General features: G+C 33.4%; 4 protein-coding genes across 5 annotated transcripts in view; all 4 read left to right on the plus strand.

Annotated features, from left to right (window-relative positions):
• Positions 1 to 4,194: 4,194 nt before the first annotated feature.
• On the plus strand, positions 4,195 to 16,536 carry LOC147393996 (ubiquitin-conjugating enzyme E2 variant 1D-like). Of its 2 annotated transcripts, XM_086453532.1 has the most exons (6): positions 4,195 to 4,398; positions 12,540 to 12,679; positions 13,588 to 13,656; positions 14,111 to 14,236; positions 14,325 to 14,451; positions 16,326 to 16,536. In XM_086453532.1, exons 1-6 carry the CDS (start codon positions 4,371 to 4,373, stop codon positions 16,382 to 16,384), a joined length of 549 nt encoding a protein of 182 aa, XP_086309658.1. In that variant the 5' UTR covers positions 4,195 to 4,370; the 3' UTR covers positions 16,385 to 16,536. The 2 variants fall into 2 exon arrangements, with proteins under 2 accessions (XP_086309658.1, XP_086309660.1); XM_086453534.1 differs by lacking the exon at positions 13,588 to 13,656 and having other exon boundaries at positions 4,222 to 4,398.
• Positions 16,537 to 19,018: 2,482 nt separating this feature from the next.
• LOC147393997 (plasmodesmata-located protein 7-like) lies at positions 19,019 to 23,444 on the plus strand. Its single transcript, XM_086453531.1, has 3 exons — positions 19,019 to 20,134; positions 23,106 to 23,220; positions 23,331 to 23,444. The coding sequence occupies exons 1-3, from the start codon at positions 19,399 to 19,401 to the stop codon at positions 23,332 to 23,334; spliced, it is 855 nt and encodes a 284-aa protein (XP_086309657.1). The 5' UTR covers positions 19,019 to 19,398; the 3' UTR covers positions 23,335 to 23,444.
• An 18,234-nt stretch (positions 23,445 to 41,678) lies between these two features.
• On the plus strand, positions 41,679 to 42,348 carry LOC147393998 (uncharacterized). Its single transcript, XM_086454513.1, has one exon. It carries the CDS (start codon positions 41,773 to 41,775, stop codon positions 42,163 to 42,165), a length of 393 nt encoding a protein of 130 aa, XP_086310639.1. The 5' UTR covers positions 41,679 to 41,772; the 3' UTR covers positions 42,166 to 42,348.
• A 29,363-nt stretch (positions 42,349 to 71,711) lies between these two features.
• Positions 71,712 to 72,089, plus strand: part of LOC147393999 (putative inactive receptor kinase At1g48480) — a 3,914-nt gene continuing 3,536 nt past the window's right edge. The window contains exon 1 of the mRNA XM_086453525.1: positions 71,712 to 72,089. This exon is cut by the window's right edge and continues 1,205 nt beyond it. Coding sequence (XP_086309651.1) covers positions 71,953 to 72,089 — 137 coding nt within the window. The 5' untranslated portion in view covers positions 71,712 to 71,952.

Below are 72,089 nucleotides of genomic sequence, written 5' to 3' on the forward strand. Positions count from 1 at the left end.
CAATCCTTGAGATTTGGGGTAAGCGACTCGGTTGGAGAAAATGGAAGGTGTTAGACACCCTTTTCTCCCCACCATGTGGTGGTAACCTCAACTCAACTCGATCATTTTAAATTAAAAATGCAAAAATAAAGGTGAAGTGCCACGTGTCGATATCTTGTACCCTTAGTAAGGATTTATTTTCGACTTGATTATAAGATCATCCTATTGAAGGAGATGATCTTTATAGATCCTTAGCCTTGGGAATAACACACTTTTTAAAATGTTGGCGATGACTATGGATCCATTCTCATGAGTTGAAGAAGGAACCTAAAAATCGGTTGCCTCAAAACGATTTGATGGGTTGAATCGGTTTTATTTTTCTTGAAGGTGGTTACAACCTTTATACTTTCGATCAAACCGAAGTTCGATCTACCGGAGATAAGGGAGGGGAAACATTACATCTTAGAGACTATCTAAAATAAAAATTAAAGAGAGGAGGGGATAATAGAAGAGAAATGAGGAGAGGGTAGAGAGAGAGAGGAGGGGTATTTTGTTGCATCCACCTTGAAGTTTCAAGATTTTCTTTTCTTTTCTTTCCTTCATTTTTCTTCTTCTTCTATATCTTCTTGAGTTGAGTCTTTAATGAGTTATGAGAATGTAACTCTTTTGAGATTAGTGTGAGAAAGTAGTGAAGTGATGAGTAGAGAGTAGAGTGATTTTTTATGAGACTTGGTAAGAGGTTTTTGTAGTGAGAGTTGTAAATCATTTTTGGGAAGAGGATGGGGGTTTTTATAGATGTTGGGAGGGTATTTTAGGGATATAATGGGGTGAAGTGTGGGAGAGTAGAGAATGACATATGTTTTAAAGGTGGGGGGGTATGAAATTAGGAGTTGGGAGATGGGTAATTATGTATAGAGGTAAATGAGTTGTGTTTTGATCTAAATGGTTTGGATCTTACCCAAACGATTTGGGTGGAGTGTTTGGTGAGATGAGATGATGGGTGTTTAAGATGGTCGTTAATTGATTGATTGGTGTTTAGATAAGAGAATGAAGGGTGTAAGAGGGTGGTTGGGAGGGTGAGGGAGATGGTGACATGTGGCAAGATGTGTGGAGGTTAAGGGTTTAGATTTAATTGATGGGAGAGAATGAGTATTTGATTTGAGAGGATGAGTGTAGGTTTAAGTTGTAGAGATGGATTTGTAGGAAATGATGATAGTAGATTAGGGAGAGGTATGATGATGATAGGTTAGGGGAGATGTGGGTTGGAGGTATTTGATTTGAGAGAATAAGGGTTAGGGAGTTATGAGGGTAGGTTAGGGAGAAGTATGGGTTGGAGGTGTTTGATTTGAGAGAATGAAGGTTTATAGGAGTAATGAGGGTAGGTTAGGAGAGGGTGTGGGTTAATATGATTTTTTAGAGAAAAGGTGATGTGGGTAGTTAATTTTTTGGAGAAAGGTGATGGGGTGGGTGGTTTGATGAGGGAGGTGAGAGGGGGTGATGACATGTGTCACCTTTTGATGATTAAAGAGTAATTGGTTGATGTGGGTTGTGGTTTATGGGTTAGGATTGTGGGTTAGATATGAATTGGATATGGGTTTGGGTTTGTAGGCTTTAGAGTGTTTTGGGCTTGGGTTATGAAGTGGTTTTGGGTTTTAGGAATTGGTTAGGGGTTATTTTGGAATGGGTTTTAAGGGTATAGGTTGGTTTTAGATTTTAGGTGATGTGGGATCAAGTTTAGGTTAGGGGGAAATGTGAGAGATTGATTTTGGAGGATTGAGAGTTTATAGGCTTTAGGTGGGCTTAGTGGAGAGGTGGAGGGTATAGGAGGTGGTAGGCATCCCAAGTCTCCTTTTTTTTAAATTTTATTTATTTTTTTTAGGTTTTTGAAATCATTGGTTTGATTAAAATGCCATGTGTTGGCAAATCTGGCTTTTTAGGCCCGTCAGAGAATTTCATCGAAAATCAAGTATTTCGGGATATAAGAGCAGAGCGGTGAAGGTTGGGAAGGTGTAGGGTAGGTTAAATCCCTTTCGTGGGTCCTTTAGACCATTGGGAGGTCTTGAGGACCTTGATTTGATTAAAATGTCACTTTTTAGTGATTTGGGCTTTTGAGGCCCGTTGACCCATTTTGTTGAAAAATCTATATTTTGAGTGGAGTGGGGGTAGATGGGAAGTATGCCGAGTCTTTTCATGTGGGCCCATTAAACCCTTAGGAGGTCTTAGGGGCCTCGACTTGATCAAAACGTTATTTTTCATTGATTTGGACCCTTGAAGCTTGTTGGCCAATTTATTTGAAAAATCGGTATTTTTGGGCCCTTTCGAGTAGGGGCCCGTTCAATTTGGGGTGTCTAAAAAAATAATGGCTTAGGTGATGATTCTATCATTAATAAGTATGTTCAAAAAACGGATGTACCATATGTGGGAAAGCTTTCGATTCGATAGAGAAAACAAAACAATGCTATGAAGAGTATGGTCGACAACAAAGTTATGCAATCTGAGTTCGGTTTTCAAACAAACCTGACATAATATAAATGATGTGACAGGAGTTAAATTTGTATACTCACGTAAAGGGCACCATAAGAAAAAGATTGGAAAAGATGTGGTGGGAGAAACAAGAAGTTGTTCAACACACATGTGTGGGTGTATGGCATGTATGAGGATTCTACAGTTTAAAGATACCAATAAGTGGAGAGTAACAATTTTTTCGAATGATCACAATCACAAACTAGTTTCTCCTAATAAGAGGGTGCGCATGAAGTCCAATAGACAAATGTCTAATGTAGCTAAGGATTTAACAGAAACTTTTAATATCATAAATCATCCAAATAAAACTAAAGTTACATTTAAATGTTTGAAACTATGAGTATATCATTCACCATTTGTTATTTATCGTCACAAATCCTTGTAATAGATTGCAATCATCATTGAAAAACTTAAGTCAAATCGATGAAAAAAATGGTATTTTGGGTATTTTCAAAACTTATTAGATAGAAGTCCCTCCTACATAAGGGTGTCAATGGGTCAGTTCTAGTTTAGTTCCTAAGAAATTTAGAATCATAACCACTATATTTATTTTTGTTTCGGTTCTTGTCAGTTCTGGGCCCGATTCCAAAATAAATAGAATCGGATTTGGAACTACTAAAAAACATAGGTACCCATCAATTCCGATTCTCAAGAATCGAATGAGAAAAAAAATTCAAATTATTATAAACTTTTTATTTAAAAAAATTAACATATTAAGTACAAAATTATTAACTTAGTTATAATTTGTTATATAACGATACAAATTGAAGAAATTTACATAACATGCCTTAATTTTAATATAAGAGAATATGATAAATCATCTATAATACAAAAAGAAATAATAAAATAAATTGATTCTGGGTACCCATTGGATAGAACTTAACAATTCTGATTTTTACCAGTTCGGTTCCATTTTAGATCTGGATCTAATTAGTTCCAATAAGAAAAGGGAATCGAGACCTATGGCTTAAAATGGGGTCAGATTTTATACGGAATTTAAGTGATCCGAATCCGATTTTTAACGGATTTGGTTTCTTCAAGCATATCCGAATTAAAATATGGGTCGGATATGGATTGATGTACCTTGACCTGAGTTGGATACAGATTTATCCTTATATTCGAATTCTATTTTATTTTGTATGTTGTATGTTATGTTTGTATATTTTTTAGTATATCATTTATTAACAAATGAATATTAGGTGTAGTGGTTGAAGAATTTTTTCAAAAGCTAAAAGATTTTAAGTTCAAATCACATTTAAGCTACATTTTTTAATAAATTACTTTGTAATGATTTGAAATTATCCGACCTGACTGACTTGAATAAATTAATTTGATCGGATCGGATCTGAATATGGGTTTAATGAAAGGAAAAAAAAAATACTCGACTGACTTGAATCAATTAATTTGGTCAGATCGATTCCGGATATAGATTTAATGAAAGTAAAAAAAAAATTGGATATGGTTTGAACTAATAGGATTCGAGTTGAATCCTGATCTAGATTTGGACCAAAATTAAAAATCCGAATATAGATATAAGTAGATACATATCCGACTTGAACCCGACCCATTTTAAGCCCTATCTAAATCAGGGTTTTCGGTTCAATTCCGATTCCAGAGAAATGGTAAACCATTACTCCTCCATGATGCATTAAGTAATTTCCCCTAATTCAAAACTCTCCCTAGAACTCCGTAGTGAACCGGGTTTACTTTAGGCGAACCGAGAGAACGAGAACCGGAATTCAAACCGAGCAAACCGCCTTACCCTCAAGCTGATTGCTTTACAAGTCTATTTCTCTTCTGTAATTTTTCAGTCTCTCTCTTCTCTTCTGAGATAGAGAAACCCTAGCTCTCTGTTTCTGCACAGTAACATGGGCTCTGAAGGCTCCAGAGTTGTCAGTGAGTTTCATCAAACATCTCACTTATTTCTCCAATTTCTGTTCTCTTTGATATTATCTTTTATACTTTGATTTTTGTTGAAATTTTTTATAATTCTTGCTTGCTAATGTCTTTTTCTGGATTTTTATGCTCTTACATCCTTGTTTCTCTTGCTTATTAGATGGTTTTTAGGGTTTCTAAAATTAGGGTTTATGGTTGAGTTCAATCTGTTTTAGTTTAAAATCTAGGTTAGTTCTATTCAGTTGGTTCATACAACTTAAGATTTTTAGTAACCCTTAGATTTCATTCCAATTCTGATGTAACTATGTGATAGTAATGTGTGCAGGTTGAACTTTGAAACAAATGGGTTGGATATTTATGTAGTTTCTAGAATTTGGAATGCAATCAATGAATGGTGTGTCCTCATGAGTGGTGATCTTTGAGTTTATGAGATGTGCAGTTGAGTGGACCTGAAGTCCATGACCATAAGCGTGAGTCCCTTAGTTTAACTCCGTTAGATTTTGCGTCGTTGTGATACGTGGATATGTGCATGAGGATGGGGGTGGGGATGGGTGTAGGTTAGTTAGAATGCATGGGGAGTATGGTATCATTGCTTGTGATGCATCGGATCATAACTCTGTAACAAGGGTATTAAGTGTAGTTAGTTCCTTATGTGAGTAGGTAAGTGAGAGAGAGTTATTCAACCTGAGAAGGAATTGTTTCCTTTTTCATAGGGAATTAGGGAGTGGTTGTAATCTGTAGTTTTTCAGCTATTTTAGGAGAAGTTAATGGGTAGGTTTGGACTCTATGCATTTTGTTTTCCATCAGACAAGGAATTAATCAGAGAAATAGCATTTGAGTCCTTTATTGGATTTTGAAGATTGACCATCTTGAATTGGTCTAAGAGGTCTGATTTACCTCAAATTCGATCATTCTGTATCTTTTTCATCATTTTTACTATTTTTGGTGATATGATCATCAAGTTATGAATTAGGTATGTGACACGTTGACAACACGATGGATTTGATAAAAATATAAATTTTTAAGATACCACCATGATGAGGTGGCAAAGTCTTTGTGTGGTAATACCACATACCTAGGATGAAAACTCCTCCTTTAAACTTAAACCTATAAAAATATGATAATATTAATGTACATGCATCTCTCATCATCACCATCATAATTAAAATGGACTTCTTCACCCCCACTTCGAGATTCATGGCACCACCAAATCAAATCTGCACGAAGAACCTGTCTAAGCACCGATGTGGTATCTACCAAAGAAACTCCGATGCCCAAGTCAGATTCACTGTAATTATTCAACCAAAATCAATTCCTTCTAAGTAAAATAATTTACCTTATATTTATACTTGTAGGGTTTCCATTTTGCTTTGAATTTCTTTCCAATCTCATAATGATTTTTAATTCAACTTCTTTCTAATTTGATAAGCTCACTCTCAATCCCTGGATCTTCTCCATGATTCTAGGGATCTGAGTTAAATTGGCAAGTTCCCCATGATTCCCAAGTGTGCTTTGTAAGGGAAGTAGCTTTCTCCTGCTTTTGGGTTTAACACTCGGGAGTCACAATGTTGCTCTGGGGTCTACCAACAGGTCTCCTTCCCAGCTTCTCCACAGGCTTCGCTTCCCAGTGCTTTCCCGTGGGTATCCTGAAAATGCTTCTTGAGATTGCTTCGATTCCTTCTTTATTGGGTGACCTGCATATCTCTAGGATAATCTTATACCTTTGCTTTGATATTGAATTATGCCCACGCAATCATCATCATAGAAGTCTTATCCCAATTATTAATTGACGTTCAGTCTATAGTAGTAAAATCCACTGGTTTTGACCTAGTCATAATGTTTGGTCGGTGTCTTAGGAGTTAAGTCTACTCTAATTTTATTTTTTCTTTTCTGGGACATTGCTTATCATGTAAAAGATGCAGGAAGCACAAATTATAAGCTTTATATTTTACGAGCCAAGTGATTAATGTGCTTGTTAAAAAATAAGCTCTCAAGGTCATATTTTTGCTTTTGAATAGGAAAAAAATGCCCCCAACTGTCTCATTTCTCCAATGTGTGGGAGTGTTATTTATTAGTTCAACATTTTCTGCAATATCTAATTGAAAGAATTTTTGTGCAAGGCATAAATTTGGCAAAAGATTAAATCATTACATGATAGAGTGCATAATGATTTTTTTTTTTTATAGATTAAGGGAAAATAATAATGATTTGGTGTATGATATGAAAGAGATTGAACTATGAAATGGGCAATATGTTTTCTTTTGGGATAATTAGGTCCTAATAGTGGAAATCTTCTACCCAGAAAGCCACTTTCATTCTGGAATCCCACTCCTGCTTTTGGTCACAAAGTAGTTCAACCTTGAATTTTTTATGGTGCTGCTACTCCTAACATGGGCCTGCTTCCAGTGCTCCCACTCCTAAACTGGACTATGATGGTTGTGGAACAGATTGGATGTGGCCAAAATTGGACCATCTGAGCAAAATATTTTCCAATTACCCAAATGAATATGCACATTATAGTGTCATAATATTGAATGCAATAGACAGATTTGAGAGAATGGTAAGCAAGTGAATTTCTTATAACTTATTTATAGTGAAACTAAAAGAAAATGTCTAATATTTTCTTTTAATGTTTTTTTATTAAATGCTAAATGCTTTCTGGTAAATTCTTTCAATTTATGAAGGTGCCAACTTTTTTTTTTGATAAGCAGAAATTCATTGATAGGGGCAAGGTCAGACTTGTTGACCGACCAAGTGAAACTAATACAAACCGACTAATCTCTTACAGTGCAACAAACCCCCTCTCAATTTCTCACAAGGTCTTCAAACAAAACCCCACTCTAAGATCTATAAAGTCTCTGGACCAAAGGAAAATTAAATTCAAAACAGAAAAATAATAGAATGATGATTGAGACATTTCCCTTCAAAAATTCTGTTGTTGCGCTTCCAAATGCCCCAACAAATCGCAAAAAGCGTTATGCTCCACAGTATCCCCTTAAACCCGGAGAAAGAGTTCCCAATTATTGCCCAAGATTCGAAAAGAGAGAGTGCACTAAACTTGGCAGGCAAGACGACACCCCAAACAAAGAAAAGAAGTGAGCCCAAACCTAATATGTGACTTTACAATGCAACAAAACGTGGTCAGCTGATTTGTCATCACTATAGCATAAAACACAACAATTCGCCCCATAAAAACCTCAACGTATAAAGAAGTCCATGGTTTGAATCCTACCAAGCACTGCTGTCTAGCTAAAAAATGACACCTTGGACAGCACTTTTGGTCGCCCACACGGCCACCTCCAAGAATGAGGCATGATCCTCAGAGCATAGAGATCGATAGGAGCTAGCCAAAAACAATTCGTCCTTATCACCCTCCAGATCCAAACACCCTCTTTCTTGGAGTTGAGAGCTAAAGAGTTCACAGAGCAAACCAACCTCCCAACCGACTCCATTTCTCAATCGTTGAAACTCCTATGGAAACCAAAGTTCCAAGACCACAAGTCGTCCGAGAAACATCTAAAGCTAGCTATAGGCATCCCCTTTTTAGTTGTGGTCAAATACAAGAGTGGAAACTCCTCCATAAGTAGGGTTTCTCTGCACCAAATGTCCTCCCAAAATCTCACCTTATTGTCGTGGCTCACCTTGAAAGGAGACCTCATCCTAAACACCAGAAGCACTTTCATGATCCCTTTCCATACCACACACTCATAAGCTTTCCCACTCTCCCACCCAAACTCGTTAGTCCCGAATTTGATTGCTATAACTTGACGTCAAAGGTTATCAACCTCAACACCAAATCACCAAATCCATTTACCTAAGAGAGTGACGTTCACCAGCCTAGGCTTTCGTATGCCAAAACCCCCTTTTCTCCTTGCCTTGCACACATTTACAACCCACGAGGTGATGCTTTCGATTGCCTTCCTTATCGTGCCAAAGAAAGTCCTGAATCAACTTGTCCAATTTCAACTCTATCCTTTTTGGTAACAAAATTAGGGAGAGGAAGTAGACGGGTATACTAGATAGAACATCCTTGATCAATGTCAACTTATTCTCTTTTGACAGAAAATTTGCCTACCATGATGCTAGCTTCCTTTGCACCCTTTCCACCACTAGGTCCCAAATAAAAGAATTCTTGTATGGAGGCCCCAAAGGCATCCCCAAGTATGAGGTGGGGAGCTTGTTCACCCGACAAGCAGGCGAGGCTGCTAAGAGGGCTAAATTTGGCACCTTACCCACCAAGAATACCTTACTCTTCCTCAAGTTCACTGGAATGCTTGAGACTGCTTCAAAGCAACAAGTAATACCACCAACTTGGTAAGTTGGTAAAGTCTGTTGGTGCTAATACCACGATCTTGGTATAAAAATTAAAAGTAAAACTCCAATTTGTAGGTAAAATAAATGCCTAAATATTTAAAAGTTCACAATGTGTTGTATCCAATGAAATGAAGGATAAGAAAGAAAACTATTTGGGATAAGACTTTGATCACGATGAAAGAAAGGAAATGATGTATGTGCTGGAACAACAAGATGCACTGAAATTTCGTACGCTGCTGCTATATTATTTGTTCCTCCTTTTTTTAGATAGGTATAAGGTTAGTGGTTAGTAAATGAAGTTGGGTTCAAGGGGGTTTGAACCTAGGACGTGGAAACAACACACCACACATCTTACCACTTAGCTAAGTTGGCACTTCAATATACTATTTGTTCCTCTTCATTAAAAGGAATTAATTGGCCATATGGTGCTACGATTGAAACAATGTTTGGAACTATACTAGCTTTCTATTGTGTTTTAAATAGTTAATTGGATGGATTCATAGTTATTCAGTGTCCCAAAGTTAGTATACTAGCATTCTTTTCTTTCCTCTATCTCTCTCAAGTGTTTTAGCAGGTTAATATTTATTAGTTCTTTAGTTTCCTAATTTCTATTGGACTAATTTAGTTAAGTGTCAATCATTCTTGATTAATAACTGGATGTAGCTTAGAAAGTCCAGAAATATCTTTAAGTTTCACTCTTTAATAGTAATAGGACGCTTTTAAATCTAAGCCATTTTTCAGTTTCTTATGAGTAGAAAAATTGGAGATGACAATATGCGAACTTTTTCATTGTGTTCATGTATTTGAGCGGTGCAGATTAAAACAGAGTTACTTTTATTTTTTAATCAATAGAGCTATACTATTGTTTCTTTTTATACAGTGCATTTGAAGTATTAAATACAAGAAAGAGGTTCTACTGTTTTCACGGACCTGCAAACAATCAAAACCGTTAGTGATCCAGTTCAAATCTACCATTCAATTTGACTTTGATAGAAATTGCCAAATCTACCATTGTTAGCTCAATGATATCATCACAGAATAAGAGGGTGACTTGTCTAACATTTACTACGTACAATGACCAAGGAATGGGAATTGTTGTTCTTACGAGTTATGCCAATGAAAGTTGGGCCAAGTCACGAGTTATACCGAGTGGATCTTAGGATGAAGTGAAAAGAAGGGATTTGGAGAGAGAGAATAACACTTTGAGGTAAATAGAGAGGGGTATCTCATGATGGAAAGTGTGCCCTTATGGAAATATTCTATTATCTCAGGGTATGAAGAGAGGTGCCTCTAGTGTTACACTTCCTTTACACCAAAATGACTTTGCTCCCTTTGTTGAGTTGCTTAATAATAGAGACCTCTTGCAGATGGAGAAGCCTCCTCCATTATCTTCTCAGCCAATGGAAGAAACCAAGGGACAACAACATTTGGGTCTAGAATTCAAGCCCCTTTCAACGACTCTAAAACCAACTCTTTGTTTCTAGTATTCTTCCCAAACACAAAAGGTTTGTGCTCCACAAATACACAGTAACACCTTTTAATGGTCCACCCATGGACGAAGCCTACATTGGAGAAGGGCTTGAAGATGATCAACATGAGCAACATAGAGAGCTCTAGTGTTAGATGGTTATCTCCAAACCAACAAGATCCCCAAACTTTAGTCATCCGAAGAAGCTGAAGGACTTAAGGGATTAACCTTGGAGGGGAGGAATACAACCTTTATTGAGCTTTCTGGCTGTTCATCAACTGCAGTGGGTTGCATTGGAACTAGATCTCTTCTCAATACCACTAATAGCCTTCTTGCTTTAATGATGAGGACATCGAATATCACAGGCCGTTTTTTAGTATATTTTGTAGCCCATTAATGGGTTGGACGGGTTTTAGGAATATAAGAGTATTCTTTTTATTTGTTTTAAGTTATTTTAAGGATTTGATTTGAGTAAGTATTATTCACGTAACTTTTCTTTAGACCTTAGTTTGAGGGGGTTAGAACTTGTCGTCTTGTGTTGATTTTTGGGTCATTTGAAAGGTTATTTTGTTATCTATATCCAACGAGCCCAAGATTTTGTGATTCTGATGTGTTTTAAGAAAGTTATGGTAAAAATATTGATAGGGTATCCAATGTTAAAAGCATCAATGTTATGTCATGTTAGGATTAGGGTTTTGAGTCTAATATGTGAGAGCCTTTATATATGGCTATTATAATTGATTTTTAAAAATTTATTGAATAGATCTCTTCTTAAGACTTCTCCAGTGGTTGGATATGGTGTGAGGCCGTCTTTATGTGATATCAAGAACCCTTGGTGTGATTCCAAGGTAATTCTTCCAGTATTTGTATTATCTTTCTCTTCATCTCATCTATTCTCCCTCGTAGTATCTTTTTCTTTATTCTATATTTTAGATCAATGGCTAACCCCAACCCAAACTAATTAAAGCACCCTAATTGCAAAATTTTGCATTAATTCTTTCGACATATAGCCAATTGGAATTTTTTTTTCTTCTTCATCACCACTTAATTAACCTTTCCCCCACTCTTTCTAAAGTTAAGCAGCCTTAGAATCAATAAAACCTAGGTTGCCCTACATCATTTATCCTAATGTCCTGTATAAAACTTCCAATGTCCGTGATCTTCCCAACACCCTTCACAATTTCAACCTTCTCCATTCCAAACACCTCCACCAAGATGGTTGGTAGCCTGAGAGCTGCTTGACTTCTCTTCCAATTTCCTAACATCTATGTTGTACTATTATAATATATGCCCTTCGGTGTCGGTTCCTCTTCAGAATCTGTAATGTGCTATTCATGCCCGTCAGTCCACCTGTCTTCCTGTCTTCAAGCTAGTGTTTGATACCAAGTAAGAATTTAAAGGGTTACTTATAGAAAAAAAACAGTAAATTAAAGGGCTTACTTTTTCTGGCATCTCAACCATTACACCTTCTACTACTCTCTCTCTCTCTCTCTTGATATATATATTGGTGGCTAGTCATACCACTGGGAACAATAACAAAGCATGCACACTCTTTATAATGGAAATTATGCACAATTTATACATATGTCCCATGTAGACTATCTATATTACTCGTCCAACTTCCTGAACAGTTTTAAGTTGCATAAAATTGTGGTCATGTCACTAGTAGTTAACCTTCTACTCTGCAAATTGATTGTGATTGTGAGTTCGTGAACAGATCACCAAATGTATTGACATCTAACCATGGATTATATAGTTCAATAGGGGTACTTTCTAAAAGGATATTTTACTCTTGAAAGAGGGAATTAGTTTTAAGCTGATCGATTGCAACTATTATCAGATCAACAAAATAATCATATATGGTGGACTAAATCCCATAATGTGTCTTTGTTGAACCGCCAAATAATCTAGGATAATCTTATACCTTTGCTTTGATATTGAATTGTGCCCACGCAATCATCATCATAAAAGTCTTATCCCAATTATGAATTGACGTTCAGTCTATAGTAGTAAAATCCACTGGTTTTGACCTAATCATAATGTTTGGTCGGTGTCTTAGGAGTTAACATGTGAAATACTCAAAAAAAACTCCCAGTTTTTGTGCAAGTTGTAGTGGAAAGTAAGATAATTTTTTTATTGATCTTAAAAGAAAGATAAGCATTTTGTTGCTCTGGTTTCTTTATTAACGGTTGAACAGGAAATACTAAGACTATGGGGAAATACGATTGACAATCTTCACTAGTTTATAACGGATTAAGAGAATAATCAGTATTTAATGTTTATTATGTTGGATGAGCTGAATTGCACAAAGATGCATCTACAAGGATTAATGGTGAATTTTGTATTGGTCATTTTGTAGTTCCTAGAAATTTCAGATTGCTGGAGGAACTCGAGAGAGGGGAGAAGGGAATTGGAGATGGAACTGTCAGCTATGGAATGGATGATGCTGATGATATATTCATGCGGTCGTGGACTGGGACCATCATCGGTCCTCCCAATGTACGGTTTCTTGAACTTCTTCCTATTTGCATGCTCACAAGTCTGGGCATTAGTTCTGCTGGAATTCTAATAATCACAACCACTTCCATGGTCACAAAAACAACGTTTTTTCCCCCAAAAAATACGTTTAAAACACTTTTTGTACCTCTAGCGATTAAAACGATAAAAAATGTGTGTTTTTTTCCTGAAAAGTCGTGTTTTTTAACATTTTAAACAAATTTTTTTCAAATAAATAAATCACCACTTTCCTTGTAGCCTTATTATTTTTTAGAACATGTTATATTGAAAACATAGAATAAATTAAAATAAATGTCTAATGTATCATTGTATATACACTTTTCTTCATAATTTTTTAATATATTATATATTTTCTATGTTTCATCATTTTTTTTTTCCCATTTTCCCATTTTCCCATTTTTTTTTTTTCGTCGTTTTAAACCCATACTCCAAGTTTGTGATTATGACCACTTCACAGTTGTATTTTGCTAATGTGATGGATCCATGCTCTATCATTCTCGATTAAATTGCATTCCCCATTTACAAGTAGTCCGATGATTCATTATTCAGAACCATTCAGTGTGGTTACCCTCGACCTCCCTGCTTTGCTTGTATTTCTTCTTTGTTTCTTATAAAATCTATATTTACAAAATTAAAAGAACCATATGTTTCTTGTAAAAAAAATAAAAAATAAAAAGAACCATCCAGTTGGTGAGGGGCCTTTAGGACCAGTCATAGTTCAACAAGTCGAGTTATGGGGTACTTCCAACTGCTCGATGAGTGAACTTTCATCCCTTCCATGACACACATTTTACGTGTCAAGTCGATTTCTCCAGTGTTCTAGAGGTGCTGGCCCATGAATTGGAACGTCCAGATAGATGTGCTGATTGCCCATAGACTGAACTGTTCAGGTTGATGAGCCTGTGGTCTTGTACAATCTATGGGGTAGCGCTGTTTTGATGATGGACCTCAGGTCTATGGTATGGTGCAACGCCTCATAGCTTTTTATTTTTTTTTACTTTTAAGATCATTTCATTAAATCAGTTGAGATGAAAAGAAACAATACAAACGCAACACTGACACTAAGAAAGTGAAATACAATAAACTTGATCCCACTGAGCTATAAACTCTTTAAAGAAGATCCCCTTGAACTCTAAAAACCTTACATCAAAAAAAAGGAGAAAAGCCCAACACCAACAAGGATACATCCTCAAGAGACCCAAGTGTACCTTCAACAAAACATGACCATTACATTCCTTCTAAATCCCCCAACAAATGGCAAAAGGGGCAATGTCTCCTAGTTGTGAACTAGTAATAGAGAACCTAAAGTTTCAGCTTTTATTAATGAATGAATCTCAAGTTTCCACCTCGCACTTTGCAAAAAGCATAGAAAGAAATCTTGTCTTATGTTTTTTTTTTGGTGTCACTTGTCAGACTGTTCATGAGGGACGCATCTACCAGTTAAAGCTGTTTTGTGACAAAGATTATCCAGATAATCCACCAACCGTAAGGTTCCAATCACGGATAAACATGACATGTGTGAACCAGGAAACTGGAATGGTGGGTACTACCATTGACAAGAGTTTTGTACTTCTATTGATCTTGAACTTTTGTGTGATTAACTTATGCTTATGGATCACCAATGCAGGTTGAGCCAAACCAGTTTCCAATGCTTGTTGATTGGCAGAGAGAGTACACAATGGAGGGCATATTAACCCAATTGAAGAAAGAGATGTTGTCTCATCAGAACCGAAAGCTAGTCCAGCCCCCCGAAGGTGAGCCCACCTCCATTTCTGAATTTTCGGTCACATATATTCCTTTATTATTCCTAGTTTCTATGGTAAACTTCATTGTTGGCCTTGAAGGAACAAGACTTGTCTTTAAAATCATAGCTGCCCGTAATCCTTCGCATTTGCCCATTGATCTGAACGATTAAGTAAATCACTGCACCATTGCTAGGGTGGCTGTTGTGCAATAGCCGAGTTGATTGGTTAATCTTTAACAATCTGATAAATGGGCTATTTGGACAGTCACACAATGAGTCTGACAGGCTTTACTAAGTTGGAAAAGATTCCACCCTTACTAAGGGTAGGGTTTAAAATGGGACGGATTTTATCCAAAATCTGAGTGCACCAAATCCGAATTTAGCAGGTTTGGTCCCATCAAGTATATCCGAATTAAAATATGGTTTGGATATGGGTTGATGTCCCTTAACCCGAGTCGGATACGGATTCATTCCTATTTCCACTAAGATCAAAATGATATATTATTTTGCAAATTGTATTTTTATATTTTTCAAGTTATCTTCCATCAATCAACAATAGTTGGGTGTAATGGTTAAGACTTATCTTTAAAATGAGAGATCTTGAGTTCAAGTCACCATTTGACCACATTTTAGCAATTTTATTTAAAATAACCTTGAATGGTTTGAGATTATTTGACCCGACCGATCCGAATCAATTTATTCGATCGGATCGGATCCAGATATGGATTTGATAAAATTAAAATGGGTCGGATATGGTTTTAACTGTTAGAATTCGAATTGGATCCGGATCCATATACGAATCTTAATAAAAAATTAGGATATGGATATACTCATATTCGGACCGTATTTGACCCGTTTAAGCCCTAACTAAGGGTCCTTGGGCTCACCTTGTGGCATCCAAAAACATGATTTCATGCTTCAGGGTTGTAGAGTAGGGTTGGCAACAGATCGATTCAATACCACTCCAATACCAATCCAAAGTTTTTTAATCATGTCCTCGATCCGATTGATGAATCTTTGAACTGAATCCGATTCGAACTCTTGCCTTTTATTTTTTCCTCCAAATTATAAATGTTCAAAAAATTTTAAAATTATATAATGATATAAAATTTTTAAAAAGAAACCCACTTTTCCAATTACAAATGTAGAGGAAAACCTAAAATACTAAAATGTGTTATCTATATGTATTTATATGAAATTATGAATAATAATAAAAATCTTAAAATATGTTTGGATCGGATTTTTTTCAGAGCGGAGTGGGGTACATCTGTAATCATATCAGATATGAGGTTTCAATCTCAATCCGATGTGAAAAAAATTGATTTTTCATGTTTTTCTAGATCGGATTGGTTTAGACATCGGGTATATTTCGGATCATTGCCAGCTCTATCGTAGAGGACAAAATTCTACGAACTTTCAAAAAACAAAACAAAAAAGAACTTCATCGTTGAATTGTAATTTTAAATTTTGGAGTTCTGTGGAAGTTCCATAGCCATCCATTTTCAAAACCTTGGATCAAGCTCCAAAGAAATTGTTTATTTATTTTTTATCTGAGTTTTTATACATGAAATCTAGAGGGTTGTGGTGTTGGATATGCTAAAATGGTAATCCATTTGAGTTAAACGACGCTTAGTAAGGCTTAAAATCTTACTATATTAGTAAGGAAAGTGTTTTTTCTTACACAATATTACCGACTGTACGATAAGCAAGTACTTGATTACTTCGGCCTTTAGATCTATGGCCCATCTTTTTTTATCATCGGGCAAGTGTGTTGATTATGGGTACTAGTTTACGGGACATCTTGTTTCTACAAATCTTGCTGGAGGTATTCTTTACAATCACTTGTAGTAATATTGAAGCTATTGTGGAGAGATGTCCTTACAGGCAATGAAGAGCAAAGAGTGGATCAAAAGGGGTTAGTGCTGAAGTGCTGTATTCTCTAAATAAGTCACCATGAACAAATATGTTGATCTGTATATATTGTCAATTTAGATTGCCTTTTCATCTTATAACCTTGTCTTTAACAAGGCTATATTAGACCCAAGTTGGTCCTAAATTGTCAAATTTACTCAATATATTCGGTTCTTCATCAAAATGTCTATTGAGTATTTAAGGTAGTTTTTCAAATTTGTTATCGGATAATAAGTTAAGAATTTCAATAATTTACTGTTTATGTTACAATTGTTGGAGGCTATTGTGACATGTCTTCCCACAATGCACTAGTCTGTAATTTGTTGATGTCTAAACCAACTTTGATTCTTACTGTCACATTGACATCCAAAGACATCTAACACTTGAAATGATTGTGTTGTTTGATATGCCTAGATGTGCTGTCGAATTCGTTTTGCCGCAATATTGGTTCGTCTTTGGTTAATTACTTAATTCTTACTAGAAGGTGGAATGTTCAAATGTTTATTAGAAAAATTAGGATTTATGTCTGATTAAATTTTTTATAAATTAGTTTTAAAAATTTTAAGTAGATAATATACTTTGTAAGTCATATTTTATCATTTAATATGTTATAAGGATTTTTTTTTTTTTTTTTGTAATTTAAAATATTGACTAAGGTGATTTTGTAGACCTCATTAAAAGATGATATTTCTTTAATTTGTGAAAGTTCATTAAAACTTTCCTTTGGTGACTCAAGTAGCAGTGTATAATACATATGTTGAAAAAAGACATTTATGTTTTTCTGCACATTCAAGGACACTCGTGCTACTTAATGTGTTATTGCAAGTCACTTTAGCATTTTTTTTTTAATTAAAAACTAAATAATGATTTTAGATACATTTACTTTGGAGGTACCTTTCATGGATGCTTTTGGATGCCACAAGGTGATGATTCGGAAGCTCGCCGTAGTTTGTGTTTGATTACACATGGGAAATATGTCGGAAAGTCATTTTTCATGTGTTTGATTGATTTTTACCAGGAAAAATGATTTTTTTATCCTCTTTCAAAAATCCATGAAAGGTTTGATTTCATTTTTCCACCTATTCTCATGAAAAAAAAAAAATCAATCCCGAAATCTCATACCAAATCAAAATCCTAACAATTTCTTCTTCCTACGCTCTATCACATTACTATCAATCAACCTCGTCGCCTCTAGAGACACACACACTCTCTCTCCTCGTCTTTCTTCATCATTTCTTTTTCTTTTTTCCATATTATTGCCCCAAGATGAATCAAATAATGGAATCAAGTTTTCCATGGTTCCCATTTTCCTCCTGTCACTTTCCGAAGGAATTTAAAATTCATGGATTTTGATTTTTCATACTATCAAACATATCCTTACCAACAATGTAAGGAAAGTGTTTTCTACATTCATCTTGGGGTGAGCATAATCTTAATTTGTTTTGATTTGTTTTGGTGGAGTCCTCTATTTCTCAAGAGCATCCCAAACATTTGCCTCGATATTGACCATGAACGGTTGGATCTTCCATCCAACCAACAAAATATGCATGAAATTAGTTTCTTGAGAAAAAAATAATTCACCCAATATTTGATTCACAATTTAGAAAATTGTCTGAGACATAGAGATGACAAGTGGTATCGTTCATGAATGAGACAAGATGTAGGGGCAGATTTAGAGTGAGGGCTATGGAGGCACTTGCCCCAATAAGAGTTTTCAAATTCTATAGATTAATGTGCTATTGCAACAGGTTTAGTGGCGGATAAAGAAATCTGTCACTATTGCCCTTACAAAAAAAAAAAAAAAAAATTCATTCTTAGTTGCCCCGACAACTATTTTTTTCATTCTTAGTTGTCCCCACATGAGTAAAATCCTGACTTCGCCACTAACAAGATGTATGGTCAAAATTAGGTAGTTCCTTCTTGATTCACAGTTCTACAAAAAGCCTTTGTATTGTCTATGATAAAATTAAAAGATGACTCATCTAAGATAACAAGATGATTTGTTCGTTTCGACTTGGTGTCAGTTGTTAATGAGCGAAATCCAAGATTTTAAACCATGATTCATTGTTGTTTTTGTTGAAAACCTTTATTTATTTTTTTTTCCAGAAAAATCATAATTTTACTATTAATACAAACAAGTATTCACAAACTTAACCTTATAAAAAATAATTTTCTTCTCAAAGTTCAACTTGATTCAGTTTGGGGCAAAATTGAAAACTAACCATCATAGATCGATTCCACTAAATAAGAATCATAATTGAACCAAAATGCTAATAAAATCAAACCAATTCAAATCGAACCAAAGTTAGTTTGCGTCAATTTGATTATATGGGTTGTCAATATTCTATAAATTTTCTTAGAAATAACATATTTTTAATTGAAAAAAAAAAAAAATTAAACATAAAATTTCATTTAATAAATCATTAATTTATCCATAAAATAATAAGTCATTGATATATATCCTACCAACTAAAGTAATTCATAATAAATTATATATATTTATTTATTACAAACGGATTTGGAACTCTATTTGGTTCTTTTATATACAAGTCTTAATTTGAGTATCGAACTAAATTGATCGACTCTCTATTTTCTTAATCCAAAATAGAACATAACTTATTTCAAATCAAATCAAATCAACCCAAAGCTACCATATTGGCTCGATTCTCGATCTCAATGAGATTAAGTTGCAGTCCTAATTATTACCCTAACCAAGAACTCTGAAAATTTGTGATAAACTGAAATTCTGAAAATTTATTTATTTTTAATTCAAGAAAATATTTTTCTTGGAAAGCGTACATTCCCCAAAAATCATAAAAAATAGAAGGGTACTTTCGTCCTTTAAAAAAATCTAGTTTACTAACAACTACTGTACGTAAATTCCCCTCGAAGCAACGATGTCCTGGTCAAAATATTCTGACAAAGAATGTCTTGAAATTACAATATTACCCTCAAAAGTCAGAACATCGACGGTCCAGAATCATCCACAATCTCATATAATCACTCTCTCAATCTCACTCTCTCACAAACTTAAGAGAAACCAAACATGTCTCCACTTCCTTCTCCTTCTCTCCTCTCTCTCCTCCTCTTCATCATCATCTCATCATCTCTTCCAAACCCATCTGAGCCGTCCATTACCATAAACTCCTTCATCTACGGTGGCTGCTCTCAGCTAAAATACGCACCCGGCTCACCTTACGAGTCAAACATCAACTCCCTCCTCACCTCGTTAGTCAACTCTGCCACCTTGACTTCTTACAACAACTTCACCATCTTGGGTACAAGTCCACAAGACGTGGTGTACGGTCTTTACCAATGCAGAGGTGATCTCACCATGCTAGATTGCGCCACGTGCGTAGCTCACTCAGTCAGCCAAGTAAGCACTCTCTGCTTTGACTCCTGTGGTGCCACGTTGCAGTTACAAGGATGCTTCGTGAAGTACGATAACACTACCTTCTTAGGGATGCAAGATAAAACCGTGGTGTCGAAGAAATGTGGACCGTCGATTGGAAATGATGAGAATTTGATGAGTGGTAGAGATGCGGTGTTGGGTGGGTTGGCTAGTGGTGGTGGGCCTTACCGAGTTGGTGGGTCAGGGAATTTACGAGGGATGACTCAGTGTGTTGGGGATTTGAGTTCGAGTGAGTGTCAAGATTGTATCTCGGAGGCCATCCAACGGTTGAAAACTGATTGTGGTACGTCTGAGTCTGGGGATATGTTCTTGGGAAAATGTTACGCGAGGTTTTCGAATGGTGGTAGCGTTGATTCTAAAGCGGTTAGTGGTAAGCGGTTTTACCACCCTAGTTGGTGGTTTCTGGTTTTGTTGTTCTTTTTGAATGAGATTAATTTACTAAACTATCCTTGAACAATTTCCGAATTTACCAGGATATCCCATAGGAAAAGAAGGTGTTTTTCGCTTTTTTTTTTTTAAATTTAAAAAAAAAGATAAAAATTAAAGTCCATGTCCAGTGTAAAGTGGGTTTTCTGTAGGGAATGATTGTTTGGGATGCCTAAATTACAAAAGTACCCTTCTGTTGTCACTAAATTTCTCATGTTTTTATTTACATATTTACGTATTTTATTTGGGTTTGGCTAATTTGTTTCGTTCTGTCGTACCTGGGGAGCCATTTTAAGGTCCACAGTCATCAGATCAAGATTCGTTTGATTGGTATGATAACCATCCCATCAAAATTCAACAATCAGTAAAAAAAAAAAAAAAAAAAAAAAGTTAAGAGAGATTCTATTGTGGCATCAACTTTTGCTAACGCCACCCCAATTCATATGTAAATAACTTTAACACGCATCTTGGTGTGGTGTTAGCAAAAGTTGGTGTGGAAATGGAATCTCTCTAAAGTCAATAGGATGTTTTACATTGTGACTTTGATTTTCTTTTGCTTTTATGTAACTTTGATTTTCAAAAGTTGGTGTTCCACTAATTCACTTTAGTTGTTTTCCAAGTTGGAAACAAGGAAAAAAACCAAATTAAACTTTAGAGGGAAATCATGAGGTCTTAGAGGCATGTTTGACTGATTGGTACCAACAATCTATGACTTTATTTATCAATCACTCTATTAAAAATTGTGATGGAATGATGATCAATAGAAACTTGAAAAATATTTTTCTCTTGATTTACCTCTCATTAGAGTTATAGATAAATTCCCTCAATTTATTTATTATTTTTAATTTGTGGGTATCCCCACACTTCGGGTGGGACTAATCCTACGGTCACATGTACCACCTCGTTGGAAAGTCCTACGTGCAACAGGTTGAATCAATGGTCAACAAGATATTAGAGGATAGCCCCAAGAAATTTATAGTTTCGTGGGGCTTCGAAATCTTGACCTACTTTTTGTCGAGGAGCTTATAAGACTCGGCTTCCCACTAGGCCAATCCCTTGGGGTTTCCAAACCTCTATAATTATCCACACACAAAAAAAAAAAAATCTCTATTACACCAAATGCATGAAATATTGTTTCTTGGAGGCGCAGTGTGATTTATTTTCTCCAATCACGAATCACAAATACTTTGAGATTACCACTAGGTCATGCTCAACTCCAAGTATTAGTCTTTGTCTTGCCAAGAAATCCACTCGACGTTTGATCATTTTCGCTTTTTAGGCATCTCGGGGCAATACACGTATGCTCTATATATATATATTAATAATCATATATTTTTACATATACAACATTGTAACATTTAAATCTATAAAGCATTTCTAATATTATTATTGTCTTATAAAAAGCTTCTTTAGTTTGATCAATAAACATTGTTTAGATAATATTTCAGAAGCTCAAATGTATTTCATCCACCCAAAACTAATTTTATAGATCACATTATCACCAATTTCTCTATCTTTACACATAATTGAATCAAATAAATAAATTATATATGTATAATGTTTTGGTCTAACTTATATTAAAATCCTTAGTTTCTAACGTATTTATCTATGGGGGCGGTTCAAGGGCCACATGTAAAAACATGTGAAAAAAACAATGGTTTTTCAAAATAGGGGTTAGAGGTTTTGGATTGAGCTGATTTTTTACAAGGATGGTCACTATGATAAGAAGATCATCCTCACAAAAAATCAGCTCAATCAGAAACTTTTAAATCCATCAAAAGTGATTTACAAATTATTGACAAAAAATCTACGGTCCACATTCTAAATCACTTTTAATGGGGTTAGAAATTTCAGATTGGACTGATTTTTTTTTTTTTTTGGATGATCTTCCTATCATAGAGATCATACTCACAAAAAATCAGCTTAATCAAAAATTTCTAACCCATATTTTGAAAATTTATTAATGTTACATTGTTTTTACATATGTTTTCTCATATGTCTCTTGAACCTGACCCTTTATCTATAGTTCTAGTTTTGTATTTAATCTTTATTTAGTTTATATAGAAAATGAATCATCCGTAAATAACATACATCAATGAACCACTTTGAGTATTAGTAGCTAAGTCACCGATCTATAACTAGAAGTAAGGCCATTCGCTTTTATAAAGGAAGAGAGGCTCGTAGGTTTATTATTATTAACTAGGGCCTTTCACACTTTAGAGTTTCGAAAGTGAAGTAAGCTTAATGCGCGATAATGACTTTTCAAATGTAGATTAGAGGCTTGGGGGGCAACTGTAGAGATAAAGTCGTTACGAGCACACTTTCTACTACCTATTGTTTGGACCCTAATACCTGCCAATGTAACTCTCTAATGATTCTCTTCACATATTTTTTTAAAGGTGTCTTGTAACATTAAAATTGACATTGATTCTCGCATTGTTGACATGAAGGTGCACACATTGCCATATAGATGCTTTTCACTTGTATCTCGTTGAAAAGCATCTATGGTTCTGTACATACATCCACGTCAACAATGTGAGAATCGATGTCAATTTTAATGTTACTTCTTCATTTTTCTTTTTAAAGTCATTAGAAATCATATTTAAACTTTTTTCCTTTTTCACTTGAAACATATTGCTCTATTATCTAATTCATAATTGATCTTTCTGATGTCGAGCCAAATTAGTTATGTTATATGGTCGTTTCTCATCTTAAAATTTTCTCAATCACTCTCTCCAAGAATTTTTATTATGAAGTGCTTAGTGCTTAATATTTGATAATTTTCTTGTGTATCACGAGGCAAATGATCTATGGTTCTATGATGGGGGGCGTCAGATTATCATGACTCTTTATTTATTAATACTTAGAGAAATATGTATTTTTTTAAATATTTTTTCTTTATTTTTGCACGACAGATTCTTCTAATGATGATGCAGAGAAGGCGCTTGCCATTATCATTGGTTTGATGGCCGGAGTAGCTCTAATCATAGTTTTCCTTTCTTTCTTAAGAAAGGTCTTCCAAGTAAAAAGGTCTTTTTTTTTTCTTTTTAATATATATTTTTTTAATTTGAACTTTATATATAAAATTAAAAATACCTTTCTATATATTAATTGGTAGGTGTTGTATTTTGTGATTGCAGGTAAATAAATTGTAAATTTGTGTAAATTTCCTGAACTTTTCCCTCTACTTCAGACTTATATTCAATAAGTTGCTTTGGATGGGCTCTTTTTATCCACTTTTCTCTATTGGTTCTACTTTTTCTTTTCTCTCTCTATCTTTTTTGGAGTTTCTTTATATTTTATTTGAAGGGAGACTTGAAAAAGATGGTAGAAACATGTGAAGGAAAGTACCTTGAAACAACTAAAGAATATTAGATGGAGAAGCCAAGATTCCACATAATCCACACTCCATACCTTACTAATTATTTAAAAAAAAAATTGAATTTTCTCAAAAATGTCTTCCAAGATTTGATTGCACTTGAAAAATGCATAAAAAAGGAAGAAGAAAGATTTAGTTTAAATTTTGGAGCAACAACAAAATTGTGAGAAGACAACATTAGAATTATTCCTTTCTGATGAGAAAATCATTTTCCCCCAAAGAATGAGTGAGAAAATTGTTTCTTGCAAAAAGGAAAAATAATTTTCATGAAAAAAAATTTCTTTCCTTTTTTTTTTTTTTTAATATATATATATATAACAAAAATGCACAACCATTTTCAAAGCTACCAACCTGATGTTACACTTCTCTTTTGTATTTATTAAAGGGCATCCACCGCTAGTTTGCTCCTTTTATTCTAATAATAATGGATGCATGGGCACACCTTTTTGCATATTTGTGCGGACCCAATTAAATCAAATCAATCCCAAGTTAGGTTTCAATGATTCCCACTGAATATTATTTTTTATATGTCCAACTTGAGTGAATAGGTTCCCAATCACTTATGGTTTCTTGTGTGCTCACATGGCATAAGAAGGGCTAGGATCTTAGATTATTTTAAATCAATAGCCAGTTCCTAGGAATCCCATGGCAAAATTGTGATTAGGGTCACTCTCATACCTAAAAGGGTCATATTGCTCCAGTACAAAAGCCCAAGCCCAAAGTCTAATTGAGACTTAGTCACAAAATGTCAAGAATAATATAAGGCTTTTTATATTAGGTGCGTGTGGACGAAGGGTATTGCATTTGTCCCGGGGATTAGTTGGGTCTTCTAAGAGGTCAAACGCCTCAGTTTCTAAAAAATATATAATAAAAATAAGATTTTTTTAGGAAGGTTGAAGATGATGGTTTTGAAAAAAAAACCCAAAAAATAATTTGTAATTTTGTTATTCCCATTTTTTTCTTCAATTTTTATTATATATACTTTAACGAACTTATCCAAATTAATTGAACTAAACCCTGTTGAATGGTCGTCGAATCTAAACTTGGTTACTATGATTCAGGCTCCCTACCTTTGTGTAAGAGAGTTATTTTACATCTTGTAGTTGTGATGACAAACCCAAAAGGATTCAACTATCTCAACACCTCAACTAGTCTGGTTCGCACTTCATTATATGGGTTATTTTTATTTTTATTTTTATTTTTGTCAGTTGTTTCTAATGTCTCTTTTGTAATTTTCTCGTAAATAAATAGCTTTAAAAAAAATTATGGTAATAAAGTTTGCTATGTGTTCAAGCCATAGTTAATAAGTTGTTTCTCTTTTATTTTTTAGGAAAGAAAAGAATATCTTGAAAATGTAAGAACATAATTCAAACAACCTAAAAATCTTTGTAATTATTTTTATTCACAGGAAATTTGTTAGCAAATTGAATTAATCTATTAATTGGAAATTTTTGTCAAGAATTTGATGAGTGCTCCAAGAGTGTTTCAATTTTAAGTATGGGTAATCACAAATTACAACCCAATTCTAAGGGTGTTTCACATGTTTAAATTTTGAGGGTGGGCAAGCAAAATATATGAACTGTGAGGTGGGAAACAAAGTGGGGGGAGTCATCAATATTAAGTATGGGGAATCACAAATTATAACACAATTTTAAGGGTGTTTCACATGAGGGTGGGCAATGTTAGGAAGGATTGATTGTTTCATTAAAAGTGGAAGAACTCTTGGCTATGTAGAAAAGAATGTATGTTGGTCATTCCATCAACCAACGATAATTCTTGAAGTTGTTGTTTAATATGACCTATGGATATGGTATGTCATTTTTGGGTTATCGGGATTTCATAACAATATCAATGTACTAAAATGATCTTCTTATTTATTGATCTTGTTGAAAAACGTGTTGCTCTAGTCAATTACTCAATCAATGATCATGACTATTCAATGGGATACTATCTTGCCGATATTATATATCCCCAGTGATCAACATTTGTGAAAACAATTTCATCTTCATAAAAAAAAAATTAAAATATTTTATTGGAGCTTAAGAGTCGGTAAAAAAGGGCATTGAACAAGCATTTGGAGTACTCCAAGCACATTTTACAATTGTGTGTGGACTTGCATGTTTTGGAAGCGTGAAATACTTATAAATATCATGAAGGCATGTATTATAATGTACAACAAAACTGATGAAATTATAATGTGCAATTGATGAAATTATTGCGTAGTAGTGTTACATGAGTGTACAACAAAACTTGTGCAATTCATTTTATGTAATTACTACATTCGAGATAGAAAAACCCATTTTGAACTCTAAGTTGACATAGTCGAGTACTTGTGACAATTACAAGGAAGTTGTTTGAACTTGTAATTTGAAATTTGGAGGTGTATGATTATGTTTTTTTGTAAGCACGGTACATTTCAATAATAATAGTCATTCCATCAAATTGGTACAATAAAAATACTATTACTGAAAAATATTAGAAATTACATAATATGAACCATTACATCAAATTAACACGATAAAAACTAATATTACTAGAAATAAAAATTTCTAAAGAATAAAAAATACAATAATTGTAAAAATTATAACATTTTAAGAATGGTTAAATAATTTTGCAAGAATCTTTATTTGACAATGCGATAATATTTTACTTGCATTTAAGGCATTCTATTCGTATCTATAAACATTATTCATTCATCATCTTTCATATGTGATAATCTTCTTTTGATTTTATTTAACTCAAAACTTTTCTTTCTCAAGTGCAAAACTTTATTTTCTCTTGAATATATGCCCTTTCGTTCTTCCATTTATTTAGAGGGTCTTTTTATGCCTTTCTTCCTAATGGTCTTTTTAAGTTCACAAAATTGGCCTGTGGGACATCGTCTTCCCCCCAAGATCCATTGGAGTCCTTGGAGTAGAAGGAGAGGAGGTGATAAGTGAATAAGTTGCACTTTTGTACATTTTTGTTGGATTGTTTTTCTTTTGACAATCTTCCAACCACTTCGATTAATATCTCAATATACTCCAACAATGTTCAAATTGAAATGGTGTTTTACCTTTATATAGCTCTTGGTATAAAACTTTCGAATTAACAACCAAAAAAGTAAAAAAAAATTAAAATAAGTACAATAATGATAATTTAAATATTCTAAATACCTTATCTTTCTCAGTTACGCCACTTTGGTGTCTTGATTTAATCTAGGCATAGCACCTATAAAATTTATTCGTAAGTAGTTGGATATGCGATCAACGGTTCATTAAAGAAACTTAAATCCGATCAGAGTGAATTTTTTTGTATTTGTGGAAGTAATCACACATTGGTGCCTCAATAACTCTTGTATTTTTTATTCATTCCCTTGCATTGCATCAAAAATGACATTTAACTATGCCCACACAATAAGAATGTCCTCTTTAATGATAACATTATCACCTTGAGATTTTTTTTGTTGGGCTCTGGTTGAATGGAGAATTGAAATGATTGAGGAGTAAATTAATTAGAATGAGTGAGACATTGTGTTGGTTGATCGGAAAATTGCGTCAAAAATTAATAATTTTCATTAGATCCATAATACGTATATGCATTTCTTGAACAATAAGTGTGATAATCATCTTCATGAAAATTTATGTTGTTGAAGAAATTTTTTTTAGAAAAGAGTGAAAGAGATTGTGGGAAAAAATAAGATAAATGTTATTGTGTGAAGGTTTTATAGGAAAAAGGGAAATAGAAAATGTTATCCTTTTTTTTTAACGTTAGACCTTGGCATAAATGTTAAAATGTGTTATATTTTTATTAATGTGAAAAAAGTTTTGAAAATTTTAGAAGTTCTAAAGCTTAAAATCTATAATATATATATTTTTATATTAATAATGATCCTTGAACCACCGCTACATCTGACGAGTGGAGTAGCGTTGGCTACTTTAGCATTGTGTAAAAAAAATATGTTGGAGTAATTTTTTTTTCATTTCTCTCTTCAAAATAAATAGTGTACATACTTTAAAGAGTATGTTAGAGATACTCTAACCACCTTATTTAGTTTTTAATTTTCTAAAATTATCGACATAGCATTTTATTATGTTACCTACAAAATCATCTTGGTTAATATTTTAAATTACAAAAAGATTTTTACACTATATTAGATGATAACATATGATACAACTTTGATTATCTATTTAAAATATTTTTTAAAGTTATTGTAAAAAATCTAAATTTGGCAAAAAACTCAATTTTTGTAACACGTGTATTTACATGCAACCTATTGTAAAAGATCCAACCTAAGATCTAGATCCAACTTAGATTCCAACTCAAGATCTAGAATATTCACAAGCAAGATGTGTATGGAAGACTCCTAGATTATGTGGAGACAAAATCTTCTCCTCAATCTCCTCCACTCAATATTTAAATAATTTTCTTTATTATTAATTTGTAAATATTTATTTCTAGTCATAGGAGGTTGCTATAACTAAATAGGAAATTACTCCAACAACTCTTTTATTTGCATTCCAATAGATCTATTGTACTATAATACATGTTTTATTATAAATAAAGCAATTGTCTCTTCTTGCTCTAATCTTGAGAAAGAGAGACCGTTATCCTTCTCATAACTCTCAAAGTCTTTATGGTATCAGAGCCTCTCACAAAAGCCCTTACCAAGGTCAAAACTGTGAGCTAAATCCATTAAAAAAAAAAATTCTGCAACAATGACCATTGAAATCTTTTCAAAGCATCATTATCCATCAACATTGAACGTTGAAAATCTTGTGAAAATCAAATTAACCCACTCAAACTTTCTTTTGTGGAAAACACATATACTAGGACTCATAGAGAGTCAAGATATGATGGGATTTATTGATGGAGAATTTTCCATACCAGATTGTTAGATCACTATCCTAGACACTGAAGTTGTGGATGGGAAACGTATGATTGTTAACCCAGATTATACCACATGGAGAAGGTCAGATCGTCTTCTACGTGGGTGGATCACATGAACATTATCAGAGGAAGTCCTTGGTATGGTCATTGGACTTGAGACTGCTTTTGAGGTATGGAACACACTATTGAATTATTTTGCTCAAGAATCCCAAGAAAGAGAATTTTTCTTGTTGCAACAATTACAAATACACTGAAAGGGTACCTCTACCATTTTCGAATATATTCAGACTTTTAAAAGCATTTGTGATAACCTCGTAGCCATTGGGAAGCATATAAATGATCGTACTAAGGTTTTCTCGCTCCTTAATGGCTTAGGACTAGGTTATGAATCACTTGTAACTACTATGTTAAAACCACCAACTCCATCTTATCGTGAGATTGTCCCTCTCCTTCAGAGCCATGAAATCATGAGGAATTTGCATAACTCTGAAGGATATGGGATAACTAATCACAATGTTACCTTTGTGGGTCAATGATCTATAGGACAACAAGATAATAAATATTTTAATAGACGTGGGAGATCCAATCAAGGGTCATTTACTTCCCAGATTGGACCAATACCGAATCATGGGCAAGAAGAAAGCCTTCAACCTAGAACCATTAATCATATGAATCAATCCAATCAGTCCCAACAACTTGAAAAAGAAAATAGTGGAGTTTGTAAGATTTGTAAGAAGCCCAATCACACAGCATTACGATGTTGGCATTGATACAACCAAACATACCAGCCTGAAGATATTCCTCAAGCTCTGATAATCAAGATAGTGCATGGTTTCCATATACGGGAGCCTCATCTTATATGATTGTAAATGCAGGTAAGCTCGAAACTCGTACTAAATATCAAGGACCAGATAAAATTATGGTTGGTAATGGAGACATATTAGATATTACTCATGTTGGTTCATCACTAATTAAGGTTGAAAATAATCAATTAAAATTGAATGATGTGCTAATTGTTCCAAAAATAAAAAAGAACCTTATTTCTGTAAGTCAACTTACTACTAATTATCCCTATTTGTTTGAGTTCTCATCAACCGGTTTTGTGATGAAGGACAGGAAAATTAAATCAATAATAACATCAGGCCATAAACATGGAGACCTCTATGCCTTGCAACTTGAAGATAACAAGGTTTTCTTTTCAACAAGATTTCAAACAATGAGCAATGATATTTGGCATCAACGACTTAGTCATCCGCACATCCAAGTTGTTAATTTTTTGAAAAATAATAAAATAATCTTTAGTTCTACTACCAATAAAGCTAAGACTATTTGTAGTAGTTGTCAAATGGCTAAATCTCGTCGTCTTCCATTTATTTAAAAAAATGAATTTTGTGATGAACCGCTTGTTAAGATTCATTGTGATTTACGGGGACCAACCCTTGTTTTATCTTTTCAGAGATTTAAATATTATGTGATATTTATTGATGAATGTGTTGAACACAAACACTTTATCTATTTTATTTGCTGCTGGATTTATAGATGATTATAATAACAAAAAACCAAAAATACAAGGCAACACTACTAACAAACTTCCTTGAAACACTGTACTACTCAACAACCTTCCTAGAATATATACATATATATCACCTAACTAAGTTGAGTCAAATAAAGAAGCAACTAATTCCTAAAATTCTGCTACCAAAACAGAAACAGTCATTGAGACTATTTTCTATCACACATTCTCAGTCAAACATAGAGATGGTGATGACTCTCAACACTTCCTCTCAGCACCAACTCTCTGTTTATCACACCGAGTTCTTTCCTGAACTTCACAAACTTCTTGTAACACAATCCTTTGGTGAATATGTCAATAATTTGCTCATCTATGCGGATTGGTATAAGATGAATTTCTCCTCGAAACACTTTCTCCCTGATGAAGTGATGATGGACCTCCACGTGCTTCATTCTAGCATGGAAAATAGGATTTTCTACAAGCTTGATCGCACTCTTATTATCACAATGTAGCCCTACTACATAATTTGTAGATTGATGCAAGTCTTTTATCAATTGCATCAACCATACACTTTCTTGTGATGCCCTCGTTGCTGCACAATATTCTATTTCAATTGTGGACATAAATAGTTGGTTGTCTCTTGTTGCACCATGTAATAACTCCTGAAGCCAAATTGAAAAAATAACTCATGGTTGACTTTCTAGTTGAAAGATCACCCGCGTTTGTTTCCCTTTCCATTCAAAATACCAAAACTCAGTGTGTTTTTTTACATACCTTAATATATGATGAATTGCATCCAAATGTGACTTTCTTGGATTTTGCATGAATCAGCTTACAACACTTACTGCTTGGGTTATGTCAGGCCTAGTTAAGGTTAAATAAATCAAGCTACCAACTAGTTGCCTATACATAGTCTGGTCTTCAAGTTCTTCTCCTTCTACTCGAAGCTCTTCGCATTGACCTCCATTAGAGTTGCAATCGTACTACACCCAATCATCCCAAATGACTTAAGTAAGTCTGTGGCATATTTCTGTTGGCATAGAAAAATCCCTTGTTCAATTTAATTCATCTCAAGACCAAGAAAATGCTTAAGTTCACCCAACTCCTTCATTTGGAATCTTGTACAAAGATTAAGTCAACCATTTTTTATCTTCTCTTAATCATCCCCAGTTATAATTAAGTCATCTACATAAACTAGTATAACTGAAATTTTACTAACCTTGGCCTTTACTAACAAGCTTGAATCTGAAGGTGTTATCGAGTATCCACTAGCTACTAGAAATTATGCAATCTTCCCACTCCAAGCCCTTGGAATTTGTTTTAAGCCATATAAAACCTTTTTCAGCTTCAAACATATTGTGAATTTTTAGAGTTCATGAATCCCTTGGATTGCTCCATGAAAATTTCTCGATCCAACTCACCATACAAGAAATCCATTTGCCATAACTTCCAATCTTTACAAGCAGAAAGAGCGATGAGTACACAAACTATTGTAATTTTGACTACCGAGTTGAATATCTCATCATAGTTATAACCAAATTGTTGAAAAAAACCATGAGCAACAAGTTGAGCTTTGTACCTTTCTATTAATCCATCTAGTTTAGTCTTGATCTTATATACCCATTTGCAAATAATGGGCATTATTCCAATAGGCCTTGGCACTAAATCTCACATCTCATTTTTTTTCAAAGTTGATATCTCCTCTATCATTGCTTCCTTCCATTCAGGATCGCCTTGAGATTCCTCATAAGATGTTGGTTCTATGATACCAACTTCATCATTAACAGTTGTTGCAAATGCTGCATTCACATACTTTGGATTTGGCTTGCGAATCCAAAACGATTTTCTTACCTCCCTCTCAACTTCTTCTACTTCAAGTTCTTCCAATTGAGACTCCTTCATTTTTTCAGTTGTTCGTGTCTGATGAATACCTGATTGTCATGGGTTTCATTGATTTAAAACTTCTAAAATCGTTGGAGCATATTCTTGATTTATTTCATTGGGATTCTCCATTTTAGGATCATCTGAGGTAGGTTCAAATTCAACTGAAACTTTAGAATTTATTTTCTTTTGCAACTCCATCTGAAGTTTATCACTATCTTGGAGAGTGACTTCATCAGATGACCACCATAAAGATGTCTCATTGAACACAACATTTCTTGAATGTATACACAAGCTGTTATGAGATCCACACATTCTAGCATTTCCTCTCCAAGTCATACTCGGTGAATATTCACCAAACTACTTTCTTATCAAATTTGTTGTGCAATTGATTAAGTACAAACACATAACATACTGAACAAAAAATTTGAAGATGACTTACAACTGGTTTGATTCCAAAGAGCTTTTCATATGGTGAGATAAACAAAAGTTTCGATTGAGGAAAACAATTTATGACATAGGTGGTTGTTTTCACACATTCTGCCCAAAAATGAGTTGGTACATTCTTCCTGTGCATCATGATTCGAGACGTTTTTGCTAGATGCCTATTTTTCCTTTTTGCCACCCCATTTTGTTGAGGTGTGTGAAGACAAGTAACTTGTTTGCGTATTCCATGTTTAAGCAAGTACATTTTGAACTTATTCAATGAGTATTCTCCTCCATACATTTGAACTTACAATTAAGATCATTTTCTACTTCTTCGCGAAATAAAATAAACTCTCTAACTACTTCAGATTTTTCTTTCAAAAAAAACACTCAAACATAATAAGAAAAATCATCAATAAACATCAACATGTAACACACGCCTCCAATAGATGGTACTTTGACTTTTCCAAATACGTCTGAGTGTACTAGTTCTAATGGTTTCCTTGCCCAAAAATATGACTTGATGTGAGGAAGCTGATGCGCCTTCCCGTATTAACAACCGAAGCATACTACATCATGATGAACATACAATAGGGGAAGTCCTTTCAATAGTTGTTTGTTCATTATCGCTTTCAGTTTTGTATACTCGACATGTGCAAGTCGAGCATGCCAAAGATCAACAATTTCATTTTTTCGAGTTTTATCTACGTATACATCTTGAGCTGGCATCACATAAATTGATTCTACTCTCCTTCCCTCCAAAAGAGGAGTACTTGAAATCTACAGTTGCTTGTAGATCTTAACATCATCAGGTCCAAAAAGCACAAACTACCTAATTTTGTTAGTTGAGAGACAGACATCAAGTTCTTCATATCTGGAACGTGGCAAACATCCTTGAGTAAAGAACACTCCTTCTTAGATTACATCGTGCAAGTAGCATCGCCTACATGAGTAATAGGCAATTTTGCATTGTTTGCTATCACCACCATCCATCATCCTTTGTACTCAGATTTTGTTACAAACTTTTGCTCAACACCTGCCATGTGGTTGAACATCCTGAATCGACTATCCAATCCTTAGAATAGTCTATTCGATCTGATTTGTTCGCCTCCATGGAGCTAGGAACAACAACTATTTTGTGGTTGTTAATGCTTTTACACGTGAGCCTTGTTGATCTTCAACGATGCACATAAGACACTCCAATTGTCTATATCATCATCTTTGTGTTGATGATCATTTGATGTTGTGGCATTCCCTTCATTTATTTATTTTTCTTTGGAAAGCGACAATCTCGAACAAAATGACAAAATCTTCCACAATTGTTCCAAGATTTCTTTATTGTGGAGTTTTGAGCTCATCACCTGGGCTCGTTAAATTTTGAGATTTCCTCACCTTGAGTACCTTTTTACCTATAGTTTGGCTTAGGCTTAGGCTTACCTTTGAGATGTTTTCTTCCTCGACCAACAAAAAACACCTCCTCATTCTTCTTCAGTGAGACACCAGTCATTTGTTTAGCTAAGTTTTCCTAGTTAGCCAAAAAGCTTTCTAATTCAAGTAGACTTGGTTGAGTTGGCCATCCTTGGATTGCAGTAATGAACCCATTGTACTTAGGTTTCAGTCCACGAATAATTATTCGTCGCATACGTGCATCGGTGGTTTCAGATTCCTTATCAAGCTAAGAAATTTCATGATAAATCCTTTTGACCTTCATGAAGTACTGAGAAATTGTCATGTTCCCTTGAGAGATTGAACTGATTTTATTCTCAAGCATTTATAGTCGAGCGTCATTTGTGTTAGAAAATAAAGTAGCAAATGAATCCCATGCTTCCTTTGGAGTTCTAGTCTCTCAAATATGATCGAGCAGTTCCTTTTGGATGGTTGCTTTCAACATGAACAAAGCCTTACCAACTTTAACCATCCACTTCTTTGAAGCATCTACAGTCTCTATAATACCATAGGGAGGTTTGATATCAGCACCATTTACTACTTCCCATAGATCTTGTCCCTGAAGAAAGGATTCTATGTAAGACTTCCAGTATTGGTAATTTGTGTTGTTCAGCTTCTCAATGATATTTGTTGAATTGACAAGATCCATTTGACTGATCAAGCTAATAAGGTATAAAGTGAGATGTTAGATCTATAATCTTCTTAATCTGGTCCTTGACCGAAGTTGTTTTGGGTCTACTTTTCTCTCTAATTGGGAACTCCAAGCTTTTTTCTTTGATACAAAATTGTTGAATACAAACATTTATTTGTTTTGTTTTTGTTGAATTTATAGATGATATAATAATAGAAAACGAAAAATATAAGGCAACATTACTCACAAACTTCCTACAAATACTGCACTACTCAACAACCTTCCTAGAATATATCACCTAACTAAGTTGAGTCAAAGAAAGAAGCATCTAATTCCTAAAATTCTGCTACCAAAATAAAAACAGTCATTGAGATTATTTTATATCACACATGCTCAGTCAAACACAGAGATAGTGATGACTCTCAATAGAATATACTAGATTCACATGGTATTTCCCTTTAAAACGTAAATTTGACTTCTTGACGTGCTTATTGAATTTCACAAGTACCTTCATACACAATTTGATAAGAAAGTAAAAATCTTTTAATTATATGAGGGAGGGGAATTCAATGATAATGAATTTTTCTTTTATTTGCGAAACAATGGGATCAAACATCAGAAAGTTTGTCCCAAGACATCAGAACAAAATGGCATGGTAGAAAGAAAACATAAAAACATTATGGAGCGTAGGTTAACCATGATGTTTCACAGTAGCATGCCTAAACGATTCTACGTTGAAGCCTTTGGGATAGTAGTTTGCTTAATTAATCGTTTCCCATCTCAAGTTTTAAAAATGAAATCTTCTTTTGAAAATTTATTTAATAAACCACCTAATAACGGGTTATTAAGGGTATTGGGATATAAGACTTCCCATATCTACGTGACTACTCAAAAATAAAGCTTGTTCCTTGTTTACTCCCATGTGTGTTCTTGGGATATGGTGAACAACACAAAGGATATCGTTGTCTTTACCATCCCATAGGACGTGTCTTTGTATCAAGACATGTCGTCTTTGATGAAGTTATTTTTCCTTTTAAGGATCCTAGTGCCTTGTTCACTTCTTCTCATACTAATAAAGAAATTACTATTTTCACTGAGTGGTTTACAGGTATTAATAAATAAGGTTCAACTCAATCACCACCATTTATTGGTCCATCACACTTGGTTGAACCACCACACGTAATCCAGTTTCAATCTGACACTAGTAAATCTCAAGATAATGGTGCATCCAATACTATTGATGAATTAGCTCCCACGACTCAAGGTGATGCAATAATTGGTAGGAATGATGTAATTACTAATACTAATACCTTTTAGAACATGAGGACGAGGTAGACCAATGTTCACTTCACTCAATTGGTCATATCTTAAATGACCCAACTTTAATTCATCACCGTTCAATTGATGAAATGAATCACTCTTCAGCCATCGAACAAATTGAAATTACCGATACTATCATAAATACAGATCATCTAGTGACCCATCATATGACTACTCGATTGAAGAATGGAATCATCAAGCCTAATCCAAAATATTCTCTAGCTGCTATTAAGGTACCATCTAAACTCAAAATATTAAATCTGCCATGAAGCACCTAGGTGAAAGCGCCCTCGATCCGCGGGGTGCGCGGATCTGCTTTTGACCTTTGAGGTTTGGGAGTAGCCACCTAGTTATTACGGTTTAGGAACCGAACATTGACTCTAAAAAACAAAAGAAACTAATCTACAAAAAGTAAGAAAACTAAGTCCGGGGATCACGTTACGGAGTTGGAAGGTGTTAGGCACCAATCCCGCCCGGCAAACGCCGGTCTCTACTAATTTCCAAATAGAACTACATTGCTAAAAAGACCTAATCAATAAAAAAATAAAAATAGTTACCTTTTCCGAACGCAATGGTTTTGTTCCCTCATATATGATAGAACAACTCCTTATACAGTATTCCTCGCTTTGTTTTGTCATCGGATCTGATTTCTGATTTTCAAGTTGAGGTATCTCTTTCTTAGATCTGAATTCTTCGAATTTGTTTATGGGTTTCTAGGTGTTTTTGAAGGGCTTCTAGGTATTTTTTTGAGCTAAAATTGAGGTATGGGTGTTAGGTAGGGAGTTAGGACTTCAAAATTAGGGTTTATGGGAGGCTAGGGAAGCTTTTTGACCTACTTTTCTTAGGATTTATTTTTTTATACGAAAATAGGGTGTGGAGGCTCCTAGTTATAAACTTTTTTAAGTCCCTCATGAGGGGCATTTTCGTAATTTTGTCAAATTTTGTGAAAATTGACGAAATGATTTATTTGGTTTCGATTTATTATTTTATGTGTTTGAAAGGATTTTTCTAAGCATAATGTAGGCTCTAGGGTTATTTTGATGTTAGGTGTATTTTGGTAATTTGATCATTTTTTAGTGATTTTTATCGTAAAACTTCTTTTTGTCTGCAAGATGATGATTTCTATGTTTCTGGGGTCATATTTTTCTAGTGTAGCGTAGTTTCTATAGTTTTATCAGTTCGAGATACCTCATTCGGATTTCTAAAACATATCTGGTAACAAAATAAAGCATTGGAATAAACATCCATCATTGGGAATCGTTGCAATCGGGTTGACGAGTTGATTAATCAGGCGAGTACAAAAATGGGATGTCTACACCAGGTTGGCTCTTAGCTATGAAAGAAGAGATTAAAACCCTTTACCAGAATGACACGTGAGATTTGGTCTCACGAACATTCAATATGAATGTAGTAGGATGTAGTGGATATTCAAAACTAAGATTAACTCAGATAGATCTCTTGAAAGACTTAAGGCCCGATTGGTTTCAAAAGAGTTCACCCAAGTTCCTGAAGTAGACTTTTATGAAACATTATCTTCTGTTATAAAATCAAACACCATTTGAACTGTCCTTACAATGGCTCTAATGAACAATTGGGACAACGTCTTTCTCCATGGACGTCTTGACAAACACGTATATATGAAACAACCACATAGGTTCCAAGATACAAATCAACAAAATCATGTATGTAGGCTTAAAAGAGTCTTATATGGGCTTAGACAAGCTCCATGTGCTTGGTATGATAGGCTAAGTTCTTTCCTTCCTACTATTGGATTTTTCTATAGTTTGGCGGATGCATCCCTTTTTATATGTCATCATTCTCAAGGAGCCATTTTACTATTGCTTTATGTTGATGATATTATACTCACTAGTGATAATAATTCATTTATTAAATGGATCATTCATCAACTCGGTCAAGAATTTGCAATTAAAAATCTTGGGTTCTTGCATTATTTTTTGGGTATTGAGGTTCATAAGTTTTCCAAAGGGTTATTTTTAAACCAAACTAAATATGCTTATGAGCTCTTAGAACGTGCCCACATGCAAGATTGCAAGCCCATATCTAAACCCATGGTGTCCAAGATCCATCCAATTGCCAACGGTGATGGTTTATTTCTTAATCCTAAGTTTTACAAAAGCATTGTTGGTGGTTTACAATATTTAACGTTTACTCGACTAGATATATCTTATAGTGTGAATTATGCTTGTCAATTTATACAAAATTTGACCAATCTACATTTTCAGATGGTCAAAAGAATCCTATGATACATTCATGGTACTATCCATCATGGCATTCGCCTTTTATCTTACAATCCTCTTATTTTATATGATTTTTCTGATGTAAACTGAGCCAGTAACCCGATTACTAGGAGTTCTACCACTGGTTTTTGTACATATATTGATGGAAATTGCATTTCATGGAGTGCCAAGAAACAACAAACAGTAGCTCGATCAAATACAGAGGTCGAATGTCGTGATCTTACCTTAACAACTGTTGAAATTACTTGGCTATCTTTCATCTTGCGTGACATCGGCATTTACCTCTCACAACCTCCTACTTTGTTTTGTGATAACATCTTTACATTGCATATGAGCATCAATCTTGTGTTTCACGCCAAAACAAAACACATAGAGATTGATTATCATTTTGTACGGGAAAAGGTTGCACTTGGTTCTCTTGTTACATGTTATGTTTCATCTTCTAATCAAGTTGCTAGCATACTTACAAAAGCATTGCCAAGAAGGAGTTTTGAGGACTTAAGGGCCAAACTAGGCTTTTGTTCACTCCCAAGCCTAGTTTGAGGGAGCATGTAGAAGATCCAACTCAAAATCCAGTCCAACTCAAATTCCAACTCAAGATCTAGTATATTCACAAGTCAAAGGTGTATGGAAGACTCCTTGATTATGTGGAGACAAAATCTTCTCCTCAATCTCCTCCACTCAATATTTAAATAGTTTCTTTTATTATTAATCTGTAAATATTTATTTCCAATCATAAGAGGTTGCCATAACTAAATAGGAAATTACTCCAACAACTCTTTTATTGCATTCCAACAAATCTATTGTATTGTAATACATGATTTATTATAAATAAAGTAATTGTCTCTTTTTTCTCTCATCTTGAGAGAGAGAGAGAGAGAGTGAGAGAGAGACCTTTATCTTTCTCACAACTCTCAAAGTCTTTACCTATTGGTTCAAAACTTCAAATTAAAATTTGACTGCTTCTCCTAGTTTGCTTGTTATATGTTTCTCCCAGATGACTAATTTTTATGAATTATGCTCCAACTTAGCTCACTAAGTTGTGAAGTTTATAAATCTATGATTAATACTATGTTCTAAAACCCGCCTTCACAGACTAACTACAGATTACAAATCTACTTTGTCATCTTTTAAGATCTAAACTTTATGTGCAACAACATCTTATTTTTCAGTTCCAAGTTGAATAAGTTGGTGGTTATTGCATACAACTAAAGTATTAATCACTTCAAAGTGAACCTCTAGAATGGAATCGATATTCGAACTTAAGAAGTAATTGTAAGGTTTTAAATCCTTTACAAACAAGATCTTTGCATTCATAGTCAATTAAAATTGATGGAATATAGAACTTATAGGTATTAAGTTCTTGAACATAACTGTAATGCTTCAATCCATTGAGTACATAGATTAATAGAGCCAGTATAACCCTGTGATTTTCCCTTTATCTTCAGTCGAACAACAATTCAATCAAACCTTTAAAGAACGTGCAAATTGAAAACCTTTAACAAATCGTGGCGCACTACCCTTAATCTCCACGCGATAATAATTGATGAGAACTCGACAATCAAGTGTGGTTGGGATGGCTTTCACTCCTCCTTATAGACTTATTCTTTCCAATTCAACCCCACCACCGATTTAGAAGGAACTTTAGGAGGAAAAGATCTCTAGTTGTTTTAAAAAATCACCAAATTCCATACGTATGAAAATTGTCTTAGATAATTTAATTCAAAATTTTAATTTAGTCCCTATTAACGAATTTCAATCCCTATCCAAATAAGAATTTGCTTGGACCACCAAAATAATTTGTATTTGTTGAAAAACCTAAAAAAAAAAAAAAATTAATAAAACAAAAAATTGCAATAATAAGATGTATATTTAGATAAATGATATTGTCATATTAAATAAGTTAAAAATTTTGATTTGTAGAATTAATTCATGATATAAGTGATTTTGTTGGCGAGTATAAGTGTTCATCAATGCCATGTAGACTTTGCCAAAGAAGTTCAACATGAAAAATATGGTTGAGGCCTTAACCATCCAGGCTTTAAAATACATTTAGATAGTAAGAGAGGTCGTGAACTCTCTCAAAGGTCATATACCGATAAAAACATATAAAACATAGGGTAGAAAACATTACATTCTAGGAGAGGTGCATATGTTCAAAGAAGACAATCTCAGTAATTCTCAGTGTCTTGAGAATGAGATAGTAAAGGAACATGTAGGGTTTATATGATTGCATGGAATTAGTTTTTAATGGAAAATGAATTCACTGAAAAAATGGACTTGAGAAACTGAGTTATGTGGAAAATGATTTTTGTTATTTGATTTTGCTTAATAAAATGTTAGAAAGAGAATTGATTCTTTTTTTGTTTTTGTGTGTGTGTGTGTGTAGGAAGGGTTGGGGTGAGGGGGAGAGGGAAAGAGAATAACATTAAGAGGTGGGAAAATCATTTTTCTTGGATAGAGCAGGAAACCTCCCAAGTGGAAAAATGAATTTTAACGAAAAGGAAAAAATCGTTCATTTGAAAATCACATTTTCTAGAAAAAGTCATTTTTTTTTCATTTTCTATGCACAATCATACGAACCCATAGATTTAGAAGGTAAGCATCATAGTTGGGACTTGAGAGTCTCATATACCATGTTGATAAGCACTAAGCTTAACATTGTCTTTTAATTTTCATTAGGATGTTAGGAAACATTATTAGATTTAGGCATGTCAATAGGTAAACATTTAACCAAAACTAAATAGAAATCGAATTTGAAAACCTCTGTTCTGATTCCTTTATCTATCTCTATATATATAATAGAGCCGTACCGATTGGAAACAAAATCATTAGGTCATATCCGATGGATACCCACAAGTACCTGGAAGGTTGGAACCGTTATATTTTGATATTTCTTTTTTTATTATAGATGATTTAAGATTTTCTTACATTTTAAAATTAATACATATTATATAAAATTCTTCAATTTTTCATAAAAACTATACATTGGAGCTTAAAATGGATCATTTCTTCACTTTTAGGAAAATTCCTCACAAAAGATTTCCTCGTGACTACCAAGCAATAGTAAATTTTTCATCACAAAACATTTGCATTTGTAAATGATTTGTAGTGCACCAAGCAATGTCTCAATTGATACTTTTTTTTAGATAATATGTTAATTTGGAATGTGTTATGATTCTTCTGAAGTGTTTTTATCTTTAATTAAAATTTGAGGTGCCAATAGTAATTCTCTAATTTTTTTGAAATAAAATAAAGTTTCATAATGATTCAAAATAATAAAATTTTCTCAATCAATTCTTGATAATTGGAACAGATGGGTACCCGTGTCTTTTTGTGATTTCGATTTCACTTTTTTTTAAGAATAAGAACTAAAAGCATAACTACAAGAATCGAAATCAAAAAAATATAATGATTCTAGTTCTAGGTACCTTAGGAATCGAACTAGAACCGACCCATTGACACCCCTAAGATTCATAGTCAAATATGATGAACCCAAAACCGACCATAAGTTATTGGATCAGTTTCTTAACAAAACCCAAATCTTTGATCCGGAATCCAATACCTATAATTACCAAATCAAAACGGATCGGATTTCGGGTCTGACCCACCCCATTAACAGCCCTACTTTACTCATTCTTCTCTGCATCTGCTTTACAAAAGCCATCTGGAGTAATTTGGACCCGCAACGTGTGCATCAAACACAATGTAATACCGCCACGTGTCCTCACTCTCCTACAACTACCTCCATGAATTCTTCAGATCTTCCAAGAAAACTTCGTCTCTAAGGTTTCATTCTTCCTCTCTCCCCACCTGTTGTTGCTTTTCAGAGAAAAAAAAAACCTAAAAAACCCTAAAAATGGCGTTGGAGTGGGTGGTGCTAGGATACGCCGCGGGCGCAGAGGCTATAATGGTGCTCTTACTAACACTACCGGGTTTGGATCGGATCCGAAAAGGGTTAATCGCAGTAACTCGGAACCTCTTGAAACCGTTCCTGTCTGTCGTTCCCTTCTGTTTGTTCTTATTACTGGACATATATTGGAAATACGAGAATAGTCCTTCTTGTGAAGTCGAATCCTGTACTCCTACGGAGTACCTACGCCACGAGAAATCCATGATAAAGAGCCAACGAAACGCTCTCTTGATCGCTGCGACACTAGTCTTCTATTGGCTTCTCTACTCTGTTACACATCTTGTTGTTCGACTCGAACAGCTCAACGAGCGGATCGAGAAATTGAAGAATCAGGATTGATAATTTTGAATTTGGATCTGAGATAAGCGCGCTTCTTACTTCTATCTAATTCAATTTCAGTTTTCTTTGTTTTAGGTTTCTTTGTTTTGATGTTGTTTTACGAATTTTTCTATTTCTACTAGTTGGCTTTTTAAGGAGAATCGAATTAATGAAATTATGTGTTTGTTGTTTGATTTGGTGATCTATCTATGATTAGAATTGTAAAACAAGGTGATCTATGTTTGTTTTAGATTTTTGATGTAATGGATCTCATGAAAAGCTACAAATTATAGGCAATTGGAATTAGGGATTTAAGTGATTTTAGGTGTCTCAACCGTCTCTCTCGACCATAGGCCCTGAAATTTCTGCTTGAAGAATTAAAAGTAGACGTCAAAGATGTCCAAACACAATGTCTCATTGGATTGTACAGTTTATCGTCACCAAGTCGGTGTTCGGGAATAAGTGGGAAATGGTAATATTCGGAAAAATCGGGTTAGGATTAAGTTAATTGTTCATACTCATAGATGTTCGTAATACATCTAAAGTTTATATTTTTCAAAATATAAAAAAGATCACTTAGATTTGGCAAAGATGTCCAAAACACACATGTAAATTTGATAACTTTGTTGGGAAATTAGTATCTTTGAAGGAAATCATGCTAAGCATGAGAAGCTTGAGATTCAGGCACAATGCTAGTTGGAAAAACAACTTATTTAATGAGAAAGGAATTATTCTTATAAATTCTTGCACCCAATGAGACTACTTTTGTCTATATAGGATCTTATTAATGTCCAAAACAAGTTGAACCTAAGAATGGCTTAGCCAATAACATAGGAATTGAAGGGAATCCTTGCCCACATACAGGGGAGAAATTGACTTTGTCCATGGACGACGTATGCGATGCATATGTTGGTTGTAAGGCATAAAGAAATGATGATATTGGTATGGTGCCCAAGTCTTTGTTTGCCCAAATCCTCCAACTCTGGTCATCGACAAATGTATTGAGTAGCCTTATGGAGGGCTACAAGCCTACAGTAACCAAATATGGCATGATGCCATTGCTGCCACCCGCCATCGTATGCCACCTCATGGAGAGTTCATGCAATGAGGCGCCGTGTAATGCCACCAAGGGACCACATGGTGGATATGGGAAAAGGAATTAAATCGATTCACTGAGTTGCTAAAAAGGAGTGCGTAGAATACGAATGTGTCCCAGGTCACAAGTATACACCTTTGCCTAGCTACACAAGCCCCATTTGTCTTTAGAATGACGGGGAAGTCTTGGGAAAATTTAAGAGCAACTAATAGTTGCACCCTCAAGTATTCTCCAAACCTCACATGGTACGAGAGTGTACTTGGTACAATAAGTTCTCACCCAACCCCATCTCAATACTTGGTACAAGAGTATACTTGGAAAGAAGATATGGTCGACCTCTTCTTAAGAAATTCTTCAACTCAGAAAGGGTGATGCTTAAGGCATAGAGGGCCTTTATTTTGAATGAACATGATTATGAAATTATTTTTTCAAGCAATGTAGGACACACAACCATGAATTGTCATTGGAGATCACTAGAACACCTTATTGAGATATGTAGCAACAACATGGTTCTGGATTTTCAACCCCAACTCAAAAGCCTACGAGTTCTGAACTTCAACGAATTGCATGAAGCAATAAAGAGAAGTGCTACCTCAATACCATGTGCCATGGAATGAACGTGATGTTGTTGCTCCCCGTGGCTATGTGAAGACATGGTAGGAAATCTCAACAACACCACAATTAAAATTCTCCCAACACGTGAGAAACCATTTAAAAAAGGTGCCAGGCATGTGCCACAAAGGTAACTTTAATGCTGAGTGTAGTCGTCGTTGGTACTAAATTTATGTAGGCCTACTAGGTAATTTCTCTCTAGATGTAAACAGTATTTATGTTTTGGGGAATGTGAGATTAAGAATACAGTAGTAGTTTTAGAGTTAACAGTATAATAAAATACATTTAACTCGGAACGGAAACATGAAATCTCATAATTTGTCATTCCGATTAAGGAATCCTGACCCCAACTATAATGTCTAAAAGATCTAAACTAACTTGAATCGTTATTGAGATTCGTATGTATGACAAGTAATTGGAATCCATAAAAAAGATTATCCAATCCTGATTCTAAAGAGTATCTAATCTCGAGTCTCCCTAGTATTGGACTCAGACAGAGTTTGAATCTATAGCTAATAGCCATGGACATCTTGAGTGTTAAGTCTAAAAGATATTACGATTTTTATTAAAGGCATGATAAGACATTTTTAATAAAGGCACGATAAGACAACCGAGATGACTATCAACTATCCAAGGTATGAAATGAGGCAACGAATGTACTCATTACCTTAAGCATGCAATCTCTAATTTGAATACTCACATCATATAATACTTTAGAATATACATTATGCTGGTATGATGTTCTACCTACTCTTTGTACTATAAATATGAGGACTTCTTTTGTACTGTTGCGAATTCTAAATAACATTCCATGCTTTGGAATTCACCCAACAATCATGATTTCATCAAATGCGTATTCACCAAACACAAAAAAAATAAAATTAGAGGTAATAAAGCAATTAAGAATACGCAAGATCTTTTTCGAGGTTCGTCATTCGAATTGCTAACTATGTTCCTGAGTTCTTGGAGCCAGTTCACTAGAGTAAATTTTTTGTACAGATTACATGTACAATTTCTCAAGAACCACCATGCTCAATAAGTCCCCCCTATTTGTAGTAAAAGATAGTGGGTGGAATATCAAATCAACTTAAAGGGATGCCTTGAATTTGTAATTGTTGTAAGAAAATTGTTAATTGAAGATTGCATGCTTAGGGTAATGAATGTCTTAGTTGACTCAAGTCATGCCTTAGATGGTTAGTGTCATTTTGGTAATCACATCACGTTTTTATTGAAAATTGCAATTTCTTCTATGCTTAGCATTCAAGATGTTCCCTGACTCTTGGCAAGAGATTTGAAATCAGGTTGTCTTTGGACTTGGTATTGGGGGAGAAATCGAGATCAAATAATGTTCAGACCAAGGATCGGGTGATTTTTTTTATGAACCCAAGTGCCTATCATATTTACCTTGATGATGATTCAAGTCATTCAAGGGTGTTATTGATGTTTTGATTGGGTTGGAATTCCTTACACTTGGTTTTGACACATATCTCAAGGTTCTTTGTCTCTAGTCCGGGTTAAATGTATTTCATTACCCCTTCACTTTCTGTGTGTTTTCTTTTGAAGTCAAGAATCACCTAACAGTCGTGGATCCTAGTGATCTTTCTAACAATGTTTCTTTTGCCTTATAACTACAAGTATCACTTGTAGGACTGGACGAATCAGTCTCTCCTTAGGTTAGATCAAATACTTGAATCCAACTTATTCAACCTCCCAGTACCCTACATCTTGGATAGACTCTGGCCAACATAAACCCGAACTGGGAAAGTGAACTACACAATAATTGGGGCAACTTGTGTAGAAGGTTTGGTTCAGGGCGCATTGGGTACTTAGTGCTGAGCCCGAATTACATTTCAAGGGTTTTCAGATGTTGTGTTCTGGTGGAATTAGAAGGTAGGATTGGTTTGTGAGTTTGTTTGTTATATTTCAACAAGAACAAAAAGTTATGAGTAGTGTTCTGGTGGAATTAGAAGGTAGGATTTGGTTTATGAGTAGTGTCGCCAAGGTCGTAATTTTTTTTGCCTAATAAGTTATCATCAGCTCATTAAATTGATTAAACAATTTTCATTTTTCTTTGTGTGAACAACCTTGATTCTTCAAAAGGGTTTGGTTTTTTTTTTTTTTTTTTCATTTTTCCAGCTTTTCATTTTAAGAGTTACTGTTCTTTCTTTTCAGTCTTGATTTTTCTCTAAAATCAGTATCTACATTGATTCTTCAACAACACAGAATCATGGTTTTTCATTTAAAGGTTTATTGGGTCAGAAAAGAATTGGATGGGACCTCCTTAGGAGTCAAATCTGATAACAATCAGATTGGTTTTGGAGACATAATATATACTTGTGGACTGGCAATGGGTCGGATGATATCCATTTACCTGACTCACCCGACCGAAGTTATTTTGGGTATGGGTAAAAAAATTTATTCGATTCATTTTTTTTATAGGGTTGAATATGGATATGCTTCGTATTTACCTGAATTTAAACAGTAGTTTAGCAAATAAGTGATACATATAACTCGAAATTAACACTTGAAATTTGGGTACAAAATCAGGTAAAAATCTGATTCAGATATTTGAGTGTAGTCAACCCAAAATATATTTCAACTATCAACTCTGATCAGATTTCTGGTCTGATCTGATTCATTTATAACTTTGCTGGACTAGTCGTGTGAATTGGCCCATGAACCATGGACTGTTCCGAATATAGGCCCAGCCCATATAGATTAAGCCCATTAATAGATAGTATGGGTCTGGACTTTGTTATTAGCCCAAACCTCCATCTAGAGAACTATTGAACTAACCCAAACCCACTTTTTCTTTTTTTTGTGAACCAAGTCAAATCCCACATTTTGAATTGGTCAGGCTTGGGCCAGGTTGAAGCCTGGCCTATTGAATGTAATGACCCAAACAAAAACCATTTGTATCCCTAAGCTGTACTACTTGACAGTATTTAGGGCTGTCAATGTGATGGGTCCCACCCCACATATGAATTGCTCATACTTTCCAAATGGCCCCACCTATGATGACTCTTTTGGAGGTTAAAAAAATAGAAAGGCACTTTTTTTTCTTCATAGTGCAAAAGTTTTGGGCTGTCTCGTGATAGTCCATTTAGTAAAATTTTCTTTTCTTAATAATCCGTAGACCTCATCTCACATGCATAATGTCTTTGAAATTTCACATAGTTAGGTTTTCCAATGGTCATTACTATCATTTTCGATGATCTTTGATAATGAATGATAAATGGAGAATGATATACTCTTAATTTGAAACATCTAGATGTATTTTATTTATTTATTTCAATGATTTATTAAAAAAATGAAGAACGAAGTTGAGATTCTAAATTTTTGGATGAGTATGTTGTAATTTTTTATCTACAACTATGATTTATGCATTTTGGGTATTTAGAGGAGATTTACTTAATATCAAACACAATTTTTTTTTTGTTGAAAAAATCGAAAAATCCGGTTCACATTTATAGTATCGATTTCATCATTTTTTATTGTCTATTTCAACATTTTATTTGTTGAACTCACCACTTAATGTCGAGGTCATCACTTTTTATTATCTTCAACATTTAATTACATAGTGGCAAATTTGATGAATTTTTTTTTTTTTAATGAAAAAATTATCGAATGCGATGGTAATTAAATGTTGAATTAGACAATAAAAAGTGGTGAATTTGATACTAAGTGATGAGTTCGACACTAAGTAATTACATATTGAACTAGACAATAAAAAATGATGAACTCCACACTAAGTAGTGGGTTCAACAATAAAAATGTTGAACTAGACAATACAAAGTAGTGAACTCGATTTCAATACTTGCAAATCAAATTTTTTCATTTTTTCGACTTCAATACTTGGTAAATCTCCTCGAAATACTTAAAATGTATATATCATAATTGCAAATCAAAAGTTACGATGTAATCATAAAAAAATTTAGAATCTCAATTTTATTATTCATTTTAAAAAAAAAAATAAAACATCCAAGTTAAAATATAAAAAAAACTTTTGAATGTTCAAAATTAAGATAATATCCTTCTTCATTCATCATTCACGGTCAAAATTATTGGAAATGGTCATCATCACCATTGGAAAATCTAACTATGTGAAGAAGATAAGAAAATGGTCGTGCTTTTTTTTTTTTTTTTTTTTGATAAGTTCATTTGGGTATTTTAATGACATTATAAACCTGAGATGAGGTTAAAAAGAAAAGTTTACTAAATGGACTATTAAGAGACCCTAAAAAACTTAGGGATTATTTAAAAAATAATTCTTCTATCGGGTCCTTTTAAGTAAATTTCCCTTAAAAGTAAATAAATTAACTATGACAGGTGAGGAGGTGGGGCCTAGGCTCATCTGAATTCCAGATTTGGTGGTGTCGTATGGAATCTCCTACATGGTTGAGAGTTGTGATTTCTACTAGCACTGAGGTCCCACCAACTCTCTAATTCTCACATCGTGCGTTGTCTTACCACGTGGAGACGGTGGGTTCATGGGTCCCTATTGTTTTTGTTTTAAAATCTCAACCTCGACTCAGACAAATCTCATTAATAAATATAGACAACTTCTAATAACACCAATTTTTCACTTCCAACAGACCCGTCTAAATTTTGACAACCCTTTGTTGAAATGGATTGATGTATTATTAGTAAAAATGGGTGTGCCAATAGAATAATAAAGATGTAGATTTAAGATTTATTTCAAATTGAAAATTACGGGTGCCAAGGTAAATTCAACTAAGTAGATTCTTTTTATGTTTTTAGATAAATATGAAAATGGGTATACCACCAAGTTGATAAGGACCCATCAAGGGTGCCTCAGTGGTAAAACTAACAACAAGAGTTTACTCTTTTAGCTTGTAAGTTCTAAAGTGAGGACCATTTCTTGATTAAAGTGCCACACGTGTTGTTTGAGGTCAGTGCATATGGTCATGGATTAGTACTGTCGAGTATGATTGGAAAATTTGGGTTTGGCCTATCCTATGAACTGTTTGATGGATCGGGTCTTGGTCCTCTACCAACGGAGATACTATGTTGTTTTAAGGGGTTACATTTAATAACCAATATTAGGGAGCCAACGCCTTTATGTCTTATAGAATTAACTGATATTTTGTGAGGATGATCTCTTCACCGTCAAAAATCATTTTAATCTGAAACTTCTAATCCCATCAAAAGTGATTTAGAATTTTGGGTCATCGTCTTTTTATCACTAATTTTTAAATCACTTTTGATGATGTTAGGAGTGTTAGATTTGGTTGATATTTTGTGACGATGATCTCTTCACCATACAAATCATTCTTGCAAAAAATCATTCCAATCCAAAACTTTTAAGTCATATAAGATAAATTTTGGCTTCTCGACTATTATCGATTGATAAATATATTAAATAAGTGATTTCACTAATAATTTTTATAAAAAAAAATTACATTTCAAAAAATATATATTTTAACTAAAAGTGCATAAAGAATTTTTTTTTTTTTCCCTCCTTAAATGACAAATTGCCGCCAACAACTATCTTGATAAATAGATTCATGTGATCACCGCTACCAATATTATATATCACTTAAAAATATTGCCACCCCAACAGAACACAATCATTACAGGTGGTTCGACCACTCTTTGGTGGACCATAGATGGAGATTTCTGAACATTAATGGCCATAAATCACGAAAAAGAAATACCCTCCAATTAGTGCTTGGATGCACAAAGGTGTGGGGCCAAGGACTGATAGTGTCAATGAAGTCTGAAAAAACTTGCCACGTGGCAGGGATGGTTGACCGAGTTCACACAACAGTTGATGATGACCATTTATATGTCTCTTCAACTTGAGTTGAATTGAGTTGAGTTAAAAAGCTTTCTCTGTCTATGTCTATTTGGAGGGACTTTGATAAGTGGGATTTTGATATTGGTTATGAAATGAAAATAAGATACTTTAGTTTATGGGTTAAGAGCATTGTGTTGAAAGATCTATAAATTGTTGAAAAAGAAACTAAGTTCATCCAAATTCAAAATCTAATAAATATAAAATAATTCAAAATAGATTGTTAAATTAACTAAACGAGTTTTTGACTCTCGACTAATCAATTACCCAATTGATTCGGGTTTACGTTTATCTGTTGGAAAGATAATTGTCCTAAGATCAAATCTGAAGATGTTCGAAATTCAAAATCGGTTATATTTTTTTTATTAAAATCGTGATAATTTGACTCCCTTTTTTGTACTCCCTTCGCAAAATCGTAGATCCTTTGCATTGGGATACACCAAGTAAAAAAAAAATTATGATTCTGTGAATTGTCAGGTCGAGGAACGTACAAAAAGGGGAGACAGATTATCATTAATCTTTTCAAAATACCTTTCAAAAACTTAAGTTACTGAATCAAATTTTTTTTTAAAAACTTAATCATTAAATCACCAAGAAAAACACAATCAACTTTCAATCAATGGGATAAACCTAATATCATCAATTATAGAGGGGTCATATTAAATTATCATATATAAATAATGTATATTTCATTAAGATAAATGGTGTATTCCATATTTTATATATATATATATATATTTATTAACCCGAACTTGGATGGATTAGGATTAATTAAAAAATATTGATTTTTTGGATCGGATTCAAAACAGTACATATCACATCGGATTGGGTCCATACTTGAAAATGAGATATTTTATTGGATATAAGTCTCATAAATTTCATATCTTATTGATAAGAACCCAATTCATACTGAGTTCTAATCAATTTCAGGATGGATAGGATCTTCTCTCTTACACTTAACAATCTGATTTGAAATCTGAATAGATTTAAGTCACATACCTTCAATGAAGCTTGAACAACAAAATTAGAAAGAATGAGATCCAACAATAAGCCTTTGGTGTTCTATAAACAGATGCAAAAAAATAAATCCAAATAATGAATCCTGATCCCTGCTCTTCTATCAAATCGATAGTCGATCTCCCTTCTTTAATACACAATATATCTTCAAGCTAAAATAGTAGTGCTTTATCATTTACTTTTGTATGACCAAAATGATGGGATTCTCTTACGATCATACACAATAGGAGACGATTACCAGCTCCTTTTTTTTTTAAAGAGTTTTTTTTTTCAATTCCACCCCATCACCAATTAGAAGAAACTTTAGAAAGATAAAAACTCTGATATATTTAGGAAATCACAAAATCCCATTCGATGGAAACTTCTTAGATTGCAAGAAATTATTTTCAACTTGGTTCCCAATGTCCTTAGTCAATAACAATTCAATCCTTTTAAAAAACTAGTATTTAATTAGACCACAAAATGATATTTTAATTTAAAGAAAACCCAAAATAAATAAATAGTTTTGATTAAAATTCTAACAATGTCCCACTTGGTCCAATAAATAATTTTGTTATGTGGAAAAGACTTGGGGATTGAAAAGTTTTTACTTTAAGATCAAATGGCCACTCTTAGTTTTAGAAAATCATTGGCTAAGACAATTAGTTACCACTTTAACTTTCACCCAATCTCAACGACAATGCCAATAGTAGATCATGAATGCTTTGGCGCTCATTGGAGTCGGCATCAAGACAATTCCATAGTCACAAAATTGGATCATCAAGGAATTGAGAGTTTATCTTCATAGTGATTTTATAGAGTATCAAGAGATAATGCACACTCCTCATGCAATTACTTATGTACATTTTCTAAATTCGTTAAGCTTCACATATTGAATGTGTCACTCTGATATGTTATAACAACTGCCATGTGAAAATCATCACCATCCTGTAAGAATGAGGGCTTTAACAATGCATTGCCCAAGTACATTTAACCCAAGATATCCTCATAATCACTTTAACCGTATTCCCAGGCCAAATCTTTATCTTCATTGCATAATGCACAAGATATATATATATATATATATATATATAGACCATGGTACAACAAAAATGTTAATAGTAAAGAGCACAAAATAAAATTTTATTGTTTAATAACTGAACTAACAATAATAGTCTCAAATAAAACATCAATAAAGACAATATAAACCATTTAGACTACAAAATCAAAAGACTCCAAAACTCCCATGCGACTAACATGCTCCTTGAATATTTTAGGCGAGTCCTTTAGTAAGAGGGTTTGCAATCATATAGTCTGTAGACACATGTGGTACTTCAATAATGCCCTCTTGAACTTTTTCACACACTAGATGATACTTAATGTCTATGTAGTAGTTCGTTTGTTTTTCACAAACTTAGTCACAACTTCATTGTCACAAAAAATGACCAAAGGCCTGTGGATAAAATCCATAATGCCTAATTCCATGATGAAGTTCCTTAACTACATAGCCTATTGAGTAGCCTTAAAGCAACTGATATACTTAGCATACATGGTGGAATCTACAATAATCGACTGTTTGGAGCTTTTGCAAGAAACTGCCCCACAAGCGAGTGTAAAAACATATCTAGAAGTAGACTTTCGAGTGTCGGAACATCCTGCAAAATCTGAATCTGAATAACCGACTACTTTAAGCTTACTTGACTCTTCAAAACCAACATAAAATCTTTTATCCTCTGTAGGTACCTGAATACCTTCTTTACTACTTTTCAATGATCGATCCTAACATTTTCCTGATATCTGTCAAGCATGCCAACAACATAGTTGATATCCGGTCAGATGCAAATTATTGCATACATAAAACTTACAACCACTGAAGCATATATTTTTGAATCCATCTGATCTTTTTTAATTTGGTTCTTGGGACATTGTTTCTCATTAGAATTGTCACCTTTGACCACTGGGGTCTCACCAAGTGCACAAGATTGCATGTGAAATCTCTTGAGAACTTTCTCAACATAAGCTTTTTGAGACAAACCTAGTAACCCAACAGAACGATCTATATGAATTTTGATTCCTGGGACATACTCGGCATTCCCCATATCCTTCATGTCAAAATTCGACAATGAAAAATGTTTCGTATCATGAAGCAGGCGAATATCGTTACTAGCAAGTAGGATATCGTCAACATAAAGAACAAGAATCACAAATATGTTCCCATTAACCTTGAGGTAATTGCATTTATCCATCACATTTTTTTGAACCCATGCCTAACAACAACTTGATCAACTTGATGTAATTTTAAATCATAATGAGCGACTATGGCAAGAATAATTCTCAGAGAATCTTTAGATGATACGGGAGAAAAGGTCTGTGAGAAATCAATATATGATTTCTATTTAAAACCTTTTGTAACCAACCTTGTCTTGAACCTTTCAACCTTCCTTTTGAGTCGTTCTTTGTCTTGAAAACCCACTTGCAGTCAATAACCTTACGATTCTTTGGAAGAACTGTTAGTTCCCATACATGATTTCTTTTCATAGATTGTAGCTCTTCCCTCTTGGCCTCTTGCCAATATTGAGATTTATTGATTTTCATGGCTTCTGCAAATGAAAAGGAATTATCCACGTCTAAATTTCTCAATTCATCTTCTTATAAATATACTTCATAATCAACTGCAATTACGGACCTGCGCTTTCTAGAATATCTTTGCAAAGGGATAGGTTTTGAAATAGGAAAGGTTGTCTGTGGATGAACTGGTTCTGTAATAGGAACAATTTGTGGATAAGTTGTATCCTAAGGTGCAGTGCTCTCATCTTCAGTTCTGGGAGGGACAAAAAATAGAGTTTGAAGATACAGGAAAACCCATAAGGAGAGTAAATAGAGGAGTACTCTTCTTAGACTCGGGAAAAATAATCTTATGATGCATCAAACTCTCATTGTCCTGAATATCCTCAAGGAACTTGGCATGATTGGTTTCAACAATCTCCATTGGTCTAGATGGACAGTAAAACCTGAAGCCTTTAGACCTCTCAGGATAACCAATGAAGATACATGATGTAGTCCTAGGGTCAAGTTTCTTGATCTTTGGATTATACAATTTAGCTTTTGTAGGACATCCCTAAACATGGATGTGATGGAGTGAAGGCTTCCTCCCAGTCCAGATCTTGAACAGAATTTCTGATGCAGTTTTACACGCAACTCGATTCAAAATATATACTGTAAACTTCAATGTTTCATCCCAAAAGAACTCTGGCAAATCTAAATGACTCATCATGCTTCGAACTGCATCTAGGTAGGTGCAATTCCTCCGTTCGGCAACACTGTTCTGTTCTGGTATTCCTGGAATAGTGTATTGAGGAACAATGCCATGGTCTCTTAGATACTCTGCAAATGGTCCATGATTAACATCGTCTCAATCCATTTTCCCATAATACTCTCCTCCTCTATCTGATCGAACTACTTTGATCTTTCGATCCCATTGTTTATCAACCTCTAACTGGTATACCTTGAAAACATCTAGAGCTTCTAATTTGCGATAAATCAAATAAACATATGCATATATAGAGAAATCATCTAGGAAGTGGATGAAGTATCATTAACCACCACAAGTAGGGGTAGGAGACACACATATGTCTGTATAAATTAGATCTAACAGCCCAAAGGCTCTAGTGGCCTCGAGCTTCCACTTCTTAGGCATTTTTCCCTTAATGCAATCCACACATGTGGAAAAATCTGAAAAATCAAGAGAGGAAAGAATGCCTTCTTTGACTAATAGATCTAACCTTCTTCTCGAGATATGACTTAACATTTTATGCCACAACATGGAAGAATTCTCTATTGAAAGTGAATGCTTGGACATAGAAGAACCAAAAGAAACCCATAATAGAGATGAAACAAAAGAACTATCTAATGATATCTAATATAACCTATCCAAAAAATACCACGACCAATAATATCCATACTAGAATAAATAGATAAGTTAGCATTTCTAAATAAAAATCCAAAACCGTAAGCATCAAGTCTAGAAATAGAAATTAGGTTTCGTCTAAATGATGGTGTATAAGAGACATCCTTTAAAATCAAATTGAAACCAAAGTCCAAAATCAAGCTACAAGTCCCAATGGCCTTGACCTCTAATGCCTCTGAGTTCCTAAGGAACAGCCTATCCTTGAGTTTGGGGTTTCTTTGATTACAGAACTCCTTCAAAGAATTTGTGGTGTGCACAAATGAACGTGAATAAATCCACCAAGAATTTGTTGGAACATCTATCAGATTAGATTCAAAACATACTAAACTGATATTAATACTTTTGTTCTTCTTTATCCATTCCTTATATTTATAGCAATCTTTCTTCACATGGCCCTATTTCTTGCAAAACTAACAACCAACGTTTTCAACTTTCCGAAATCTTTTCCCTGATGATTTCTCAAAACTTTCCTTTGCTTCCTGAACTCTGATCTTTCTTTTCTCCTTTCTTAAAATCTTTTTTCTTGAAAGATCTTGCTTCCAAATGATATAGCTAGATGAGCTATCTCTACTCCGGATCCCTTAAGACGCTCCTCCTCTGTCATATACAAGGTGGTCAACTGATGGAGATCTTACTTGGTCTCATGTGCACTGTAGCTCACTTGAAATGTCTCAAAAGGCTTAAGTAGCGACAAAACTACCATATGCACTAGTATAACATCATCAAAATTAATACCAATTTCTTGAAGGCTAATTGCCATATGCGACATCCTCAAGATGTGCTCCCTACACTTCTAGAACCATTATATTTCAAAGCCATCAATCTGGCAAAATAATTGTATTGTAAGGACATCTTGTTGGTAGCGAACTGTTTCTGGATGACAACCAATAGCTCTCGAGCTGTCTTGGTGACTTTGATACCCCCACGTAGAGGTTCTAAAATGGATGTACATATAATCATCATGGCCATCCTGTTGGCCTTTTCCTATTTTGCATACTGTGCTTTCACTGATTCTAGAAAAGTTAGAATTGGAACCTCAAGCAGTCCTCAGTAAGTGCAAAGTTATAGTCCATGCATCATAAAGTGATATCAATACTCATTCGCCACTATGAATAGTTAAAACCAGTCAAGGGCTTTATCTCAACCAAATACCTCTGAACAGTAAGTCTATCCATAACTGCATTGAAAGAAAACATAACTAATGTCACAAACTTTAACTTTAGAAAGTTTTGGTTTTATTATTTCAATTTGTACTAGGGGTTATGCTAAAAATTGATCAGGGTGTCACAAATTTTAACTTTAGGAGGTTTTTGTTTTGTTATTTCAATTTGTACTAAGGGTTAAGCCAAATTGATTAGGGTGTTTTACCATAAGTTAAAACTTTTCACCCTGTAGGAAACGAACAAGGTGCATCATCTAATATCACTTTTGGACAAAAATTTAGATACGATAGTCTCCTAGGACCGCGTTGGTTAAATGCACATAGACCTAGTCACTTATATTTCAATTTGATTTAAACACTTCCACTATATTTAGGCAAGAGGGTTATCTTTGTTTCCCTATGACATGGGTGACCATTCTATTTACTTGAATTACACAAAACTGACCTAAATCACATTTTGGCATAATTATTAGACTTATGCGAATCAGTGCCACTTTAAGATTTTAATGAGAATTGAATCCCAAAATTTAAAGAAAACATAACTTCTATAAGTCAAACACCTTTAGGCAGAACGCGATTCTACTTTAACAATGAATCCTCAAACAACCACTTTACCGATCTTCCTAAACCCTATAGGTCTGACTTAACAACCAATTTGGACTAGACACGTATTTAGGTTCTTGGTACTTTAAAAATATGGTGTATTTACATACATTCAATATTTCCTAAGATTTTCTTTAGTTATTAACACTTAATTCATCGATAATAAAGAATGTAAGTGTCTACACCAAAACACTTAATCCCAAACACATGTTTCTAGTTATTTCAAGAAAATCCAATAACTAATTATGCTCTAATGGATTTGAAATACATTTAGAACAATGGGTCTTGAAAAGATCTTCGAATCGACTACTCATGGGTTCCAAGCGAACTTCAATTGTAATCGAAGGGTACAAATTAGCATTTTATATCAATCAAAATAAATAAATAGATTCTTTGACGTTTTGATCAAACGGTATCTTAACAAAAATTAATGCATTCTTTAAACAAACAACCCTTAGGAGAAGTTAGATAAAAAATTGAATAAAAAATCAGTCTAATGTATTTGAACAAACAAGCCTTTAACATTAATATAACGCATGCTATGAATAGTGACATAAATAAGGAAACCGACACAACTAAGTCAACTCAGTTAAGATGCTGAGTCAAAATAATTTGACCGAGGTCAAACGAGTTAACGGGTCAGGTTGACAAATGGTCCAATCCATGGATTGAGTCTGTCCCTATTCTTTAAGTAAATGGGTTTAAAGAAATAAACAAAATCACATGGTCAATCAAATTTGACCAAAGTTTAAAGACCAAACTTCATTTTCTTCAAAAACACTTTACTTTAACTTTTGAAGAAGAAGATGAAGTCGACACCATTAAAGGTCACCGTAAGTTCAACATCCGGTAGTCAAGATGAAAATCCATGGAGATGAGATCGACGATCTCATCTCTGACTTCAATAAAGTGTAAAATCGAAAATCCCCATGGATTTACAAAAAAAATTGAAAAGGGTTTCTAAAACCTTTTAATGGCGAAACGAAAATTGATATATCTTCATTAAAAATTGAATCAAAGAATTAAATGCAAAAGATACAACGATAGCTCTGATACCAATTGAAGGATATGATTTTCTCTTTCACATTTAACAATCTGATTTGAAATCTGAATAGGTTCAAGTCACATACCTTCAATGAAGCTTGAATAACAAAATCAACAAGAATGAGATCCAACAATAAGCTTTTGGTGTTCTATAAACAGATGAAAAAATAGATCCGAACAATGAATCCTGACACCTTGCTCTTCTATCGAACCAATGGTCAATCTCCCTTCTTCAATACACAATATACCTTCAAGCTGAAAGAGTGGTGCTTTACCATTTACTTTTGTGTGATCAAAACGATGGGATTCTCTTACGATCATACACAATAGGGGACGACTACCACTTCCCTTTTTTTAAAGAGTTTTTCTTTCCAATTCCATCCCATCACCAAATTGGAAGAAACTCTAAGAAGATAAGAACTCTGATATATTTAGGAAACCACAAAATCCCATTCGATGGAAATTTCTAAGATTGCAAGAAATTATTTTCAACTTGGTCCCCAATGTCCTTAGCCAATAACAATTTAATCCCTTTAAAAAACTAGTATTTAATTAGACCACAAAAGGATATGTTAATTTAAAGAAAACCCAAAATAAATAAATAGTTTTGATTAAAATTCTAACATTTCATGAAAATTTTCAAATATTTTTTGAGATTAGAAAAGTTAAAAAAATATTATTATCCTATAAAACCTAAACGATTGAGATAGGAGGGTACACCTAAAGTATGCCCAACCAAAAAGAATAGCTACTAAACATATATGAATCTCAAGGACATTATTTTTAAGAGTCCCACTAACCTTACTAAGTTAATTAGTAAGGATTTCACCCTTACTAAAGGTCCTTGGGCTCAATTTGTGGCAACCAAAAACTTAATCGAATGCTCCAGGGTGGTGGAGGACAAAATTCTATGAACTTTAAAATAAATAAAAAATAATTTTAGAAGAAGTTATTTTTCATCATTGAATTTTAATTTTAAATTTGGGAGTTAGGTGGAAGTTTGGTAGTCATCCATTTTCAAAACCTTAAAGTAAACTTAAAAGAAATTTATTTTAAAAAAAAAAATGGATTTGAGTTTTTCCATGAAATCTAGATTGCTTTGGTGTTGGATTGCTAATGTGGTAATCCATTTGAGCATAACAATAAGGCTTAAAATCTTACTAAGGAAAGTGTTAGTCTATTTTTAATGGTAAAGGAACTGTTTTTCCTCTCAAATGACTTTTAAAAAAAAAATCCTTATAAAAAAGATAGGAAAATATTAACTTCAAACATAAGGATGAAATGAAAAATATCCATTCAAAGAATCTAAGAAAAAAAAAATTACAAATAAGGCATTAATTATTTAGTTTGCAAAACATAGGAAAAAGATGTTGTGGATAAAAAAGAAAATCAACACAAAAATCTTGAAATGATCTTAGTGATAGGAAAAAAAATTGATAACTGTTCAATAAAATGTATAAAAATTATAAATAAATAAAATTAATAAAAAAAAATTTATTTGATTTGATTAAAAAAATTAATTAAAACTCATAAAGGTCAAATTAAGTTAACTCAAGAAATAACAAAAGATCTTGACCATGTAAATACAAAATCTAACGGTTGAAAAGTATCCATGAGATAAGTATTATCGGGATATGTATTATTGAAATATGCATAAATCTCCACCGCTAGATTTTATTGTTACACGGTCAAGATCTTGTGTCATTTCTTGAGTCATGAAACTCGTCCCACTCATAAAACAATAAAATTTACAATAGATCTAAAAAAAATGGCTAATGCGATAAGTAAATTAATGAAACGAAATGTGTGGTAATAAATAATATAATTAAATATGATTTATGAATAATGATAAATTAACTAAAAAAACATACTCAACTGACTTGGAACGTGCACATAAACATAGATTTTTCTTGTGAATCACAAGGAAAAATCTCTAACCCTATGCACATGCCTCGTCAGTTGAGTTTTTTTTTAGTCAGTTTATCGCAACTCATTATTTATTTTATATCTACATATACGATTTGGAATGAAATTTTGAGAGATATCCAATGAGGGCATTGCCTCATTGAACTATGTGAGATCTACACATACTTTTCAAGCACAAATATGATTTAGAAACCATCAGTTACTTTGAATTCCAGTCATAATAAGCTTTCTCAAAAGTTGTTCACCACCAAATATGATGATTTACATTTTGTAAATGTTTTATATTGTGCTATTGATTAGTTTAACAACTATTTACAATTTTTATAGCTGAAATTGTATGCAAAGAAATATAAAGAACAAGTGGGTTCACATGTAGGTAGATGGTCTTTTGTCTAGTAAAATTATATTTTTACATAAAAATTAATTTAATCAATAATAATAATTTTTAATATATGGTGAAATTCATATGAATAATAAAAGGAAAATAGAGAAGAAATAAAAGTAATCACACGAGATAAAAATTTACGTGATTCAGCAAAATTGTCGATATCCATGCGACATAATAATAGAGTTTCCTTCTTCACTAAAACAAGGAAAAACAATGTACTAGGGTGTTTATAATGCACCATATACTCAATCTCTCATCAACATCCATAATTTGACTTTTCAAGAGTTGATCTATTACATAGTACAACCCCGTACCAATGTATAGAAGGAGAAAGATTAAAGATTAACTAGGATTCAAATTAGAGGTGGAGTGGAGTTCTAAACTCAATATGATAGTGGTTGGTTATCACTATCCTAATATAACTAGAAAAACACTTCCACAAAAAATTCAATTCAAATATAATTAGAGTAACGCATTCCCATTGTACAACATTCTCCTTCTTAAAGATTGATCCCTTCAACCATATACCTTCTTTACATACATGTGCAGCTAACATTTATTCTGCTTTTGTAGTGGACAAGGCTATCACATAATGTAATTTCGATTTCCAACTAATTGCACCACCAACTAAAAAGAAAACATAACATGTGGTCGATATCTTTTTTATCTCGATCACCTGCATAATCTGAATGAACAAAACCTACCAAGTCTAAATTTTGACTTTCATCATAGAAAATAGAGGTTTCAATAATACCCTTCAAGTAACGAAGGATCCACTTCACAACATTTCAATACGCTTTCATCGGATTCATCATATACCTACTAACAACTCCCACTGCTTGTGCAATGTCGGATCAAGTACATACCATAGCAAACATTAGGCTCTTCACCACAGACGAATATGGTACTTTAGTCATACCAATTTTTTTGTTTTTGTGCTAGAAGTTTTTTCATAAGACAACTTCAAACAAACAATAAGTAAAATACTAACTAGTTTAGCATTCTGCATATTGAAGTGACTTATAATCCTTTCAACATAACCCTTTTAAGTTATCTAGATCTTCATGCTCTTCTTATCTCTAAATTTTGTCATCTCAAGTATCTAATTAACCACCCCTAGATCCTTCATGTCAAATTCTCTAGCCAACTAAGCTTTCAATGTTGCAATGCCCTTTTTGCTAGTGCCTACAACTAACATTTATCAATATATAATAACAAAATAATAAAATCATAATTATTATCAATATGATAGTAGGTACAATAGCCAACTTCACATCTATGAAATTTCAAGCTCAAAATAAAGATCAAACCACTTATACCAACACCTTGGTGCCTATTTGAAACCATATAGCGATTTGGTAAGTTGACAAACTAAAATTTTCTTATTTCATATCCAAAGCCTTTGGGTTGAATCATATAAATTTCTTCATTAAGATTACCATGCAAGAAGTTTTAACATCTAACTGTTCCAACTCAAAATCAAGTATTTCCACCATGCTTAATACAATGCAGATAGTATCTAAACGAACACCATAAGAAAATATCTCGTTAAAGTCAATCCTAATTTTTTTAGCACATCCTTTAGCTACTAATCGGGTCTTGTACCTTTCAATATTCTCATTAACATCTTTTTCCAGTTTGTAAACTCATTTACAACCAATAGCCTTTTCTCCCCTTAGGTAGTTAAACTCACTCATAAGTTTTATTTTTAAGCAAAGCTTTCATCATTTCCTTCATGGACACTTTAATGACTAACATCCATAGAAACACATGCCTCCTTATACAAGTTAAGTTCCCGCTCCTCAATGACATAAACATAATTTATTACATAATCCTAGAGATGGCTTGGAGATTTTCTCTCTCTCTCTCTCTCTCTATATATATATATATATATATGGTAAGTCTTGATTTCTTTAAGTCCCAATACCAAATTGCTTATCATCAATCATAGAAAACCCATTGAAAAGAAATTCGTGGGGGTTCGAGTTTTACCTCCCATTCTAGATGGGGGATGAACTAGTTGAGTTGACTCAAGCCATCGACACAAATTTTAGTGTACAAACCTGAGGGGTTGAAACAGTTGCGTCCCACTATCATCTTTTCTTAAAATTATTACATTTCGAGTCTTCTCAGATAAATTAAAATTTGTTTAAAACTAAAGTAAAAGAAAACTACTGTAAGTCTGATTTTGAAAAGAAGAGAAACGAAAAGAAAAATAAAGAGTAATGGTACTTCTTGATGAAGAATTTAATTTGAATGACCTAATAAAACTTCAATAAAAATTTTGTGTTAACTCCCCGTCCTAAAAATAGCAAACAAATCTGAAATCAGAATTTTTTAATTCAAATATTTCATTCGATTCATTCTCAGTGTAGGAATTTTTTGCAAAAAAAAAAAAAAAATAGATTTATGTATCTCGAGGATTTATCGCGTCGCCTAAAACACTATAAGCACAACGATAAAATCTTGTTATTTAAAAAAATATATGTGTTCTTTTGACAGATCGAGAATCATAATGAAAATATTTGGGAAAAAAAATTAATTAAATTCGGATTCAATAGAAACCTACTAAAACTTGTCAAAAAGAAATTGGATCAAACCCGTTCTCCTCGACAGCGACACCAATTTGTTTGATACAGATTATCAATAAAAATAAAATAACAAAATATATAGAAACCTTGGCAAGCAAGGATTGATCCATAGAGATAACGTTGATCAAACAATTTTTCTTTTGACTTAAAACAATCACGATTTTTGAGATATTAAAGAAAACTGAATTAAAACTCTCCTTAGATAAACAAGAGTAGAAATTATAATGTAAAGAATTAAATCAGTCAAATCCACCAAAACAAGTCACATTATCAATCTATTTGTTTACTTTTTATCTCGATCCAATAAAAAAGCTAATGTTATTGGATCGAAAGATGAAATCTGTAAATCCAAATAATAATCATAAATTATATGATGACATTTAATAAGATGAAATCAAAGATAAAATATCGAATCTCTAACAAAACATAATTTAACTTGAACTTATCTAAGATGAAACATTCAAAATCATGAGAGTAACATTATATCCAATGATCATTACTTAAGAAATTGGTATCACAATAAAACATTGAAGCATGATTAAAATAAATAATTATCTAAGAAGATCTTTCTTGGGCTTCATCGACCTCTCTAACAAAGGTCTAGTCACAGATCATAGCAAGAATAATAAAAGTAAATAAAAATAAAAAGAGAATAAAAGAGGGAAGAAAAGTGATGATCATTTATTAATATTGGATTGAATCTAACATAATACTTCTTCTGTTTACAAAGTTTGAACAGAAAGTAAACCTAAAAACTAAACTAGAAAAATATAAGAGGAGAGAGATCTCTAAGTTTTGTCTGGTTTCTTATTGATAAAGGTTAGATTAGAAGTTTTTTTTACAATTCGGAACACTGTCGTATTTTACAAGGACTTTAAAACCTAATATGTTTCATTACAAATCACGCCACGTCAACATTACACGAATCTCGATATGGAACTCGTTGACATCACCATGTCGCGGTGCTTGTGGGCCCATTGACTTTGATTTTCGGTTCGTGATTTTTTTTTAAGTCTTGAATTGTAATGCGCATCTTCAATTATTTTGGTTCATCCTTTTAAATCTCATGACTTTGACCTATTACATGAAAATAACCATAATTAGTCTGAAAATTTATAATTTATTCAAAAATAATAACAATTATGGACTATCAATGCATTATGTCTATTTAGGAAATTTTATGAATTATTCAAACTTAAAGTCTCCATAAGGGCCCTAGAAACAACTTTCTAGGCCCTGGTCATTACTTAAATTAAAATAAAATATCCATTAGCAAAAAATGCTTAGTCCCACATGTTGATCATGCTAAACATTGAGGGTGGCTTACTTTTCAAGTCTAATCTATGCAACAAAGTCACTTTGATTGGTGATTTTTAGTCATTGGACATGAACATTTTCATCAAAGGCTTGGAACTATAAATGGAAATGGTTTTTGATTTGTAGGTGCACCAAGAAAAGGACTAAAGAGTATTTTTTACACAATAATATTTGTCGTAACGAACATGTTATACTTTTTTTTTCTATTAATTTGCGGATAAATGATATTAATCATAAATGAATTATCTGAATGTGATTCCATGTGAAAAATCAAATTTCGATGAAGCACTAATCAAAATGAATCACAATATATAAGTAAGAAAATTACTTTTTTACAATTAATTGAAAAAACAAAATTGAATTTCTCGACAAAAACACGAACAAATGCGAAGCAAAATTGCATTTTTCTATTAAATAGAATTCAAGGAAATGGTTGGAATAGGAATTTCCAACTAGGGTGGGATTGCCCAAAATCAACCTGGGCTCAACTTGATTGATGGGCAAGCTTGATGCCGAGTTATGTAGAACATGAGTTGAGCCTAGGTCAAAATAAGTCAACCCGACGCAAGATTATATAGTAATATATAAATATTTTTATATTAATTATATATTTTTATTTATCTTGTTTAAGATATAAAATTTTTAGTATATTAATTGTATTTCTTGTCTAATATATAAAACATCTTTGCTAATCAAAATAAAATTAGACTTGTTTAATGCGTCCAATCCATCTAATTCACTCAAACTACCTAACTTGAGCTAACTCGAGCTCAATCTAATTTACAAGCTCAAGCTTGGATTGAGCTTGGGTTAATGAGCTCGGGCTCAATGCTCGAGTTGAGTTGAGTTTGGATCTACCCTTCAACTGCCCAAGTTGTAGCCCCATTTCCAACATATGTTGTACTCTTAAAAAAGGGAAATTTTATTGACACACCATAAAACTCTAAGAGCACTTTTAAAAATCCCAAATTTTTTTGTAGGCATTCCATGTTAAAGGGCACCCTTTTCATCTCCAACAATCCCAACGACTCAAGCAAGGAGGAGAAGAAGAAAATTAGAGAGATAGAGAGAGAATGGAGGAAAAGGACGAAAAAGAAAACCAGATAGAGGGAGAGATATCGAAGGCCAATGAGGAGGAGGAGGAGAAGAAAACTAGATAAATGAAGAGAGATCGAAGGAGGAAGATGAGAAGAAGAACGAAAAAAATAGAAAGGAAGAGTGAGATCAAAGGAGAAGGAGAAGGAGAAGAGGAAAATAAAAGAAAAAAAAAAACGATAGGTTGAAGGAAGAGAACAAGAAGAATAAGAAAAAAGAAAAAGAAAAGGGAGAAAGAGAGATTGGAAAATGAGGAGGTACCGGCGTTTGAATCACTAGAGAAGACAAAGAGAAGAAGAAATTGGAGTGACAAAAAAAAAAGTTTTTTTTTTTTTAAAATTTTTCACTTTGGCCCGCCCTAAGAGTTCTTTGGCGTGTCAATAAAATTTCCCCTTTCAAAAATGTAGATGGTTGGACTTGGGTTGAATCAATTAAACATTTGGGTTGAATTTGAACTTTGAATCCAAACATTCAGTCGGATTTAGATCTGGATATAACTATATCGGACCTAAATCCGATGCATGTCATGTTTATCTAAGGGGTGCACATGGTTCAATTTGGTTTAGGTTGGGGTAAAATTGGAATTGAACCGAACTTGATCGATTCTACAAATTTGGAATCAGAACTGAATCAACTACCCATAGAATCGAACTAACCCAAACCAACCTTAGTTCAGTTTGGTTTGGTTTGGTTCGATTCTTGGATCTCCTAAACATAGATATCAAGGCACCAATTATCAAAGCTTACGGTTAAAAAACCCACAACCATCAATGATTTCAGTCAAAAGATGCAACAAGGATAATGACATTGGCAATATAATATTAATATCTCTATAATCTCAATTATCTACTTTATAACATAAGTGATTTTTTGAAAATTGAAACTCATTAAATGGTAGGGCTATGTCATTTGGACCACTTAGATTGGTAATTAAATTTGTTAGAATACAGAAAGCAAACGGTTAGAATTTTTTCGTCGTATTTAATTTTGTTTGTTAAATAAACGTATACATATATATGGGAAAAGGTTGCATGGACCGAAGGTCCAAATTGAAGTGTTGTAAAATGGACACGTGGTCTCTCTTAACTAGTGGTGAACCAGGGTTAAGAGAGGTCAAATGAAATCATCTCTCTTAGATCAAATAAATAGCTCTCTGCTTCTCCCTTTTTCTTCCTCTACATTTATTTTTATTTTCCCTGTTGTTTAATTTTTCCTCTACTCCTCTTGAGATGTCGATTTTTGGATTTCTTTTAAAGAAATAAACCATGGATCTGAATTTAGTGTTTTAGGATTTTCAAGTTTTATTTTTTGTTTTTTACCATTTGATCTAAACCCATTGGTCTAATGGTCGTTGCTCACCAAAAATAGAGTCCTCTCGCCCTCTATTTTTCTATGCTTTTACATTCACCATTGTACACCCTTTTCATTATCAGTTTCATTCGAGACAGGCGTATACAGAAAATACAATTGCATATCAAATCAAGATATCATTGAAAGGCAAAAGTTACTCATGATCTTTTTTTTTGTTTTTTTGTTTTTATTGTTTTTTCTTGTTTGAGACCTATTTATAGAGAATAAAGTTGCAGATTGACTTTGTACACTACAAATAACACATGTCTAGGGTTATAATTTAACTTGAATTCAAGGAGTGAGTTGGATCTTGAAAATTTTAAATTTGGACTAGTTTTAATGACATTGTTTGACTTGGCATGAAGAAAGTTTAGTTCACGTAGGCATCAATTGCTCATCCACAGGTAAGATATTGGGCGTGTAAGAAAAAAATGAACCAAAGTGAACAAGTTAAATAAAAACCCCTAAAATTGATCTAACTAACATGAGCGAATGGAGTAGAGGAGAAGACTATCAACAAAGAAATCCAATCTTGAAGACCAAAGCAAAGAAAAATAAAAAATAAAAATAGAAATTAAAATATAGATTGAGGGAATCGAATCAAATTTCTACAAATTTTGTGGGTCTTTTTGACTTGAAGCACTGATATTTTTACATATTGTATAATGTATATATAATAAATTTGATTAACTTCTTTGATTGGTTTGATTCTAGGATTTCTTGAACCAAATCAAATTAATCAATTTTTTAAAATTGTAAGTCAGAATCGATTCGATAAGTTAAAAAACCGAATCAAATCAATCCAAAATAACTTCGTTCGGTTTGATTCTTTATTTGGCCCGATCCAAATTTACAACCCTAGTTTATCCTCCAATCATTAAAGTACAGGAGCATTTTAACTGTTTGGTTTTCAATCCTTCCAAGATTTTAGCATGTCGAGACAACGAGTCACAAAAGCCGCAAATCGCCCATCATACGTTAACGGCAACGACAGTCACTATTAACGGTGTGATCTGTGATGTGGACTGTGGACCCCACAAAGGAATATAGCCGTCAAACTGCCGCTTACCTGCCGTTAGGCTCAATCAATTAAGCTCTGATTTTAGACGTTTCGCTAACCGGCTGTTGACACATAACATCAGCGATTCTCAACGCAAACTAACCCACTATACTAAAGTCCTAACAACTATCATCTACTACTAAAGGTAGTGATTTAATTATATTACTACCTATTTTTTCAAATCAAATTTTATCACAACATCATCAATCTACACCGTACAATCACTTGACCTTCCCATGATATGAGTTGTCCAATAAAATTATTAAGATATTAAATCACGTTTAAACGTGGTATTAAAAGATCGATAGCTCATATTGTCTCCAATACTAATGTGACTCATTCTGATTCTTGACTTAAGTCAAATAAAACATATTTATTTATATAAATGTTTTTAAAAAAGATTGATTAGAAAAAGCTCTATCTCAAGATTAATTCTAATATTTTCAAAATACCAAATGATTCATATTGAATTTCTTGCTTGTTTACAATCACATACATCGTTCCCTCAAAAAGTTTTGTGCAGTTGATTAAGTCGAGGGTCAATCAAATCTTAGAATGTGGCCCTAAAGAATTCATTACTTCGTGGGATATGATCCTCTCTTCCTGAGGAGCTTATCTAGGCTCAACTTGTCACTAGGCCAACTCCTTGGAATTAGTTTGAGACGTTTAAAAATATTTGATTTGATCAAAGATCTTTCTATTTGCACCCACTATTTATATTTAGTACACCCACTTAAATACATTTTTGAAGTAGGGATGTATAGGGATAAGTGGGTGCACTAAAAGTGAACTTCTCTATTCTTTTTAAAATAAATAAATAAATATATATTCATATACACATAAAACTACAATGTGTTGTCTTCTATGGATAAAAAGGTTCGGAATGAACCGATTTTTTTTGTGGGGATGATCTCTATGGTGAGGGGATCATCCTTACAAAAAATCAACTCATTCCGAAACTTCTAACCTTATCAAAAGTGATTTTATAAAAATCAAACAATCCACAATTCTTCTACTTATAAGCTAGAGTTAAAAGTTTCAAAATGAGCTGATTTTTTGTGAGGATGATCTCTATGGTGTAGAGATCATCCTCACAAAAAATCAGCCCATTCTGAACCTTTTTACCCATATAAGAGTTGTAGCTTTATATATATATATATGTGGGGTGGATCAAGGGACGATGTTCTTTATGATAAGAAGATCATTCTCACAAAAAATCAGCTCAATCTGAAACTTTTAAATCCATCAAAAGTGGTTTACAAATTATTTGTAAAAAATCGACAGTCTACATTCTAAATCACTTTTGATGGGGTTAGAAGTTTCAGATTTGACTAATTTTTTTTCGGATGATCTTCTCATTATAGAAATTATCATCACAAAAAATCAGCTCAATCCAAAACCTCTAACCCATATTTTGAATTTGTTTTATTATTACAAAAGATCATATTTTTAATTTATATATATATATATATATATATATAATTTTAAAAAAAATATTTATAAAAAGATTATATAATTCTCTTGTATTTATTTATTTTTTATCAAAGTCCACTTTTGTGGAACATGAAGTCGAATTTATACGTCTATATTTATTTTTCCTCTAACCCTTATTTTTAACTTGAAATTAGATTTAAAATATGATCTTTGTTTTTGTATAATTTTGTCAATCGACATCTCTTTTATTTGGGGTTGGCATTAAAACAAAAAAATAACTATTGGCACCCCACTTTATTGCATCCAAATTAAAAATAAAGAAAATAAGTAATTGATGTGTAATAAGTAAAAGTTGGGGTGTCAATCAGTGTCGTCAACTATGATCACATGTACTATTTCAAAAATAAAAATTACATATAAAAAAATATGTTATCTAACAAATATATGATGGTATACTATTCAACGATCATAAATGTTTTTTGTAGCATATGTGATGACATTTATTTTGTGTGTAATGGCATATTATTCAATGGTTAATTTTTTTTTGCAACATATGTCACCTCATGTGCAATGTGCGAAATCACATATGCAAACGACAGGTACTGATCACCATTGATTGCATATGCTATTTAATAACATTGGTACCAATAAAATTTCTCTCTCTCTCTCTCTCTATTTATTTTTCTTTTCTAGATTTCCTTTTCATGGGTTTAAGATTTTATATGAGCCTAACTGGTAAGAGTCATGATTTTCTAACTCCTCCTTTGACACACTCCACATCTACTCTCCTAACGTGGCATGTGCATATTAACACAGATTTTCCTTAGAATACACAATTGCACATGTTTATGATGGTGTGAAATTGTGTATCCCGAGAAAAATCTATGATTCTATGCATATGCCACGTCAAAAGAGTAAAAGAGACTATGTCAAAGGTGAAGTTAGTTTATCATTATTCTAATGATAAACAACTACATAAATTATTTGAACAAGTGTTATATTATTTTGTAAGGTTGAGATAATAATTTGAGCTAAGCATTCATAATTTTTTGATGATGTGTTTTTATCTTTAATTGGGGTGTGATAAATAATTTTAAAATTAGAGTGTAATAAGTAAAAATTGGGGTGCTAATAGCAATTCTAAAAAGGGGTAGTGTAATGAGGTACGTACTTTAATAAAATAAATAAATATAAAAAAAGGGATATATATGATTGATAATTATTTAATAGAAAAAGAGATTCTATTGCTGCACTAACTTTACTAATGCCACCCCATATGCAACATGTTGGGGGTGATATTAGCAAAAGTTGGCGTTGCAATAGAAGTTCTCCAAGAAAAAAAAAAAATGATTTGTCCAATAATTTTGACCGCATGCGTGACCGTTTTCGAACCTTTTAACCTCGGAAACCAGCTAATATATCGTGATATTTAGGTAATTTATCGTGAGAAATTTTCTGAAAAGCACTTACAGTTGTCTGTCCAACTCATCAACATGTCCGAAATGTCAGATGTCATTAAATATTCACGTTTTTCAACGATATTTTATTCGAAAATTCTTATATTTAGCGAACGGCTGGGATGGAAAGATATTCCATTGGGTTCCCTATCACTGATCTTTAGGAAAAGAAAATTATACTATATAACGTCGTTGGATACTCAGTGTTCAATGATCAGCTGAGATAGTAAGTTACGTCATACACCCAACATGGTTATAAAACCTTAGCATCTCGTCCAACAAATACCGAATTGACTCGTCCGAGTCATCTCGTTTTGTGTCTAATAATACTTTAAATTTATTATAATTATGTTTATTAATATATATTTAAATTATTATAAGATTAATTAGTAGATATTAAGTCATAAAATCTTATTTTATATTGAAAGGTTGCATGTGCAAACGCACATGTTTCGGAAGGATTTATTTATAATTTAAAAATTAATTAAAAAGATGATTTTGAAGATTTTAAGAATATTTTAGTAATTTTGAAAACTAACTACCATGATTTTAGGGACTTGCCGTGTCGAGTGATGTGAGACTTTTTGCATTTAAATTTGAGATGACATTTCGAGTCAACTCAAACAACATTCAAACTAAGAATCAACTTCAAGACAAATATCAACCACCCTTGGTAGACAAGAAAATGATGATTTGATGTAAACAAGAAGCATAAACACTTATGACTACATAGCAACGATGATGCACATGGACTGATAAAATTAACAAATGGCACGATTATGCACATGCGTTCAAGATAGCGACATCTATAAACATCAAAATACATCTTCAACATGCACTATGACATATATTTAGAGACAACAAATTTGAGATGAAACACAAAATCACGTGATCTAATTGTGAAAAAATGTTATAACTAAACAATCATGTGATACAATTAAAGATCCCAAAAAAAAATTTAATAGATAAAAATTTCATTGAAGAGGGTCACAAAATTTTCTTATCAAATCATAAACTAAAAGAATACTGATTTTTTGACACACCCCCTCTGACAAATACCCCTTAATTTGGTATGTACTAGAACTAAATATTCTTTTCTTCAGGATACACAACCATGCATATTAATGGGGTTGTACATTTGTATATCTCAAGGGAAAAAAATCTATGGTTTTAACCCATGCCACGTTAGGGGGCGTGTGTCAAAGAGTGTCAGAGAATCACGACTCAACCTAAAATGATCGAAGTGTTTCCAAGTAAAAGAACCATGTGGAAATCTAGTATGAAATTCATTGGACACAAAGATTTCAGACCCTCAAAATGTAAAATTTGATTCATACCTTTAGAGAGTTGCTATTAACACACTAACCTCTCAATAATCCATTAATAGGTACTTAATTTTCAAAGGATTGGTGTATTATAAGTAAAAGATGGTGTGTTGATAAGATTTCCCTATTTAAAAAATATTAGATGAGTCATCTCATTTCTAATCATGTAACCCGGTGGTGAGTCATCTCGGTATTCTCCGACAAGTTATCATGATTTCTTTTCCAATGTTAGTTGGACGATTGGTGGTTCAACATCGTTGGACCATAGAAAATACTACTTGTTGGCGTGAAATCGCTCTTGTCTTAAATGAAAATCTTAATCCAGCTTGCACTCTAATTAAAATACCAAAACCACTTTTTTTCTCTATCCCTAAAACCAATACAAAGAGAGAGAGTGAAGAGAGAGGTTTTCAACACAGTTGTCTCTTTGACACATTGAGTCCATGAAGAAGTAGAAGAGACAGAGAGAGAGAGAGAGATAGCAGAAGCTGAGAGAAACACTGAAGTCATGAAAACCGCTTTTTAAGGAAAAACAAGTGGTTTTCCAAAACCGCTTTTTTCTTTCAAATGGCTTCTCACTCTCAGTCCAACTCTCACTCCCATTCTTACTCTGGTCATCTAAAGTTGTTTCTCTTCGTCTTTTTCTGGTTTTTCCGTCTCGGAAAACCAGATCTGACGTCAGACAAAACCGCTCTTCTCGCACT

The sequence above is a fragment of the Akebia trifoliata genome, chromosome 9, assembly GCF_017979445.1.
Source record: "Akebia trifoliata isolate Shusen 1 chromosome 9, ASM1797944v1, whole genome shotgun sequence".
In the NCBI taxonomy this organism is placed as follows: Eukaryota; Viridiplantae; Streptophyta; class Magnoliopsida; order Ranunculales; family Lardizabalaceae; genus Akebia; species Akebia trifoliata.

Bases quoted from the DNA above. Each gene is read 5' to 3' on its own strand.
- LOC147393997 (XM_086453531.1), top strand. From the start codon at position 19,399: ATGTCTCCACTTCCTTCTCCTTCTCTCCTCTCTCTCCTCCTCTTCATC. The intron at 20,135-23,105 runs GTAAGCGGTTTT...TTTGCACGACAG, and splicing joins TGATTCTAAAGCGGTTAGTG to ATTCTTCTAATGATGATGCA.
- LOC147393996 (XM_086453532.1), top strand. From the start codon at position 4,371: ATGGGCTCTGAAGGCTCCAGAGTTGTCA. The intron at 12,680-13,587 runs GTACGGTTTCTT...TGAACTGTTCAG, and splicing joins CCATCATCGGTCCTCCCAAT to GTTGATGAGCCTGTGGTCTT. The intron at 13,657-14,110 runs GTATGGTGCAAC...GTCACTTGTCAG, and splicing joins TGATGGACCTCAGGTCTATG to ACTGTTCATGAGGGACGCAT.
- LOC147393998 (XM_086454513.1), top strand. From the start codon at position 41,773: ATGGCGTTGGAGTGGGTGGTGCTAGGATACGCCGCGGGCGCAGAGGCT.